This window comes from Helianthus annuus, chromosome 14, assembly GCF_002127325.2.
Source record: "Helianthus annuus cultivar XRQ/B chromosome 14, HanXRQr2.0-SUNRISE, whole genome shotgun sequence".
In the NCBI taxonomy this organism is placed as follows: Eukaryota; Viridiplantae; Streptophyta; class Magnoliopsida; order Asterales; family Asteraceae; genus Helianthus; species Helianthus annuus.
This window is the reverse complement of record NC_035446.2, coordinates 133,086,671-133,158,759: the sequence shown is the minus strand read 5'-3', so window position 1 is coordinate 133,158,759 and position 72,089 is coordinate 133,086,671. Positions and strand designations below refer to the sequence as shown.

Genomic DNA, 72,089 nt, shown 5'->3' with positions numbered 1-72,089 from the left:
CCCCAAAGGTTTCAAGGTTATATCAGCGATACCTTTTATGGAAGTCCCGGAGGGTTGAAGCCTTGAACGCTCCTCATTGCTCAATCGGTTAAAGAATTTTTCGAACATGATTTCAGTGGCTGCTCCTGTGTCTATGTATGCTTTGCATGTTTGTAAGGTCCCTACGAGGGCTTCGACCACAAGAGGGCCAGGTAGTGGGTCCTTCTCTGTTGGGGGGAAGCAGACACACTGAAGCTCCCAAGCTTCCAAGCGTTGTTTCTTGTAAGGGGCCCTGTCATCAGAGTACACCATGTTTACTTCCTTACCTTTGCTTTCAGCCATCTTGTCTCGAACTCCTTTTACCAAATGGGCAAGTTCTCCCGACTTGACGGCCTCTTCAATTCTCTTTTTCAGTTGGAAGCAATCATTGGTGTGATGTCCCTTTTCTTCATGGAATTCACAGAACTGAGTGGAGTTCTCGTTTTTCCGACTTTTGGGAAGAGGCCTGGGAGGTCTGAAGTTTTGCTTGACCTCTTCCGTTGCCAGGATCTCCTGAGGGGTTTTGGTGAGAGGAGTGAAACTCATGTTTTTATCTCTGCTTGAAGGGTTACGCCCTTCAATCCTTCGAGGGTCTGAACCTTTTGGGCGTCTGTCGTAAGAGTTGAAGTTGCCTCTTTTTCTAGCTGGACTGCTACTTCGCCAGCCAGAACCCCTTTTCCTTTGTTCCTTGATGTCAACAGCTTCTTCTCCTCGGATGTGAGCCTCGGCTCTTTCAAGGGCTTCTTCCAAGGTTTTGGGTAGAGATTTGTTGAAGTCTCGCGTGAGATACTTAGAGGTTATGGCGTTCATAAAACCGGCAACCCTCATTTTCTCATCAGCCCCCACGTAGGTTAACCCTTCTTTCTTGTACCGTTCAATGAATGCTCGTAGGCTCTCATCATCTCGTTGTTTTATTTGAAAGATTACAGTCGCGTCCTTAACGTATCTCCTTTGTTGGGAGAAGTTTGCCAGGAAGCCTCTGCTGAGATCATCAAAGCTTCGAATGCTTTGAGCAGGAAGGTCGTTGAACCAAATTCTAGCGGACCCAATGAGGGTTTGCATGAACATTAGGCAACATTCAGCATTCGACCATTTTTCTATTCGAGCAGCGCCAGTAAAGATTTGAAGATGATCTTCAGGATCTTCGGTCCCATCATATGTTTTGATGTGGGCAGGCATTTTGATTTTTGACTGGAAGTCATAATCAGATATCTGTCTTGAAAAGCATGAAAGGTTGCTTGGCTTGTAAGGTTTAGCCAAGTCCTCTTCAGGTCTCGTGCCTCCGTTGTTATTATTGCCTTGGTTTCCCTGGGTGGCCAGCACTTGATTGATGAAATGCTGCCAAGGGAAATGGGCCATCATCTGAGACATCACATTGGGCACGAAATTGAAACCTTGAAGGCTTCCAGGACCAACCGAGCAACTTACCCCAAGAGGGGTGCTGGCAACAGCACTTCGTGCCAAAGGGAGCACGGACAGGGCTTGCTCCCATGTGGTATTCAGAGAAGTGGGACAACTAGTCACTGGGGATTGTAGGAGTTGGTCGAGGGTTAACTCGTGTCCCAGAGGAGTACCACTAGCGGTTGGTTGGGAAGAAAGAACAGGATGAACAGTGGGGTTTGTCATAGTAGACAAATAAGGATGAAAGTTTGAAGGGTTGCTGGGACCAGCTTCACCTCTTGTAACAAAGGGTGGTAGAGGTGGCCCAGGAGACAACGTCGGCTCAGGCTCGTCATAGTCTAGACGAATCCTTATACCTTTTTCCCTTTCTCTGTTCACATGTTGGTTAAGAAGTGATCTTAACTCAAGGAAGTTATTAGCGACCCCCTCGGGGGTAAGTTCAACGCGTGTAGGAGTGTCAGACACACCAACGTTGGGAGACGGAGCTCCAGATCTGGATGGGGTTGGTGTGTTAAAGGTGAGGAACTCGGGTGTACTCCCCGGAGTTGAAAAAGGCGTTGTTATTGTTGTGTGAGCTTGACCACTTCCCGGAGTAGAGGTGTTAGGAATCTGGTTCACCTCCCCCGGAGATCCACTTTCTGACATGGTGATTTTGAACGAAAGGAGCTACACGTACCAGGTCTCTTTTGAGGAGAAGCAGCGGCGTAGCCCCACGGTGGGCGCCAACTTGTTGATGCAACAAACACGGGACCAAGGATGGTAGCTTAGCTGGTTAGGCAAAAGGGCTGAAGGGTTCAGTTTTGCCTAACGCAGGTCGCGGGGTCCCTCCACGTTTGCAAAACGTGGAAGGAGGTTCACTAGTATGATTGAGATATTTGCTTTGAAGTTCTTTCTTCGAGACTAGCTCGAATCCAGAAAAGAAAGCAAATGGGATGAATCTGATGAAGAGTTATTTGGAGGTGACAAAGAACTCTTGAATGACAAGAGATTAAGGAATCTCTGCTTTTCGGAATGTCTAGGAAGTGTCTTCGAGCTGTCTTCTTATAGTGGAAGACATCTCTCGAAATGGTATGGATTATACTAGTGGAACCTGTTTGCTTATGGAGGGTTTCCCCTTTTGGGGTTCAAGGCTTTGGACCCCTGGTTAATAGGGTGTGCCTGTACAGACCTGCTCTGACTTTGTGAGTTGGTGAGCGTGAGTTGGTGAGATGAGTTGGTGGACATGACTAGTTACTGTTCCTCGATTCACTCATTATTCAGCTTTTCATCCAATGAACCTTTCAACCTTTTAAGCTCTTTGCATATTGGTGTTTTTATTTGCCTTTGGGCTACCCCCGTCGTCACCAATGATCTAAGACTTCAATCACTCATGCATTTGTTTTGCCATCAATTTCAACAAAAACCACATTAAGATCAATATATAGTTTTATAATTACTCGCCGGTCTTATCCACGTGTTTCAACTTTCAGACGCTATCTTCACTCCATCATCGTTCTTTCCTTCACTTCCACTAGTGTTCTTTTTCAGAGTTTAGATGTTAGTTAAGGGATCTGATGTACAGATCCACGCCAAGGTGTATGATGTTATGGTTTCTAGGGTTTAATTAATCAATATTTTTTTTAATTTGTTGGTGGTTAAAAAAGTCATAGGTGTTTTTAGGTAAGTTATAAAAAAGTATTTGGGTTTCTGGGTAAGCCACTTGTGGAGAATCCGCTTGTTGAGATACCTGGAGAATCCGCTTGTTGAGATACCAAACTTAATATTGATTTTTATAGGTACTTCATTTAAAATATAAGTTGATTGTCTAGTAGTAGCATGTAACATTTATCTTTTTTATTTTTTAAACTAGAGTAAATTACTTTTATTAATATATAATATCGTGTGTTGTGTCCTTCTACCGAATTTCTGGTATGCTATCAGTATTTCATCGAATTCTAAAATTGATTATTTTAAAGGTAATTCATTTAAATATAATTGGATTTCTGGTACGGTATCAGTATTTAGTGTAATCATCTAAATTAAAGGACGCAACATATTATATTATATATTAATAAATGATATAATTTGTAAGTTACTCTATATTGAAATTGAATGTGCAAACCTACAACATTGAATATATTGAAAATGGTCAACATAATTTAGGTTTAAATTCAACATTGTAAATGGTATAAAAAATTACACCAGAATTTCCAAGATATTCATCATTTACCATTTCATAATCTTTGTTTCAAAACATATAAGTTCATATAGATAAAAAAAATCAAAGACAGAATAAACTATTACTTGTAAATAGTAATACTACTAATTGTGAGAATTTCAAGTTTCTAATTACCAAATACTCTTACACAATCGAGGATATCTATGTTATGATCTTTGTAGTCTTCTCACATATACTTCTCGTCATGTTGTCGAGAAATTCCTTTGCAACTGTGGTGGTGGGTGGTTGAAAACGGAACAACAAACATAAAGAGAGTAGTAGTAAATCGGAAATATGTAACAACGTCTTCTTGGTCAGAAACTTGCAACAACATATGTTTTCTTGTTTGCTTTGTTCATGGCCAAACGTCCTCGCCATTTTGTGATGTCATCGGAGAATGCCAATAAATCCGAATCATGAACCACCGTTACTTAAACTCATAATTCGTTTGTTTGTTATACGCACAATATAGTTTTTGCATAATTCACACCTATATCCACTTTTCAATATGTTATTAGTAATAGCTTACAAGTGTTGTTTGAAAAAGAAAAAGTTACTGAAATCATTGCAATTTCGGATGGTGAAAGCAAAAAACTGCAAAATCCTCCAAAGAACCCGGATTCAAGATCCTCTAGATTTCTTGGGCCCAGCCCAAAATTTGGTTAGTTCTCCTTTTTCTACTGGAAGGCTAAATTTACTCTTATTATTTTTTTAAAGTCGACCATTTGGTTATTGACTTATTGGTGAACCTGGATCCGGATCCAAATAGTTGGATAGGTGGACAAAAGAAAGGTTAGAGAACTCGCTAGCCGCTAGTCGGCCGGTGAGGTGGGGACTAGCGACTACTCGGGGTTACTCATGATTAATCGGATCAGGCTTTTTATATGTAATTTTTAGTTTTATGTATACATATACATATTTTTATAGGTAAATATTTTAAGTAACTAGATTTTAACACTTACTCAACTCATTTTTTAAGTATGCAAGATTAGTTGTTGGAATTCACATGGTTTGGTTGGAAACTGGCCCGAATATACATGTTTTTTGTCGGATTTGGCCGGAATCTCCGATTTTTGGCTGGCCGACTAGGCCCGACTAGGACCGTCTAGGCCCGACTAGCGATTAATGCACTGATTAACGAAAAATTACTCAGTTACTAGCCGACTAGCGATTAATAATCGACTAGTCGCCGCCTAGTCACGATTTTTACAACACTCGACAAAAGTATATCAAGAAATGAGGTTGGTGTTGGTCCCAAAGAAGTTAATATTGTAGGGAACAAGCCGGAAATAGTCGGGTGCATGCAAATGACAGTGGTCCGATGCCTTTTGACACTCAATGGTCCGCTTTTGTACTACAACAATATCACGTGGAGACCACCCCCAGGATTCTCGCTTGGCTGTGGTATGACTTTATTGTCTTCTACTCTTCTTAAAGGTGTGACCATCTTCTACATAATATAGATTTTTTACTTTGTAATACTACTAATGATTTTTATTTTTTCTATTGATTCAAGATTCGAAGCTTTCTGTTTTTCAATGTTTTCGTAATTGGATGGGTTATCGAAGCGGTAGTCTTGTCGGTTCACCGGTTGAACCTGTTAGAGATATTTAAGAAATAAGACATATATTTGTTTTTTTAAAGAAAAAATAAAATTATAAAACAATGAATATATTTTTAAATAAAAGGGATTAAGGGTGAAAATGAAAGGTCGGTGGTGACCACCTTTCTATTTTTATAAAATTCATCCTAACTTTTCTTAATTAATAAAAGAGTAAATTACAAGTTTTGTCCTTTATCTTTACATCAAATTTCAGGTGTTGTCCTTTAGCCAAAAAGTTGACAGGCGGTGTCCTTTATGTTGCCAAATCTTGCAAGTTTTGTCCTTTTAGCCAAACCCGGTTAGATTTTTTGGTTAAATCTGGTCATGTGCATTGCACATGAGGCCATTTTTGTCGTTTCACATTTCAAGGGGCTATTTTGTAAAAAAAAAATATTCAGGGATTAAATTGTACAAAACTTAAAAATAAAAAATATATAAACTTCCTTTTTTCTCATTAAGATCTCAAACTTCTCTCTCATCTCACTCTCTTCTCTCTCTCTAACAACAGTGGAGGTGCTTGATGGTTGTGGTGGTGCTATTGCAGGTAGTGCTTAGGTGCGGTAGGTGTGATGGCGGGTTAGGTGCGGTGGGTGAAAGGGTGGTTTTGTTGGTGGGTTAGGTGCGACGGTGGGTGAAAGGGTGGTTTGTGGTGGTGGGGTAGGTTCGGCGGTGGAGGTGATGTTAAGGTCGGTTGCAGATGGGTGGTCAGTGGGTGGCAGGTGGGTGGTAGGAGATTCGGTGGTAAAGGGGTGGTTTGTGGTGGTGGGGTAGGTTCGGCGGTGGAAGTGATGTTATAGGCGATTGCAGGTGGTGGTGGTCGGAGAATCGATGCCGGAATTGTTTTTTTAGGGTTTTTGATATTTTTGTTTTTGGGGATTTTTGAGGGTCTTTGATTTGGTATTTGGGTTTGTTGAGAATGGTCAGGGGGATGAATATGATGCAAGTAGCAGTGAATGTTTGGTGATGGTGGTGGCGCCGTGGTTAGTTAAGGCAGAAGTGGCGCCGGAAATGTATAGGGGTGGTTGTGGTGTTGGGTAAGGTGCGACGATGGGTGAAGGTGTGGTTGATGGTGGTGGCTCGGGTTAGCCTCAGGTTAGCCTGCTTATTTCTGTTTGCAATTCAGGTTCGTTATATGATTTGGTTCTTCATCTTTTGATGATACTTAATAATTCCGATTTGGTTCTTCATCTTTTGGGTGTCATGATTGTTATGTTGGGCGGTTTAAGGTGTGTTTGATGGTGGCGGTAGTGGTGGTGGTGGCGGTGGTGGTGGTGGCGGCGGTGGAGGGTGGTGGTGATGGTGATGAAGGGTGGTGGTGATGGTGGTCAGTAAATTTACTCTATATATAATAATAATAATAATAATAATAATAATAATAATAATAATAATAATAATAATAATAATAATAATAATAATATTTTAAATTTTTTTGTTTTATTTTTAGATAATATTAAATAAATGGGGTAGAAAGACTAAAATGCCCTTAAGTGACTAGATTTAACCAAAAAATCTAACTGGGTTTGGCTAAAAGGACAAAACTTGCAAGATTTGGCAACATAAAGGACACCGCCTGTCAACTTTGTGGCTAAAGGACAACGCCTGAAATTTGATGTAAAGATAAAGGACAAAACTTGTAATTTACTCTTAATAAAACCCCCCCCTCAAATTTCTAACCACATAAAAACCAGCCTTCTACTTTTTAACTTGACAAAAAAGCACCCATACTTTCTAACTTCTTTTTAACCTTCAAACTTTTTACATATAACCCATCCTACCTCTACACTTCACTATAATGTCATAGGTAACCCTCTAACTTCAACTTTTTAAAATTTCGAGGTTACCCTAAAACTATTTTCTTACGCTTTTATTTTTATAGACATATGGATATAAATTCGAGTTCTTCTACGCTTTAACGTAATTTTTGTATGAAAATGAAAGGTCGGTGGTGACCACCTTTCTATTTTTATAAAATTCACCCTAACTTTTCTTAATTGATAAAAATCCCCCATCAAATTTCTAACTACATAAAAACCAGCCTTCTACTTTTTAACTTGACAAAAAAGCACCCATACTTTCTAACTTCTTTTTAACCTTCAAACTTTTTACATATAACCCATCCTACCTCTACACTTTACTATAAGGTCATAGATAACCCTCTAACTTCAACTTTCTAAAGTTTTGAGGTTACCCTAAAACTATTTTCTTACGCTTTTATTTTTATAGACATATCGATATAAATTCGAGTTCTTCTACGCTTTAACGTAATTTTTGTTTGAAAACGAGTTGGGTCAATTCTTAAATATTTTTTATGTACGTTTTGACGTAAACTTTGTTTGAAAATAAATCGGGTCTACGTTTTGATTCGATGGTATAAATTTGAGCTATCATACGTTTTGATGTCAATTTAGTTCGGAAACGAGTCTAGTTGATTATAGTCTATACGTTGTCATTTCGCGTATGACGCCGCCGCAACGCGCGACGGGTAAAAAAACTAGTTAATAGTAAAATGCTTTGAACAGTAAAACTTATAATTTTTTTTTTACCGGCAAGATGTCACAATTTTTTGGGTGCGAGACACCCAACACCCCCCGCATTGGGGAGGTCCGTCGCCCCTCTCCGGCCAGACGTGAGTGTCTTAACCTATATATTAATAGTACAATGCTTTGAACAGTAAAACTTATAATTTTTTTAACGGCAAGGTGTCACAATTTTTTGGGTGCGAGACACCCCACACCCCCCGCATTGGGGAGGTCCGTCGCCCCTCTCCGGCCAGACGTGAGTGTCTTAACCTATATATTAATAGTACAAGGCTTTGAACAGTAAAACATATAATTTTTTTAACGGCAAGGTGTCACAATTTTTTGGGTGCGAGACACCCCACACCCCCCGCATTGGGGAGGTCCGTCGTGTCACACCCCAACCAATGGCGGAAACATCGGGATGAGACGAAGTGTGAAGATTGCTAGAGACATCATAACGCTATTTGTGACAATATTTAGAAATTCCAAATTTCATTTCATTTCATAACTTCAAATAGTCAACATTACAAGAAATTCAAATACAACAAGTTTAACATAACAACATGATAACATAACAAAATTTAATACAACATATTAAACCCTAACGTCTATATGTGTATCTAGGCATCAACGCTACTTCTTTTCTTAGCATCGTCCTCATCAACCTGTAACATGTTTAAAATAAAGTTCAATGCAAAAGCAAAGGCGAGTATACAAGTTTGATACGTACATAGCAAAAGATAAGTTTGAACAATTCCTCATAGCAAGCATGTGATTCAAGATAAACATTTAAACATGGCATGTGTCTAACATATCAAACCAAGAAAACGCAACTTGCTCATGACATAACCAAAGTTTCAGTAGAGGCGGGTCGTTAATCCTATAGCGCTACATATGTCAAGGTTTGGCTCGTACGAAGTTAATGATAAGTTCAACACATAAGAATCACCCAAATTTAAAGTATCAAGCCATCACATATACAAGCATGTTATAGGAATGTTCATGTGTTTAGACAAAAGTTCATGTGTAAGTTTCAATAGGTAAACATGTTACACCCCAAAAGTAGTAAAAGTAAAAAGGGGAAAAATACGAGTATACTCACAAAGTTTGCATATGTTTTCCGATTATCCAATTGTTGACGAGTAGAGATTTAGAGTCCGAATGTATAAGGGTTAAGGTTCAAGTATGTTTAGAGTCGAGATTCGGTGTTTAAAACAACATAAAAATAAGATATGAGAATAACATGGAAAATAATCATTTAGTACATATGATGCTTGTTCTTGACACTAGGAAACTCGAAGGAGTTTAGATGTTTTCATGGAACAAGGTTCCATTAGAATCGTGACAAGTTATCATAGTCTAGGATGATGTAATCTAGTACCCCGACATATGAACACTAGTTCATCATCAAAGATTCGATTATTCGAATAATATATTTAGGTTATATAATATATGTCCAATAGTTCAAGCATGAGGTAGAAGATTAAAATCTTCATTTTGGTACCTCTAAATGTCATAGAAGTCATGTAGGAGGTAGGAAGATCAAGTCTTCCATTTAGGCACCTCTATGTGTTCACCACTACACTTGATGTAAAAAAACAACCAAGGAGGGTCATGAACATACAATAAAGAATAAGAAATATACACACTAACTAAGAGAAATCATCAAATCATGTGAGGATTGTATGTTTGGACAACCCAAGTTGTTCCATAATCACTCATGTATCAAAGACAAAGTTTGACATGACTTGTGGGTTAAAAACCCTAAACAAAACACCAAGTTTATGAGGTTTAATCCTCTGATTTTAAATGTCTCAACCTTGTTTTTAAGCTTAACCAACCATGGGATAAGTTGTAAGCATTAGGACATAGGTATGAGATGTGTTAGACACAAGTTGCATAGGTTTAAACAAGTTTTTGATGAACATAAAAACAAACAGAAAGTTTATGGACTATTTCGGGGCATTTCCAGGTCTGATTTCTCCAAGGAGAAGTCTAGGAATCGAACCCCATGATTATACAAGCAAGTAGGAAAAAGAATCGAGTGAATCGAATAAGAATTGAGTGAGTTATGCTCATTTTCGTGAAGGGGTGTCAATCTACTCGAACCCTTGCTTTCAGCTACGGTTTGGTGGATGTTTTGTGAGTTTTTAGGGTTGCAAAAGTGGTAGGGAGGCTGGTTATAAGTGGTATTTATAGGGGGAAGGATTAGGGTTTCAATGGGTTGGGCTTTGGAAGTGTTTAGAAGGGGTTACACCTTGAAACTAGCCCACAAAACCCAACTATATGGGGCTGAATTTTGCTGAATTGGGCTGCCATATTTCTTTATTTTTTTTTATTTTTTAAAACATTATAATGAGTAATTTTGTTAATTAAGTTGTGTAATAATATGCAACAATGTTTCCCCTAACTTGTAACAAGGTGAAATATGAAATAAAACATGATTTAACTAGGTAAAAAGTGTAATGTACAAGTTTTATTTACGAAGCAAGTTCCGTATTTTACAACGATTACGATGAAAGAATGGTTATAAGAACACAAGATTTCCAAAGATAGAATTTCACATAAGGTTTCTAAATGTAGGATGTTTGAAAACGCAGGGCGTTACAGTCTCCCCTCCTTTAGGAAATTTCGTCCCGAAATTTATTCAAGAGGAAGGCTTGAAAGAGTTTTTGGCATAAAGGTGATCATTAAGAATTGAAACTTGGGAAGTTTGAAAGTTTTGAAAAGTACCAAATTTTGGAGAACGTCAAGGTAGATTTGCAAGGGGAAGTTTTTAAGGATAGTATAAAAAAAATCATACTTTCGTAAAACCTGTTTATTGAGAGGAACGAAAAGGTTTGTTACTTTAAATAAAGCAATAGAGGTATACTAAGTATAGTTTCACAAGAATCAAGAATAGGGAGACTATTTTATAGGTAACGAGGTAAGTTAGGACTCAAATGTTTAAACAAGCTGGATTGCGAACGAGTTTTGTATAAAATAATACGAGTATAGAATGAACGAATGACTCTTAAAGAGTACAAGTATGTGAATAGCATAAGTGTTGGATAGATGAACGTAGTGTGTTAAGGATGAAGTCTCGTCATGAATAATCGGATATAATGCGTTTGTGAGTTGCGTGAAGTTGTATTAGGTCCAAAAGGTCTGCAACACACTGAATTTCTCATGGCACGTTTTACGAAAGTTTGGTAACATGGTGAAAACACTTATATATAGGAAGTACCAGCGGCGTATCCACCATGTTTTAACCACATTACGTCCGTTTCGTTACTTGGGGTCATGTTACGTTCCGTGTCTTACCATACACAGTAGTACACTCTATGGTTCTCATACGCCTATCACTATAATCCCGTGTGCACCCGCGATTATACTGATTGTCGCATGATCCACATAGCTTGTACCAGTTATGTATGAATCAAGGTATACATGAATTTGAAAATAAGAATGTGTACGTAGAAGAATGTCGTATGTAAGCATGTTTATGTTTAAGCATGTATGGGACCCACGTAAGCGAATCCCTCGGATTACGCTCGCGTATAGGTACGAATGTACGAATCATGAGTAAGGATGAAAGTATGAGCATAAGTTTAAGTATGAATACGCATGTATGTATGAGCATAAACATAAAACGTGTAAGTAGTATGTGTATAAGCAGAAGCGTAAAACGTATAAGTAGTATGTGTATGAGTACAAGCATAAAACGTATGAACATAGGTGTAGGTATGAAAAATAAATATTGCGTATATGGTGTACGTTGAGACATTGTAGAGAAAAAAAAAAGGTTAAGTATGTAGATACGAACGATATAAATGATGTTATCGCGAGATATCGACTAAAATGTGTATGATGATGTGCATGTATAGTTGTTTAAACAAAACGTTGAGTTTGTCGAATCAAAATTAGATTGAGCTTGGTTTGAAAGGTAGAATATAGTTTGTATATGCAAAGGAACATAAAGTACTCATTGGTCATGCTTAACGTATTTTGTAATGATTGAAATGCTACTTTTGTTTAAAAAAAAAGGAGTTCACGTATGTTGAAAATTGTCGGTCCCCATGAAGTCTTCTAGCCCACGTGTTTTGAAATTTGGATGACGAGTTAAGCGTTGTAGAGAAGGTTTTTTTTTTTTTTTTTTTTTAAATAACGGGTTTGTTTCATTTGCATCAAAACATGAAAATTTTGGACTTTGAAAGTTCTTGTGAAAACGTCGACCCTTAGAAAAGAAAAGAAATTTAGTAAAAGAACTTAGTGATTGTTTAAAAATAATTTTAACAAAGGATTTATTGATGTTGGAAAGAGTATTTGGTAAACGGTCATATAACATCTATGAGGTCTTATAAGTAATTGAGAAAGGTTAGTTTGATTTCGATTAAGAGTGGAAGTCTCTAGTATGATGATATAATGTGAACGTGTTTCAGTTAATAAATCAGATGTGAAGTTCATGGGCAAGAGATTCGTTAGACCGATTAAATTGATAGGTAGCATTTCGTAAGGTTTGGAAATCCGTGTAGTAAAACGGTAAAGACATGATTAAGAATCTCGTGTATATGATTTGAGTGAAAATGGATGGTAGAATAAGAAATACGTTTGATAAACAATGTATTTTGAAATCGGTATAAGTAGGTATTTTTGAATAATGATAAATGATTTAGGTATAAAACATGATCGGGTTTGCATAATAAAACATTTTGAAAGATAAGTTTTGGGTAACGGTCACCTAAGTAAGGGAATCACCCCTAACTCGTTGGTGAAGTCGTTTTAAGGGAAGAGGGGTGGAGTCAATCGTCAAGGTAAGGAAGTCACTCCAAACTCGATGATACATCTCCACTAGTTGTTACAAGGAATATGAATTTAAATTATATGAAAATCATGCGTATATAAGTGTATCGAAAAGGTTCGATATGTTGTGCGTGTGAAAAGAGAAATCAAAGGTAAACTCGAGGTTGAAAGATTGCATCGTATAAAATGAACAATAGAAACACATGTTTGACCAAAGTTTGGAGTGTTCCAAAACGGAACTTTGACTAACCAAAGTGGTCGAAAAGTCTTTTGAATTTGAGGAGCATGTTTTGGCCTAATAGGTAAAATACTCTCGCCGACAAGTCGGTTAACGGTATTTACCCTTCCGGTTACTACATGTCCCAAATCAATCGAAATTTCGAGACTTGGCGGGATTTATGAAAAAAATGCCAAGGAGTGGAACTAGTCGACAAGGTGCGGGTTTCACCCCTAACTTGACGATTTCGTATCCTAAGTGTGGTTGGTACTCGTCGGGTCAAAATTTAATTTCGACGTGTTGACGAGGGTCCACTAGAACTTGAAATTTGAGATTTACCATTAAGATGTGGATTTCACTCCTAGCTTAATCGCGATATCTCGTGTAAAAAAAAAGAATAGGTAGATTGAGAGTCGTTCACCAAATTGTGGGTTTCACGCCTATTTTGGTGAATTCGTCTCATTTGTACAATATGAGTGTTGTCGGATTTAGAATAATCGAGTAAAATGCATGAGGGAAGTGTATGTCGTAGGAGATACACAAACAAGTATAAACACATAAGAAAGCATATCAAGGATGATACTTAAATAATGAAATAAAACAAGTATTAACACATAGAGAAATATGTCAAGAATAACACATAAAGAATCGAACAACGAAACAAGTGTTAACACATAATAAAACAAGCATTAATGCGTAAGAATAACATGTCGAATATTACACATGAGTAACATACATGTTTAAAAGAGCATAAATAAGTAACAAATAAAGTATCATGTAGTAGTCCAAGCAAAGCATACGAATAAGGTTCTAAAACTATAGACTAGGCTAAAGCATTCCTACTTTTCCTAATTCCCTATAGTTATGGCTCTGATACCAATCTGTCACACCCCAACCAATGGCGGAAACATCGGGATGAGACGAAGTGTGAAGATTGCTAGAGACATCATAACGCTATTTGTGACAATATTTAGAAATTCCAAATTTCATTTCATTTCATAACTTCAAATAGTCAACATTACAAGAAATTCAAATACAACAAGTTTAACATAACAACATGATAACATAACAAAATTTAATACAACATATTAAACCCTAACGTCTATATGTGTATCTAGGCATCAACGCTACTTCTTTTCTTAGCATCGTCCTCATCAACCTGTAACATGTTTAAAATAAAGTTCAATGCAAAAGCAAAGGCGAGTATACAAGTTTGATACGTACATAGCAAAAGATAAGTTTGAACAATTCCTCATAGCAAGCATGTGATTCAAGATAAACATTTAAACATGGCATGTGTCTAACATATCAAACCAAGAAAACGCAACTTGCTCATGACATAACCAAAGTTTCAGTAGAGGCGGGTCGTTAATCCTATAGCGCTACATATGTCAAGGTTTGGCTCGTACGAAGTTAATGATAAGTTCAACACATAAGAATCACCCAAATTTAAAGTATCAAGCCATCACATATACAAGCATGTTATAGGAATGTTCATGTGTTTAGACAAAAGTTCATGTGTAAGTTTCAATAGGTAAACATGTTACACCCCAAAAGTAGTAAAAGTAAAAAGGGGAAAAGTACGAGTATACTCACAAAGTTTGCATATGTTTTCCGATTATCCAATTGTTGACGAGTAGAGATTTAGAGTCCGAATGTATAAGGGTTAAGGTTCAAGTATGTTTAGAGTCGAGATTCGGTGTTTAAAACAACATAAAAATAAGATATGAGAATAACATGGAAAATAATCATTTAGTATATATGATGCTTGTTCTTGACACTAGGAAACTCGAAGGAGTTTAGATGTTTTCATGGAACAAGGTTCCATTAGAATCGTGACAAGTTATCATAGTCTAGGATGATGTAATCTAGTACCCCGACATATTAACACTAGTTCATCATCAAAGATTCGATTATTCGAATAATATATTTAGGTTATATAATATATGTCCAATAGTTCAAGCATGAGGTAGAAGATTAAAATCTTCATTTTGGTACCTCTAAATGTCATAGAAGTCATGTAGGAGGTAGGAAGATCAAGTCTTCCATTTAGGCACCTCTATGTGTTCACCACTACACTTGATGTAAAAAAAACAACCAAGGAGGGTCATGAACATACAATAAAGAATAAGAAATATACACACTAACTAAGAGAAATCATCAAATCATGTGAGGATTGTATGTTTGGACAACCCAAGTTGTTCCATAATCACTCATGTATCAAAGACAAAGTTTGACATGACTTGTGGGTTAAAAACCCTAAACAAAACACCAAGTTTATGAGGTTTAATCCTCTGATTTTAAATGTCTCAACCTTGTTTTTAAGCTTAACCAACCATGGGATAAGTTGTAAGCATTAGGACATAGGTATGAGATGTGTTAGACACAAGTTGCATAGGTTTAAACAAGTTTTTGATGAACATAAAAACAAACAGAAAGTTTATGGACTATTTCGGGGCATTTCCAGGTCTGATTTCTCCAAGGAGAAGTCTAGGAATCGAACCCCATGATTATACAAGCAAGTAGGAAAAAGAATCGAGTGAATCGAATAAGAATTGAGTGAGTTATGCTCATTTTCGTGAAGGGGTGTCAATCTACTCGAACCCTTGCTTTCAGCTACGGTTTGATGGATGTTTTGTGAGTTTTTAGGGTTGCAAAAGTGGTAGGGAGGCTGGTTATAAGTGGTATTTATAGGGGGAAGGATTAGGGTTTCAATGGGTTGGGCTTTGGAAGTGTTTAGAAGGGGTTACACCTTGAAACTAGCCCACAAAACCCAACTATATGGGGCTGAATTTTGCTGAATTGGGCTGCCATATTTCTTTATTTTTTTTATTTTTTTTTATAATGAGTAATTTTGTTAATTAAGTTGTGTAATAATATGCAACAATGTTTCCCCTAACTTGTAACAAGGTGAAATATGAAATAAAACATGATTTAACTAGGTAAAAAGTGTAATGTACAAGTTTTATTTACGAAGCAAGTTCCGTATTTTACAACGATTACGATGAAAGAATGGTTATAAGAACACAAGATTTCCAAAGATAGAATTTCACGTAAGGTTTCTAAATGTAGGATGTTTGAAAACGCAGGGCGTTACACGTCGCCCCTCTCCGACCAGACGTGAGTGTCTTAACCGTGCCCCAGCTGGCATCAGAGAGAGTGACCGGCGTCCAAAGAAAAAAACCCAACAGGTGCCTCGCCACATCAAATAGGGCTTGACGGATTGAGAGCCGCCACAGAGGGGAATAAACCACCTCAAGTGGGGATCGAACCCAGGCATCATGGGTAAAACCCTGGTGCATCAACCAGTTGGACTGGCATCATTTGCGTAAAACTTATAATAATATATATGTTTTTTTAATAGTTTTATTATCTTCTTTACTTTTTTTAAGTTAGATAAGCTTTTGTCAACCGATACTGGTATCGAAAATACCAGTACGATTATCGGTACATAAAGGTAAAAACCGACACCAGCCTTATACAGAAAACACCAAAAGTCGGTATCGAATTGATTTTGAAAATCTTTTAGTTCGGGAAATTCGGTACTGCTACCCGGTACCATTTGCTTATCCCTGATGATGGGTGTCGTATGAACAACAACGGTATCGTGAAACTTTTTTTTTTCTTCAACTTTTAATGATTTCTTTTTTTAGTTTCAGGAGTAGGGATGAGCTCGGTGCCAACCAATACCGAATCGGTACTGGTACCGAAAATATCAATTACGGTACCTGTATATGAAAGTAAAAAACGGTAGCGAATCGGTACCAGGAACGCCAAAAGTCGTACCGAATTGGTACTTAAGATTTTTCGGTTCGGGAAATTCGGTACCGGTACCCAATATCATTTGCTCATCTCTAACCACTGGTTCCATACGAACAACATTATTACCATACAACTTTTTTGTTGATTTTCTTTTGGTTATCTTTTCGTGTTTTTTCTATATTTTCTTTTTATTATTGTCAGCGGTTTCCGTGCGCAACGCACTCGTAGTGATTTCAAAACACATGTAAACACAGACTAAACAACAAAAAACGTTCGCCGCAACGCGGCGACAGTAAAAAACTAGTTTAGTTTAAAGATATAAATTTACAATAGTAGAGTTAGCGAAGGCTCTCTTCCTAGACACTACTATATTTACCTGGTTCGACTGCGAACCGCCCAAATTGGGCAGGACGACTAATGGCCAACCCTACCGAGCTAAACTGCCAGTGTGTCTAGTTTTCAGTCTGGCCATCTAGTCCGTTTGTGTAAGGGTGTCCGGAGTGGGTGGCAAACCCACTCGGCAAAGCAGTTTACAGCGCGGTAACACCGCCGCCGGTGGGTTTTGTCGATCGGTAAAGATGAAGAGGCGGTAAAGGTTTGCCGAACGGGGAGAGGGAGGGAAGAGGAGAGAGAGGGGGTGTGTGGTGGGGTTCATGTCTTCTCAACCAATCACACCTTATTCCTTTTTTTAAATAGTTTACATATTCCAAAGTGTCTAACCATTGCCAACACTTTTCAGCATAGTTTAAACTCTTAAGGTTGAATGACATGCCACACTCTCATTGGTTGATTTTGAAGTTTACCACTTTCAAGTGTCTAACCGCTCCCTACACCCTAAACACCATTATTTTCATTGATTTGAGTGCATGTGGCAAATTTGTACCAATATGTACGACAACGACAAGCTTATGGGCCCTTTAAAACGATGTTCAAACTATGAACCATTTAGACTGGAGGGTATGGAGAGCCTCATCTCCAAGGGGATGGGCCGCCACGTCACTGCCACATAAGCGGGGCTTCAAGGAGATGGACCTAGGGGGTGGGGGATGAACCCCTTTATATATATATGTATGCATGTATAGCTGTGTGTGTGAGGAGAGAGGCCCGTCGTTTGCGTCGTGTGGGAGACGGATAGGACGAGCCGGGCATGAGGGGGACGGTGTGGGGGACCGGCGCCGGACCAGGCCGGGCCTAAGCCGGCACCGGACCAGGCCGGACCATACCCTTTAGTCTTATGCAACAAGTTAAAAAACAGAGACAATCCTTGCAGCTTTTTATTTTAAATAATTAAATCTACAGTTTCATATAAATCATCATAGGAAATACATATGTAATTAACTCTGAATATAATACAACCATGTTTAAAAGTATTTTTTTAATCAATTGTTGATTTATATTACATGCATGTATGTTACAGTAACATAAGTTCCCTTTATTTCATTTGCTCTCTGTGTTTTCTAAAATATATGTTCCAGTGTAAGTAAGCGGAAATTAGAAATATAGAAGCCAAAATGCATATTTATTGGTTTTAAATTGAAAAATTATTAAAAAAATATAAAGTAAATACACAATTATCTTAAGAATAATCATAATGGTTTCGTTTTTTTTTTAATTGTAATATCATAAAGTGTATGTCACATTACTGACACATAACAATAACAAGACCAATTTCTTTAACTTTTTTTTATTGTATGCAATAAGGCTATCCGGTATGATGATGAGCCATAACTTCATCAGCACCTCTACAACATTGGTGTGTCACCATCCCCTCCACCACCAATATATAGGTGTGGTGATGGCCCTCCCCCTTATTTTCATCATATTTTTATTTAAATTTAGAGAGAGAACAAAAGAGAGAGGGGTAAAAAAATCAGAAAGAAATTAAAAAAAGTAGGTGGTCCGTGGAGATCGTGGGATAGCCAACGAACACAATGAGCTTAATGGTCTTAGGTGACACCTCCATGACTATCCTATGATCCTCATACCGAATGGCCTAATGATTTCACGATTTTTAATTGCAGTAAACAATCATTTTTTAATCATTACTTTTTTATTAAAATCTTGTATAAATCTTATTCTAACTTTTAATTAAATTAGACAAACAACATTTAAAAACTCTATTAAGTTTAAAAAAAGTACAATAAAAATTAAATCATAAAAAGGCACAATAAAATTTAAATTTCTAAAAAGAAGTAGAAATTAAATTAAACACATAAAAACCTTTAGAAAAACCTACTCGTCGTCTCTCTCGTTCTCCTCTTCTGCTACAAGGTGTGAGGTGAACAGGTTCGGCAGGTTTTGACGTTAGGGGTTGTTTGTGGTGTTCGATTTAGGTGGGTTTTGATTGTAGGGTTGTTTGGGTCAATGGGAACGAATAACTCGTGGTTTTTTTTATGTAAAGTTTTATAAAATATAGATGAAGATTGATTGAGAATTAGAGAGTTTAAGAGGTATGGGGTAAAAATTTAAAGTTACATATGTATATATACTGTAAAATTGTATATAAAAATAATATTTTTTTTATAAAACGGTAATATTTACCGTTGTGGGCCCCACATCAATATAAACATCACCTCCCTCACGCCCGTTAGCCGACTAACTTCCATCACCAGAACGCCCCTTATAACGTCTCACGGAGCAGTGTTTAACGCAGTGGCCACAACCACGTGTGATGGGCGTTAGTCCATTAAACACGGTTAATTTCATATTTAGTATAATGTACAGACGTACAGTTTAATATAAATTTTTAAGTATTAATAAATAAGGTTGATTGGTTGTGACTTGTGAATGATAAAAACAAGGGAAGTATAGAGTATAGACTATAGATGATTAGTGGGGTGCTAGTCTCCTAGACGTACCCACTCAGTGTTTTTCTTACACCAACCAGAACTATTATATAATCATAATAATAAAATCAGGCTGGTAAGAAACTGGAAGTACCAAAAACAAAAAGGCAAAAACACATTACAGAAACATGTCTTAAAAATTAGAATCACACCCGCGCTTCCAATTCAAAGAACAATACTTAGACCGATGTTTCAGTCACACGAAGAATCTTCATTGATGTTATCCTCTTAAACACCTTGTCGATTCTAGCCTATCAAAGTAGCGAAGTAAACTTCGATCAGTTTCTTCCACTCTTTGACCCCAGCATCCTATCTATCATCGGTTGAAGGTAATTGTTGCGGACATGGAATCTTTAGCCAAATCCAAATATTCCACTACACGGGAGTAGCCCAAAAGCTTAATTACAAGGCCGACTTTAGTGGGGAATTTTACCCATCAAGGCCCATTCATTGTTGGTTTGTTAATTAAATCAGCCCATGCAGAACCAGGCCATCTATTCAAAAGACCAATGATGATCAATACACTTTTGAAATTCAATTCAATATATATTGTCATTATGAACTATAACAAATACTAACGTTCCATTGTAACATATTCTAATATTTTAATTTTAATTACCACTAGCGTATCAAGTTATCTTTAATAATCATGTTAGATATACGATGTCGATGTCATACTTGTTACTCTTCCCTCTAAATTTTGTTTATGTTTCTTTTTATTTATGGCATTTTGTTTTATTTTAACAATATCTAATTAAATAAACTAAAAGACACAATGCTATAAAATAAGTTCAAATGTAATAAAGATATAAAATGCTATATGAGTTAAATGTAAGGTAACACCAACAAAATAAGTTGGATTATACAAAGATATTGGAGGTGAATGAATAATACTTCACCATTTCTAGCTTAGTTTTTTTTTTTTTTTTTTTTTTTTTTTTTTTTTTTTTTTTGAATGAATGAAAGAGGCTCAAATATTGGCATGACTGGGTACGAGATGTTTTGTGGGACATCCTGAGAAGAGCTGGGATTTCAGCTAAGAAAGAGGCTCATGTGAATTTCCTTACGGACCCCATAGAAGGGAGATCTACTCTGCCACCAGCAGATCTGCTCGTCTTTGGTTGGGCTAGGGGGAAACACGCTTGTGTTGACCTCACGGGGGTTTCCCCTCTGGTTGGCTTAAGGGAAAACGGGTTTGTAGCTAGTCAAGCAGCAAGAAAGGCAGAATCGAAGAAAGTTGACAAGCACGCTAAAGCTTGTGCAGAGAACCAGCATGTTTTTGTCCCTTTTGCCTTTGACACATTTGGCTCTCTAGCGCCAGAAGCTATCCAATTCCTGACCAGGGTCCAACGGGTCATCCACAACAATTGCTCGGCACCAAGGGGACGAGATTTTGTCTTTGGCAGATTAGGGTTTGTCATTCAGAAAGGGTGGCGGCGCAGCTTGTTGCCCGTCTACCTTTTGTTTTGATGTAACTTGGCAAATATGAATGAAAAATAATTTGACAAAAAAAAATGAATGAAAATAAAAGTTACTTGCTTTAAGCCAATATTAATATATACCAAAGTCAACAGATATTAAAGATTTGATGTGTTCAATGCAAACGATATAATCGAAAGTCGAACCAAAATAAAACCACTTAAAATCCGAACACAATTACATATTCGGTTTTTGGTTCAGTTTCGAACAGAAAACGAATTAGGTTATTTTTAAAAGAATAAAAGTAGCACAAGTTCCAGGTAAGTTTTACATCAATCGACTCGTATTCTCGTTCTGATCAAAAACCCTAAAACATCGGTTTGTAATTCGGAAAAAAAAAAACTTAACTCCGTTAAGCTATTTTAACGGCGGAATATTTTACAAAAAAAAAAGAAAATAACTAGTTCGGATTATTATTAGCCAATAACTGACTTAGGATTATTATTATCGGTCAAATTGAGTTAGATAAGATTATTTATTTCCAATTTACCTTCGAAAATGTAAGATGGACTTGAAGTGGGTTAATTGGTTGAAAACCCCACTGATGCTCTTGTAATTGGTTTGGTCCTTGGTTAGTTGTTTTGCCAACTGGTGGTGTTTTTATATAGTTCCCTTCGTTGGTAAAAAAAAAAAAAACAAAAACAAAATTTAACCATTTGTTAAGTTTTGATTGGGTTAAGTTAAATAGGCTTAAAAGTCATTTGTTTAGTTAATTAGTTTCGCTTGTATTATCCACACTGGCGAAACTTGAAAAAAAAGTTTGGGGGTCGGAAGGTAACGGACCTAAAAAAAAATTTTATCGTGTAGTTTCGAGGTGTATGTTCGGGTCGGACGTGGTGATTCGGGTCGGGTCAGATCAAACATTAATATCAAATAAAAACGTTCACTCATTATTCGCTTCATTAACCGGTTCATTTGTTGAGGCTTTTCAACGTTTAGTCTCATGGTTTCCATCAACAATTCCCTCTCCTTGTTCATTATTTCTTTTGAAAAAAGAAGTTATGAATTTATTCTTCCCCATAGCATAATCTAATAACACAAGTTAACAAAACAAATCACCCTAAATTGCAAACTCTAATAGTTTCAGAAAGATTCAACAAGTTTAGGGTAAAAAATCGGACCAATTTCACCTCTAGTTTCAACCAAAATCACATAAATTGAAGCCCTAAATTAAATCTAAAGATAAAAACACATACTTGAAGATTAAAGAAGTCGAACAAGACCACAAAAGCGGTTCCGGCAAACAATTTCGTCACCTCGTCTCCTCAGCAGTCAGCGATTCCAGCGAACAAGACCACAAAAGCGATGTTTTTTTGTTTGTTTGAGTGTTCTGTGGATCTGTTTGTAATCCCTCCCCCCCCCCCCCCCCAAATCCAGCGATTTGGATATATTTTTTCTATAGAATGTTAGGTAGGCTTTTAATTTGGGCTATAATAAACATAACAATCTAATTTTGGCTGAATAAATTTGATTAAATATTTTATTTGGGCTATATAATAAACTTATTTTTATAAAACCGAGGGTCGAAAACGTATATACCTAACTTTTTTTTTTAAACCGGGGGGTCGAAAACGTATATACCTAAAAAATTCTATACGAAAAGTATATACGTAACGCTACTGCGCGAAAAGTTCGGGGGTCGTCACCCCTCAATCCTTCGCCCCTTATTATCCAAATTATTTTTTTAATTGGACTTAGTTACATATATTAATGGTTTGATATTTGTTAAATAGTTTATCATAGGTTTATATTTGTGAAATTTTAAAATTCAAAATTTATTTTTCTTCTGCTCAGTGTCAAAATTTAATGAGATTGATCGGGATCAGACTGTCAACAAACTATTTTAAAAATGAAATTTCAGGTGTTGTGGACAACCCCCATACCCATCAAATAGGTTCGCCGAAGTGTGTATTTGTGTCGTACCTTTTGGTGTATTCCTCTATTACGTGACGGACTAAGCATCAAGACTAGTCACCTGACACCACTAAGTTTTATATGTATTTTATAGTATCTTATACTCGTTTTTCATGTGTTATTAATACCAAATAGTAATGAAATACCTAGAAATACGAAGAAAAAAAACTGGATCGTCTGGTTAACACAACCACTAATCTTCTCATGACTATCATGTACCTCACTTGTCTTTACTATCCTTGTACTACTCACTCCAAAATGTTCCATATGATCAATGCATGTCTTTTAGCTATCTCCCAAAAAACAAACATATAAATTAATTGGTTAGAAATGTTTTGATACATTCTCGACCACCCTGGTCGAGTGCCAGGGGGCAAAAAAACCTCTCTTATTTAAACCATCATCTTTCATTCAACAAGATTGTTAGTGGACTCAATTGTGATTTTTCTTAAACCACGACCTCAATAACTAAACAAATAATATACGTTGTTTTATTTGTTGTTGTTTTTTTTTTTCCCATTGTATCCAAGTTGAAATATTATATGGGAAGTAATATAATCAACTAGATTTTATTTCAAAGGTTATTAAGAAACCACCAAAAATTTAATCATTCACTCGGCAACATTGCATGTGGTTGATGATAACTTTTGTGGCTAAGGGATATGCTTACTTATCTATTTAGTTTTCTTCTTTTATAGAAAATTGTTTGTTAACGGTTGATCTTTCCTATAATATGCCATAACAAGTTATAGAAAACCTGTCAACAATGATAAATAATTAAGTTATAATGGATGATGTTGTAAAAAAAAAAAAAAAAACTATGATGAGAAAATATACCGTTTTCTTAAATCTGTGTTAATTCCACGGCCGGACTTATAGTACAAGTAACCCAGTCTTGGGCCTAGGGTCTCCAAAAAAATTAATATACTAAGTATTAATATAAACTTATTGTTTTAGATTTATTTGATTACTTATACAAGTAAATCACTGTTTGTTATAGTTGTGTTAGATTTTTGTTTGGTTTCAAACATGGATAAAGGAGTATCGTTTATAATAATCAAAGAAAGAAAAAGGGCCCCAATTTTTTATTTCGCCTTGGGCTTCCAAAAAAGCTGAAACGGCCCTGGTTAATTCATCTCTTAATATTATAATTTTGACATTACAAGTCATATTATTAGAAAGATAACAAATAATTATAAAAATATAACCTTTTGTTGTTTATAAATGTATTTTATAGAAAAAGCATGCTATAATTTTAAAAATTAACTTTAAAATTCGTTGATACAAGTTGGGAAAAAGGTTTTGTAGAAACTTGTGAAATGTCATTGTCCTTGACACCATGCTAAAAGCAATTATAGAAGCACGCACGCTTGACTGATGCATACATTGTCGACCATATCCCCACATATTAGGCTCTTGATATTGCACTAAAATTAAGATTTCCTTTTCATATTTTGTATCTCTAATCAAACCAATACTATAAAGTTATATTATATTACATAATTGATAATACCGAATGTCCTGTATATTATATTATGTTGTATATGTTGTATAATCTTACACTACAACTGAGACAAAAATATATATATACTTCAAAGTTGAACAACAAATCCACACTCACTTATATAGCAACTTTCAAAATATTAAACAAGATATGATATATGTGGACTAAAAACCTTTTAATTTTCTACTACTGACCGAGCAGAAAAAGAACTACTAGAAACATATATACGCTCATAAAAGTGGCCTGAAATTAGTTTAATATATTATCACCATTGACTTTTTATTGCTACCTTGAAGATTAATTAATATGTTAATCATTTGGTGAAATTAGTAATTTATTTATAGGTTTATTACTAGTAGTCTCATGGTGTGGCTTGATGGACCGGGACCAGAGCACCTATATTGAAAGTGGTCCAAATCATCCATGGTCCTTATTATAAGGAGCTTTATTGTAGGTTAGGATAGACATGTTCTATATCTAATTGACATAATATTTAATATGTTTGGTAGGCACTAGCCAGTCATGCATGTTACCCTCCAACCATCTGTTAGTTATCTTCATATGTTAATAAAACATGTTTTTATATTAGTTCCTAATTCTAATAGGATCTGGACTGAAAATGAAAGAGCCTTGTTAGCAAAGAACGAATATTACCAAAGACAACGCGTTCTAGTTTTACATGTTCTGCATGTTCACATCAAAATGCAGGTCTTTTTAAAGACAATTTTATGTGGCAGCACTCCCTCGGTGAAAGTGGGAACCCGTGGTAATCTGTACATGATAGCTCGCTGGAAAATGTGACGTGGGTAAAGAATTTACCGAGAGTTACTTACAGAACTTACCAAGGATCACCAATAGATTACCGACATAATTTTTCAGCAGTTCACATGTCCAAAATCACCGAGTGATCAATGATGGAAGAATCACCAACGGATGCATATCATATTACCGATGATTATCTATGTCAGTGATATCTCATTTTGTTATAAATTAAATAACAAAAATAATTATTGTTGCTTTTTTTGTAAATGCAAAATAGCATGTTTCAAATAATAATAACTAGTATGGGACGAAACGGTTCGGATTGAAACAGTATGGTTTGAAACAGTGCGGGTCGAAACGGTCGAAGATTCCAATGAATTTACTTTAATTCCTTCACATATAGTAAGGATTTTGAATTCCTTTAGTTGAAGGAATTTGAAGGAATTCATGCCTAATTCCAATTCCAATTCCATTGTCAACCAAACACATGAAGATTGGAATTGTGATTCCAATTCCATCAAATTCTGTGAACCAAACATCTTAAGAGATGGAATTCAAATTCCAATTCCCTTAAGAGTAAACTGTCATTTTGGTCCCTGTGGTTTGGGCACTTTTGCCATTTTAGTCCAAAACTCAAACTTTTTACATCTGGGTCCCTGTGGTTTGCATTTTGTTGCCTTTTAGTCCAATAATCAAAATCTCTGATTTTTGACTGTTTTAATGTCCTTTTTTTGTATTTATCTGAAGGGGTAGTTTGGTCATTTAATTTTCATTAAAGCAATTCATTTAATAAAAAAACCCCAAATATAAAAACCCCCATAATATCATCATCGTCAACCTCAACCCCCTGATCATCATCATCTTCAACCTCATCATCTTCAAACTCTACACCTCAAAAAACTCAAACACCAGCACCTCCTCCACCATCACAACCCACCACAACCTGCAACCACCGCCCAACTACCCAACCCCACCCCCACCCCTTTTCTTCTCCGACTTCACTTTTCAGTTCTATTTGGTCTGCTTCTTCATCCCTCCTTCCTTCCCTAAACTGCTTCTCTCTCCTAACTCTCTCTCTCCATCACTTCTCTCTTTGAGTTCAAAACCTAAAATCAACAACAAAAAAACCCTTTCTCTCCTCACTCTCTTTCCATCGCCTCTCTATCTCTTTATCTAAACCTAAAATCAAACAATTTAGACAACACATGACCTGCATCTTTCTATTAACCTCGTTAAAAGGCCGATTTACAAATAATTCAAATCCTATATCTGCCTCTTTCCATCTCAAATGAATCCAAATTCGTTAAAATCAAGAAACAGAAAACTAATTTGATAACTGAAACCTTAACCTTGATTCTTAAATCATCATCTTTCTGCACCTGAATCGATACTAATCGCATCAAATCCATCTCAAAACAATCCGATCTCGTGTAAAAGGCCGATCTGTAAACAGTATCCTTCATCGAGGTTCTATAAACAATCTGTAAAAGGCCGATGTCGGTTCTCATCACGGTGGTGGTAGTGGTAGTGTTCGACAGAGAGGAGAGAGAGAAGAGAGAGATGGGTGTTTGGAGAGAGAAAGAGAGAGTGTGTGTACAGAGGAGAGAGAGAGAAGAGAGAGATGGTGGTGTTGGCGGCAGTGGGATGGTGGTGGTGGGGATGATGCGGTGGTGGGGGTGGTGGTGGTGGTGTGGTGGTAGTTCAGATAAGAGAGAGAGAGAGAGCTGCAGATGTATGATGCGATGATGAAGATGAACTGCAGATGTATGTCTGTGTGTATATATATATATTAATTTTTGAATTAAGAAAATGTTAAATTGAAAGCAAAATGACCAAAATGCCCCTGAACTAAAAGACAAAATAGGAGGTTGCAACAGTCAAAAAATAGGGTTTTTAAATTTTGGACTAAAATGGCAACAAAATGCAAACCACAGGGACCCAGATGTAAAAAGTTTGAGATTTGGACTAAAATGGCAAAACTGGCAAAACCACAGGGACCAAAATGGCAGTTTACTCTTATTTGAGGTGCAGAGATTGAAGATGATGAGGTTGAAGATGATGATGATCAGGGGGTTGAGGTTGAAGATGATGGTGATCTGGGGGTTTTTATATTTGGGATTTTTTTATTAAATGAATTGCTTTAATGAAAATTAAATAACCAAACTACCCCTTCAGATAAAGACAAAAAAGGGACAATTAAACAGTAAAAAATCAGAGATTTTGATTATTGGACTAAAATGGCAACAAAATGCAAACCACAGGGACCCAGATGTAAAAAGTTTGAGATTTGGACTAAAATGGCAAAAGTGTCCAAACCACAGGGACCAAAATGGCAGTTTACTCTACAAATAATTCAAATCCTTTATTTGCCTCTTTCCATCTCAAAATAATCCAAATTCGTTAAAATCAAGAAACAGAAAACTGATTTGATAACTGAAACCTTAACCTTGATTCTTAAATCATCATCTTTCTGCACCTGAGTTGATACTAATCGCATCAAATCCATCTCAAAACAATCTGATCTCGTGTAAAAGGCTGATTTGTAAACAGTATCCTTCATCGAGGTTCTATAAACAATTTGTAAAAGGCCGATCTGTAAAAGGCATATGTCGGTTCTCATCACGGTGGTGGTGGTGGTGGTGTTCGACAAAGAAGAGGGAGAGAGAAGAGAGAGATGGGTGTTTGGAGAGAGAAAGAGAGAGTGTGTGTATAGAGAGGAGAGAGAGAGAAGAGAGGGATGGTGGTGTTGGCGGCAGTGGGATGGTGGTGGTGGGGATGATGCGGTGGTGGGGGTGGTGGTGGTGTGGTGGTAGTTCAGATAAGAGAGAGAGAGAGAACTGCAGATGTATGATGCGATGATGAAGATGAACTGCAGATGTATGTGTGTATATTAATATATATATATAATATATATATATATATATATATATATATATATATATATATATTTATGAATTAAGAAAATGTTAAATGAAAAGCAAAATGACCAAAATGCCCCTGAACTAAAAGACAAAATAGGAGGTTGCAATAGTAAAAAAATAGGGTTTTTAAATTTTGGACTAAAATGGCAACAAAATGCAAACCACAGGGACCCAGATGTAAAAAGTTTGAGATTTGGACTAAAATGGCAAAATTGGCCAAACCACAGGGACCAAAATGGCAGTTTACTCTTCCCTTAAATTCCATTGAATTCCTGCGAACCAAACACCCCTAAATGAATCTGATTGTTTACCTTCAGTAGATTGCTACCTCATTAAAATCAATGTTTTTTTGATGAATTTCAAAAAGTGAATTATATTTAGTTTACCACTTTAGCCTCCTAACCGTTAGAAGTAACCTTATCAACATTTAACAACCTGCATTCACCGATTTGATCACCGAAGTCTTCGCAGGAACGTCCATGGTCACTGGGTTAACTATACTACTAAATCATGGCTCATACTAATCCGATCTGACCGAAAGTGAGACATGCAAACGACAAACCCGAATCGGGTTACCGGAAACTCGTCGGAACCCTAACTGACTTCGCCGAATCTCTGGTGCTGATTGAAGAAAATCCTATGGCGACATACAGTAATCTCTGATGCTGTCTTTTTAAATCAATAATCTCTGGTGTAAACATCTAAGTCATTTAGATTAGAGCATGTCAAGTGGTGGCAGTTTTGGAGATAAGAGGGAATAGGATGGGGTTAATCTGCTCATGGGAACATTATCAGGAGTGAAAACCCCCCAAATCACGAAGCTATTTTCTAAAAGATTGAAACTTTACTATTGCGTCGACATTTATGAATTAATACATATATACAATAACAACAACAACAACAACAACAACAACAACAACAACAATAATAATAATAATAATAATAATAATAATAATAATAAAAACAATAACAATAACAATACTGTAAATCAATAAACTATAATTACAATTGAATTATGTATTAATATTCAAAGTATGTCTACACAATAACAAACTATCTAACTAAATAGGGAGGAGATGACAGTTGGATGCTGATAATGATAAGAACTGTTAATAGGGCAAATTTTGGGAAAACTTCAGCTTAGTACTTTGGGTCTCATTGAGCAATTCATGAAAATGCTTTTGCCTAGCCTTTGACTTTGCGTTCATCATAGCTTCTTGTGCCTCGTCTACATCCCCGTCGGTTTTTGTTTAAAGGCGGTAATCCATAAACATTAAACAAATTCTTATTAGTTTGCTGCAATAAGAAATAGTTAAATTATGAAAGAATATTGAATACCACCAGAGAAGGACCAGGAGCGTAATATCTTGCAATGTTGTAAGTGTCGCGACCACCAATAACGAAATAGTAGGGATCATGAATGGTGCCAAAGTCGAAGAGGCAAGCCTTTTCCAGCCTCCAATACACGGTTGTGGGTCGTCAGCAGGTCAAGCGTTGAGGTTGGTGCCAACATATTTTACTTTATATCGCGAATCATACGTCTCCTACAGTTAACCAAGAAAAGGAAAAGAAATGCATTGGTTTATGAAGTTTTTGACAACATAATTGTTATAAACTTATAATTCTAACATTTTAATCACATATGTTAACCCTCCCCAACAGTGGTAGCACACTAGCTTTAGCTTATATATGAGATAAAATAATTACCCTCACTTTAGGTGCCCCATCCTGAGGCCACCGCGCCCACAGATCAATGTGCTCATTAGTGCCTAAATCACCATGCTCGACAAAGCTACCCCACCTCCTCGCACTCATTTGATACTAGTGTCCCATCACCGGTACTGCCCTACTGCTACAACGTTCAAAACCAATTTCCACTATATCTTAACATGGTCACATTAGATCAAACTTGTTTAAATTACACAATCATGTCATAATAACTTTTCATCATATCATAACCATATCATTAAGTTCTTAATTTCATTTGGAATCAAACTTAAATCAAGTTTATAGCAATATCAAAGACACATACATGTACCATGATAAATGTAGCCTAATTTAGAAATGTAACAGAGCATATCATATTAACATAACATCATAGTAATTTAGTAATCTTATACCACGAAGCACAATAATCTAATACGAACAAACATAGAACTCAAGAGATTTTCCTAACAAGAACACCTAGTTCAACCACAAGAGCACTCGTAATTAACAATGCAAGCACAAACATTCAATTCAATCACAAGAACATCCAATTCCCTTGCCAACAAGTTTTGTTTATTTGAACAACAAAAATCCGAAATAAATTGTTAGGGCTCGGAATTGGAAACAACTTGTAACGATGATTCTACTATACGTGTTAGGGCTCGAACAACTAATCTCAAACAATTAATGTGCTCCAATGGTGGAGATGAAGTTGTGACAGACAGAGGGTGGAGTTCGCGCCAAGTGCTAAACAAATTATATAGAATCAAGCTACTGACGAACCACCATCGATGGGTAGTCATACTGCCCAAATAAATTTTTGGACGTAGGGTAATGGCTTATTAATAGATACAACATACGAGGCCTTAAAAACACAGGGAAATATAATATACGAGAAAGTTGAGACCAATGGGGTGGGGTGGTTATCTATTGGCAAAAGCAAAATATTTAAACACTTGAGTTTGAGAGAGAGAGAGATATTGGGTTCAAGTCTCACATACGATAAGGATTAAACGAAATTTGCCGCTTAAAAAATATGAGAAAGTTGAGGTTTGTTGCCTTTAATATCACGTATTGGGCACATGATAAGATCTTCTTAGTGGTTAAGAGATATCTTGGGATCCTTACCCTTTCAATTTTTTTTTTTTTGAACGGCAAATTTGGATCACTGACGGACCACTGGAGTATCAGCGTGCCACCAGCAGAATCATCCGATCATATCCATCTCCACTAGGTAATAATGCCTATACACTAATTCAGGAGGAAACCCAATAAATCTGAGAAAAACCCCTTTTATGGGAATCGAACCCATAGTCATAAGCCTTATCTCATCCCCAAGATATCCTTTCAATTTTGTTCGTACATAATACATATTGAAGGTTAATACTAGATATGTGCCAAGGTCATATTCTGTCATATTGATCTAAGAGTCAATGTTGCACTCGTGCCAGTTTGGTTGGCTGTGAAGGTTGGGTCCCACTCCCACCAGGATCACTTAGCATTACACAATGTGAAGATTATGAAGATCACATTATCACGATGAATTAATAACCCTGATAATACCATACACCTTGCTTTTATTTGAATAATAATTGACTGTTTCAATTATAAAGTCATTAGAATATTAACAGAAATTAGAAATACAACTTATTATACTATTGCATAACACGTTAGTTGATATTCCAAACAATCTGGAAGTGTATGTGTATAATTAGGGCTGTGCACGGTTGGGTTCGGTTATTAGTATTATCTGTAATCGTAACCGAAGTTATCGGTTAATCAGTTCGGTTAATTCGATTAATTTGTCAGTTTTCGGTTCGGTTCGGTTAATTTTCGGTTAATAACCAATTCAAACAAGGGCTAATTTTTTTTTGCTTAGAAATACATGTAATGGAGGTATAAATACATGAAATAGATGTATAAATACATGAAATTGATGTATAAATAAATGAAATGGATGTATAAATGCATGAATAGATGTTTAAATACATAAAATGAAGGTATAATTAAATGAAATGAAGGTATAAATAAATGAAATGAAGACTTAAATAAATGAAATAGAGGTGTTATTACATGAAATGAAAGTATAAAATATGAAATACATGAAATAAAGGTATAAATGCTATAAATATATAAAGAAATATTTAAAGAAATAAATGATTCGGTTCGGTTCGATTAGTTTCGGTTAACTGATGGCAAAAAAAAATATCCGTTAACCGTCTTTCGGTTAATTCGGTTTCGGTTAATTTCGGTTCGGTTTTGTCAGTTTTCGGTTTGATTTCGGTTATTGCACACCCCTTATGTATAATGATAATCCCTTTCACGTTTCAATTAATCAACAATCCAACTTGCTCTTTGATGTTATCTTACCCATTATTTATGGAAAACAATATCAAAACAAAAACAAATTTGGATAATATACGTAAAACATAAATCATTTATCGCTTTTATTTTCTAATTCTTAATTTTACAAAACACTTTTTTTAGTTTTCTTCCTTGTTGATTCTTTCTTCCTTTTTTATTTTTATTTATATATATATTAATAATTTTATATTCAGTTAGAACATATATGATATTATAAAAAACGATTGTGTTGCTTTTGGTGGTGATGAAAAGAAGCACCTTCCATATATTAATTTAAAGCAACCTGGTTAATGATATTGACCTATACCTATATTTATTTAACTAAGATATCATTGTTAAAAAGAACAATATTGGAATCGCTAGCGATAATCAACTGGTGAAGCACCGACTAACGATTAATCAGGATTAAAAGAGATTAATTGGATTGGGATTTTATATGTAATTTTAAGTTTTATATGTATATACACACATTTTTATATGTATTTTGAAGTACACATGTTTAACACATTCTTCGATCCATATTTTTAAGTAAACAAAATTAATTACCGAAATTTATAAATTCTGGTTAAGAATCTGACTAAATCGCTAGACTGTCACCGATTTTTAACCAATTAAAACTGGATTTTTACAACCGATTTTATTCTTCAAAAGTTATGTAAGATGTAGATAAAGATGAATAGATGATTGTTAGGCTGCTCGGGGCGCCTTCGGGGAGTTCAATCGGGGGACGCTTTTGCCGATCGGGGTGGCACCGCCAACCTTGCGGGAGCCCAAATCGGTTAGGGTGAAGGGCGTTCAGTCACCGAACAAGAGAGAGAGAGATGGTGGGCCCCATGGCTGTAACAACCAATCAACTTTTTGTTTTTTTAATAAAAAAACAACTCCTCTAAGAGGGGTGCACCCCGTACGTTTTTGGACAAGAGGAGAGTTATAGAGGGGAAATGACATGGCAACGTATGATTGGGTTAAAAAAAATTTCACTCACCTAATTAGGGGTGCACCCCTTCACCCTTACAAGTAAATTAGGATTAAAAGCCATTTACAAATGTAGAAAAACCATACACTATCTTTCCAAAATCAAATTACTAGTTCACCAAAACTCTAAGTCACCTCTTTCCCTTTCCACATGACCATTTTACCCTCTCCTTCCATTCAAATCAACCCACTTTCCAAACATTCACTCATCATCCCCTTCACATGCGCACTCCCTAATTAATCAAACTCCACACCAAATTCCACCTTTCTTCACCCCCAATTCTCTTCTCTCTCCACCCACCCCAATTTCCAATCACATTCTCCAAAAATTAACCCATGAAGTTTCCCAAACTAACCCTAACAATAATCCTAACCCTCATATCCACCATCCTCCCCCCTTCTTCCCCAGATCCCAACGACCAATCCTGCTTATCCAACTTATTCAAAACCCTTCAAGACCCAAACCACAACCTTATGAACTGGACCGAACCCAACTTCCAAAACCCTTGTTCCGGTTTCCTCTCTAACCTCGCCGGAGCTACCTGCAACAACGGCCGCATTTACAAACTCTCACTCCCCAACTTCAACCTTCACGGCTCCATCTCACCCTTCATCTCCAACTGCACCAATCTCCAATCACTAGACCTCTCCAACAACTCACTCACCGGCCCGATCCCGACCGAACTCCAGTACCTTGTCAACCTTGCCGTACTAAAACTCTCATCAAACCACATCTCCGGCACAATCCCGCCGTCGATTGCCATGTGTGTGTACCTTAATGTTATCGATTTACATGATAATGATCTGACTGGAACGATTCCGGCTCAGGTGGGTTCGTTGGTGCGGTTGTCGGTTTTTGATGTGTCGAATAATAAGTTGTCGGGTCCGATTCCGGTGAGCTTGGGGAACCGCACGGGGAACCTGCCGAGGTTCAATGTGACGTCGTTTTGGGGGAATAAGGATCTTTATGGGTACCCGTTGGGGCCGATGAAAAATAAAGGGTTATCGGTTGTGGCGATTGTGGGAATTGGGTTGGGGAGTGGGTTGGTGAGTTTGATGTTGAGTTTTACGGTGGTGTGTGTTTGGTTGAGAGTTACGGATCAGAAAATGGCTGCTGAACAAGAAGGGAAAATTACCCAGTTGATGCCGGAATATTGATTTTTTTTTTTTTAAGATTGGAAGGTTGGTGTGGTTAAAGTAGGTTTTGGATTTTACTAAAGTTTGCCCAATTGTAGTATATTTTTTTGGATTCTTGAATTGAGATTATTGTTATTATGTATGTAATTATGTTATAATTATTTTGTGAGATTTTCTTGATAGCATAAGCTAGCAAACTGTATTGCGTGGTGTTGTGACGTTTTGAAAAAAAAAATTACGTTAAAACATAGGTCAAATAAAAACGTACATAAAAATAAGACCGAAAATGTATTATATTTGACTCGGGTAGTTTACGGAAAAAATTAAATTTACGTGAAAATGTAGATCAATCGAAAACGTACATGATAATAAGCATAAGAGCATATCATATCTGACCCGACTAATTTTTGGGAAAAATTTACGTCGAACGTAAATCAACTTGAATTTATACCCAGATGTACATAAAAATAAGCACGTAAAACTTGATTAAAAAGTCTTTAGAAAGTTAAGGAGTTGTAAGTGTCAATGTTAAAAGTTGACAGATAAAAGTATAAAAATATAAAAAGAAAAGCACTATTCACCCAAGTTGATAATTGTTATATATATTTTATTTTTTTTAACTTAGAATTGTATTAAAGAATCATCAAAACTTATTTATTAGTAGGAAAGACCTACAAGCCGGGTTGATTACCTAAAAATGATAGTTTTGCTTATGCATTGTTAAAGTTGCCTTTTAAGGGGCTAATAAGGCCCAATATACTTTTTTGTTGACATGTTAACGAAAGTGTGAAATGAATTGTGTGTTAGTGTTGGGTAGGGTAGGGGAATGAACTTGAAATTGAGTTTTGAACCGGAGCTTTTCAATCGATGGGTGGGTTTTATCATGAGAGACGCATTTTGATTTGACTACCATCACTATCATATATTCTACATTTCTACCATCTAAACTTTCCAGATATTTTATTTAAGTTATTTTGGTTTATTTGGATGTAATCAAAGAAGAAACAACTTCCAAAGTTTGAGGTATGTTGTTGTGTAAATCAAAGTCACTGTTTCATTTTAATAATCGATATGATATAGTTGATTATAAAAAGGTTTTAGTAAAAACAAAACAACATTGGTAGGTCCTTCAGATTAATGTGAAATGTATTGCATGTTATATTGTTCGAAACTTTAACTTCTTCTTTTTGGATTGTTAAGCAAAGGGGTCTTTTGAGGAGGATATCATAGGATCTAGTCCAAAAGTCATTAAGTTATGCGTACGTTTAACTTTCAACTGTACATGTGAAATTCCTTGATTTCGATTGTAAAAGTGACAACTTTCAAGTGCACCTTCAATGTATCCATTCCGTCTTGAGTGATTCAACACACAAGGTTGTAGGTCTTTACTCTTTTTTCTCCAAATCCGAATTGAAAGGAAAGAATACATGTCAAGGATTTGAACTATGGTAAGAAGCGCAAAGATAGGCCCTTAAATCATGGATTTTGAACATAATGTTCTTATACAATATTCAACACATATGAGTCATAATCTTGTCCATGCATGATTGTCGACAATAACATTTTAGTAATTTAAACTTTCAAGGAGGTGTCGTAGTGTTATTCGCTTTAACTTCTATCGCATAGGACTCAAGTTTAAGTTTCGATCGATCAGTTGTTTTTTATCTTTAATTCCATAGTCCATTTAAAGCCACATGCCCAGCGTAAAGTCCGTTTCACCTAATCTTATTGTTTAGCAAGATAGCGGTGCATTCTGTGAGTGTCTCATAGCGAATTCTTATGGTTAAAAAAATCACCACTGGCAGTAGCGGAGCTTGAACGAAAACCCAGTGGGTGCTGGACTCTAAAAATCCAAATCGGTAGGGGCGCGACTCCTAAAAATCCAATATTTTACAATATAAAATAAAAATTTTCATTTTTTTTTTTGAAAATTTAACACTGCAAGCAAAAAATCGATAGGGGTCTGGGGTAACCCGGGCCATAAGTAAGCTCGCCCATAATCACTGGTTGAGAATAAGTCAATGTATAAGTTTCTTTATGAATAACTCATTTTCGTCTCAATAGTACTTTCACAAATAAATATATACATAAATTATTGTTACACTATAGAAGGATGATATTAAAAATCATAAACTTCATAATCATGTAAAAAACGCCTCTAACTAAGGCTGTAAACGAGCCGAGTCGAGCCGAGCTAGACCCAGCTCGAGCTCGGCTCGAACTCGATTCGAGCTGGCTCGGCTCGAGCTCGAATTTCAAATCGAGCTGAGATTTGAGGCTCGAGCTCGGCTCGATTAGAATTCGAGCTAGCTCGGCTTGGCTCGATCTAGCTCGAACTAACAAAGAACCACAAAATTTATTACTTAAAAAGCAATTAAAAATGAATTTCTTCATAGCTTAAGGGCCATAATTGCCATTTAATTTAACCATATGGCTAAATATGCAAGTATAAATAGTTAATTCACTTTCTCCATTGTCTTTACCTTCTTTTATAGGGAAGATACTCTCTTAGTTTTTGTTTTCTAAGCGATGTGGGACAAAAAAATGAAGGATGTAAACCTTATCGAGCCAGCTCACGAGCCCACGAGCCGAGCCAGGCCAAGCTCGAGCTCGGCTCGTTTACAAACCGAGCCGAGCCGAGCTGGCTCGTTTACAACCAAGCCAATTTCGAGCCGAGCTTTCTTCGAGCTTTTTTCGAGCGAGTTTCGAGCGAGCTGCGAGCCACGAGTTTTTTGAACACCCCTACCTCTAACCTTCATGCAAAATGTGTGGTCCTTAGACCTTGTTGAAACTTGAAAGGTATATGAACTCCGTGTGCTAAGAATAAAAGAAAAACAAACTAGTGACAAAAATGTATTTATCGAACAGAACAAGGACCTGACGTGTAACTATGTAGTATTCAAGTATATTTCGAATCAATAAACGGCCGTAACTCGGATCGGAACGGAGCAACAATTGACAAATGGCTCTCATAAAACCCGCCACATGCTCCATCGTATCTCTTCTGCCGTTTCACCGTCATCCTACACACAAATACTTCAAAACCATCTTCACCGTCACCGCCCACCGATCAACCAAACACTCGTTAACCGTTTTCACAAGTGAGAAGCAGCAGAACATGGAGAGTACGATTGATAACAGCTACATTATTGTTGGTACTTTCTCCGTTTCACTCTTAGGTTTTCTTGTTCTATCCGTTCTCCGACGTCGTACCAGCAACTCAGTCATTCACTCTAGGAAGATTGTTTCCGGCGTTGTTAGAAATCGAACCTATTCCACACCAGGAGAGTTCCGTCGCCGGTTTGGATCTGCAGATGCTGACGTCATAATCGTCGGAGCTGGTATCGCCGGTGCCGCCCTTGCTTATGCCCTAGGCAAGGTTAGATTCAGAATTTTACTTTGTTTAAAAGTAAAATTTTATCCTTACACGGCTGTTCGTATATTTGTTGACAGTGAAATATGTGTCCTGATGTGAATTGGGAGATACCAGATTCCCTTTTTTATTTATCATTTGATCATCAAGTTTATGAATGTGATATATGGATTAGTTGACGGATAGAATTTTGATTTAATTGGTAACAGGAAGGATGTAAAATTCGTGTGATTGAGCGAGATTTAACCGAGCCGGATAGGATTGTAGGTGAATTGCTACAACCGGGTGGATACCTTAAGCTGATTGAGTTGGGTCTTGAAGGTATGTGTTATAGCTAGCTTTCATCTAAAACTGGGATTACCAAGTAATTACCGTGTGATCATAAATATATAAATATGTATTTGCAGACTGTGTGGAGGATATAGATAGTCAGAGGGTCCTTGGATATGCTCTTTTTAAAGATGGAAAGAGCACTAAGTTATCATATTCTCTAGAGAAATTTCATTCTAAAGTTTCGGGTCGAAGCTTTCACAATGGGCGGTTCATTCGTAGGATGCGAGAAAAAGCCGCTGCTCTTCCTAAGTTAGTACCAAATGTTTATAATCTGTCACAAATGTTCTATAAAAAATAAATATATTTTTTTTAATCTTTATAAACAATTTAAATATATTTTCAGTGTAGAACTGACGCAAGGCACTGTGACATCCCTTGTCGAAGATGAAGGAATTATTAGAGGCGTTCAGTATAAAACTAAATCTGGTGAAGTTATGCAAGCGTTTGCGCCTCTTACAGTTGTCTGTGATGGCTGTTTCTCTAACTTGCGCCGTTCTCTCTGCAAGCCACAGGTATTTGTAGATTTTCACTCTTTTTGGCTCAGTTTCAGTGTTGACTTTTGGTCAACTACAGGTTGATGTTCCCTCATGCTTTGTGGGGCTGGTTTTGGAGAACTGCGAGCTTCCATATCCAAATCACGGGCATGTCATTTTAGCAGATCCTTCACCAATCCTGTTTTATCCGATTAGCAGCAGTGAGATTCGTTGTTTAGTTGATATACCCGGTCAAAAACTTCCTTCTCTTCGTAATGGTGACATGGCAAAATATTTGAAATCCATTGTGGCCCCGCAGGTTCCGCGTGAGCTGCATGACGCTTTTATAGATTCTGTTGATTCAGGGAATATAAAAATAATGCCAAACAGTAACATGCCCGCTCCTCCTGTTCGGACACCTGGCGCGCTTTTGTTAGGTGATGCTTTCAACATGCGTCATCCTTTGACCGGTGGAGGGATGACCGTCGCACTCTCTGACGTCGTTGTGTTACGAGACCATCTTAAAACGTTGCGTGATTTCACCGACACGAATTTACTCACCAAATATCTTGAATCATTCTACACGCTACGTAAGGTAAGAAGACACAAATAACCATTTGGTTGACTTTTTAGTTACTTAGTTACTAAAGTGTTAAATTTATTTTATGCAGCCAGTGGCTTCGACAATAAATACATTAGCTGGGGCTCTGTACAAAGTGTTTTGTGCATCTCCTGACCAAGCAATGAAGGAAATGCGGGACGCGTGTTTTGATTATTTAAGCCTAGGAGGTGGTTGTTCATCTGGGCCTGTTGGACTACTTTCCGGGCTAAACCCGAGCCCAGTGTGGCTAGTTCTTCATTTCTTTGCTGTAGCTGTTTATGGGTTTGGTCGTCTGTTGCTACCTCTACCCACCCCTAAGCGGTTATGGATCGCGGTTCGGTTAATTCTGGTGAGTAATCAAGATTCCCCTACATTTTCTTTTGCAAATTGTGATTTGTAAGATCATTTTAGCTTATTTTACTTAACATGTGAAGGGTTTGTTTAATTAAAAAACAGGGTGCAGCAGGGATAATTTTTCCTATTATTAAAGCGGAAGGAGTCAGGCAAATGTTCTTTCCTGCTAGTGTGCTTGCATATCATAGAGCTCCTCCAAAGAAAGGTTCACAATGATATTGGTTGAAAAATAAGTATATAGCTTATTATGTACCATGTTAGATTGTTTAGTGCTTGAGATGTAAATTTTTTTTTTTTTTTTGTGTGTGTGTGTGTGTGGGGGGGGGGGGGGGGGGATATGTGTATATGTAGCAAGTAGTAGTTGCAGATGCATATGTCAAGTAGCGTTTTTAGTACGAAAGAGAAAACATCATCTTTACGTCTGTAACGATACAAATGTGTTAGGACTGAGTTAGAAGGGTCTGGATGTAAATAATCAACCAACTTACTGCCGGTTAGTTAAGGTGGGTGAGTCGGTTAATCAGTAAGTGTACTTGAACGATTGTATCAAATGAGAATATGTAGTAAGTGTTTGTGATTGAATCCTCTTGATATTATTTCTGCTTCTACAATCACCCTTTGTATATATCTGTACTTTATCGACAAGTACAACGTGGCGTGTCGGGTTTTCGAATTATAACAAATTTTAGATTGGTTTTTCAAGAGTACATTGCTACTTCCGCATGTGCATATTTGAACACATGCAATGTAAACACTAAACAGGTAACAATGTAATATCATTGTAGCCTTTCTTGAGAATTTGAAGTTGCATCTTTTCGCAAACCAAGGCAATCCAACGCTCAAAGATATGAAGAAGGTTTCTCTTCAAAGATCAAAAAAACATCTTTGATCATTTAGGATTTTGGGATAGTTGAAAACATGAAGAACAAGATCAAATTCAAGGATTTGATAGTTTTGGGGGAATGTTTTGAACTAATGATACAAAAGAGTAAATTACTTTTTGAGTCTCTGTGTTCTAGTAGTTTTAACCACTTGAGTCAAAAATAAAAAAATTAACGCTCCAAGTCCCTAACCGCTCATTTTATAACGTTTTGAGTCTCTGTGTTTTAGTGGTGTAGATACATGACCGAGTCTGGACCTTTCTCAAGAGGCCGGACCATAACAAAAGGAGCGTACATGTTAAAGGTCTATCCTCCTTACGACAATAATGGACGCACATCCCAAAGCTCATCCGCCGAATGACGTCATCAAAGTCAACTAGTATAAATACCTCCACCAAATACAATACAAGTACGATTTTCTGAACCTTCGTCCTTACTCTCTCTTCACTCTCTCTCTAGCAAATACTTATCCTTACGCCGGAGGGTGGTCGCAGAGTGGCCCTCCCACCTCTGCGACGAGCCTAACGGTTTGTTCAGTGTGCAGGTTCAGATCTCCAAGCTGTTCAAAGGTCTAATTGTGGTTACTCAGAGTCCGGCCACTTTTTGGATCTCTAATTGGTGTCATCCGGTTTAACGTTCATAGTCTTTCACTAGTTGAACTTCTTGAACAAAATCACTAATTCTATATTTCTATTACAATAATTCAAGTCAACCGATTAGAATTTTCAAAATAAATATATAAAACCTGAAGATCCAAAAGAAGTTGATACACCCCACTTTCACGCAACAACTTACACATGCTATGTTCCTTCCTACTATGATCACCGTGTTTTACAAAACTTCCACTTATTATGAATCCATTCCATTAATTTTCTGATCTCAGGTCAGGTATTTTTTAATTTTTTACTCTCTAATTTCTCTTTTTAATAGTACATTGCTTTGTCTTTACATTCACATATTTAATTTAATCTGATTGTTCATCGTCTTCTTTCAAAATTTTAAATTTAATTCTGTTCATGGGTTTTCCAGATCGGTTCATATCCCTCCCTATGCAATCATTTCAATTTTCTTACGAACCCAAATGCTACTATATCTTGAATCATTTTGAACAATGTAATCCTCTACTTATTGTATGCGGACCAAAATTAGAAAAGAATAAGACTCAAATAATTTTACGCCCGCCATGTGTTCGACAAAAAGACCGTGTGGTTTATGTTTGTGGGAAGCTTTGATGATACTTTTCATTTGAATATCCTTATGTTTTATTCTTACTTTGCGCGACTAGTTATGTCGTCAAGAAGGCTAGGAAATCCAACGCGAAGGTTTGTGGGTGGCGGTAGTAATTCGCTGGCGGGGATTTTTCATTCAAAAACGCGTCTTACGCCTCTATTACCCATTATCCTTGTCTTGGTAGTAAGTTCATGATCCGTTTTGATCACATTTGATCTTATTATGCTAACACTTTCTTGCACTAATTGTGATTATGTCTTGGTTTCCTTTAACAGGGAGCGTTCGCTATCCTTTCACATCTTTATACGCACTCAGGTTAGCATTTGGCCATGGTGAATTCACATGAGTACCCCTGTCTACTTGACACACACTCATGGATTGCAGGTGGCTTTAGGGATGCTAAAGTAATTCACATGGTTGAAGGTAAACAACCTTCAAGTTAACAAGATACCATGAATATTGATACATACTAACGGTTAACATATACAGGTGATTTTGGTTGCTCATTAGATGTTCAAACGGCTATACCTTTTCTAAGGAAAACATACGGTGATGGAATGCAGAAAGTATTGCATGTGGGCCCTGATACTTGTGCGATAGTCTCCAAACTGATGAGGGTAAAAGATGTGGAAGCATGGGGTGTGGAACCATATGATATCGAGGATGCTGACGTGGCATGCAAACGTCTTGTGAAAAAGGGTATCGTGCGTGTTGCCGACATCAAGTTCCCTTTGCCGTACAGACCGAAATCGTTCTCGCTTATCATAATTTCGGATGCAGTTGATTACCTTTCTCCAAAGTACCTCAACCGAACCCTTCAAGATTTAGCAAGAGTGTCTGCTGATAATCTTGTTATATTCACAGGTTATTCGCTATAAAAGTATAAAACTTCTGTTTTTTTTTTTTTTGAATCACACACGTTGCAAATTTACAACATTTTTTTTTAATTTGATTTCAGGTTATTCTGGTAAGTCAAGAGCTAAAGTTCAACAACTATCTAATTTTGGACGCCCGGTAAACAAACATTTTTGCATTTGTGACTTTCATGTGTTTATCTAGTCAAGATTATGATTAATGTGTCTTTCTTAGGCTAAAATGAGGAGCGCGTTATGGTGGGCCCGGTTTTTTGTTCAAATGAGCCTCGATGAGAATGAAGCTGCAGCGATGAAGTTTGAGCAGGCCGCTTATGAGGGTTCATATAAGCCTAAATGCCAAGTTTTCCACCTCAATTCGTATCAGTGATACGATAATTGTGTTTATCTTGATTAATTGCAACTTGATGATGTTTTTAACCAAAAATCATTCAATTCATTTGAATTTGATACAGTTGGCTTGCGTTACAAATAAATATGAGATTATGTTCTTTTTGGCATATAATATATATATCATGTAGCTTATGGATGTATAAAGTATAAACTGAACATTGGCGGACATGTTAAATGGATACATTCTAAATTCATAATTGGCATGTTTGGGCCTATGAACCCAACTATAATAAAGGCCCAAAGCTTGGAACCGACAAATGGACTTGGATAGCTTTTGGTTATATACAAAGGCTATCAAAACATAGGGATAGCAATAAGACATGCATTTGTATTGTAAAATTGTGTCTCCGACCCGGCTTAATACATGTGAGGCATCGGGTATACTATAATTAGTTTATTATAAATTACCCATTGGGATTCCTAAGTATGTTTCTTACTATTTAAAGTTATATATGTAAATTTATTACCCAAGTAAAAATTCTATGTATAAATTAAAAAATTTGATGAATTAGTAGATTATTATATTGGACTATTGCCCAGCTCCATCTCACATGATCTAAACGTATTGGGCTGAATTTGGAACTTCTAAACAAAAAAAGTTTTTTTTTTCATGCTTTGGGCCTTAATTATAGTTGGGTTCATAAGCTATTAAGTGTTTTCAAATAACGACCTACGTGATCATTAATATCCAATTTTGAGATATATCCTAAGAAAATACAATGTAACACAGTCAAATTATAAAGTATATGTTAATTACTTGTTACTTGAGGGCAGTGGCGGATCCAGGATTTTTAGCTAAGGGGTGCAAAAAATGGATTAAGTTAACAGGTCATGTTAGATCAGTCGAAACAGGTCGGATCAAAGTAAAAATAGGCTCACTCACATCCCAAATTTTAATCACTAGCAATAAACAAATAACAGTTACTAAACAATACCAAGTACAATTTGAACAGTTACCAAACAGAAAGAGGGTAATCGATAAACTAGGCTGATTGAATATGGGCTTTGAAGAAATGTTAGGGTGTGGGCGGCTCGGCATTTCTTTCCTGACGCCTAAAGTTAACAATAAATTAAGGTAATAGACACATCACGGTAAAAAAATATCTCATCTGTTAGTTTATATTTAACAAGGTTTTTAACAATAGCTTATAACTGAACATATAATTTTAAATATACTATTTTGCTCAATTTATTCTTTATCTACCTTTTCATGTATGCTTTCAGTAGATACAATATAATGTGTAACAAAATTTCAATCAAATCGTAAATAAAAATTATATGAATCAAAATAATATATTCATATTTATATAAGTTAATATTTATTAACACTTATAGAAAATATCATATTTTAAATATAAATCATTAAAATAAAAATAAACAAAAGGACAAAAAGTACTTCACTGACTTTTGATAATACTGTAATAGTAAATTACAAGTATAATTGTTTCAAGAGGGTAAAAATGTAAATTTTAAATTAACCTTCTCTCATCTCTTCATCTTCCTCAAACATTCTCCTTCTTAAAGAACAAATACAAAAACAACTGATAAACTATCTTTATCTTTTCTCTTAAAAAGATTATTTCTCTTCTCTAATTATGTCCTTAGGGTGCCTGCCATAACTTAGTAGCTAGTGCCTCTATAAATTTTCGATGAAATGAAGCTTTCTTATAGTGTAATTAGCATATTTTGGTAATCAAGTAAATCCGCCCCTGCTTGAGGGGTGTTTATAAACCGAGGAAATTGACTGACTCATCTAAACCAAAACAAGTCAGCTGGTATAGCTAGTATATATGGTTCAGTTCATGGTTTGAAACTTGGAAACCCTCGTGAAACTAACCCAGTCAATTAACATTTATTAACTTTTTTTAATTTTAAATATGTATGGGGCTACTACCGGAGTGCAACAATGGGATCCTTTGGAGCCCCTTCTCTTTGCCCTTGTCTTACACCCTCTCATTCTCCGGGTGCAGGACCGCTGTAACCTCCCGTTTCATGCTTGGTACTTGGATGATAGGACGATTATCGGCAACGCGACTGAGGTTGCTAGGGCCTTAGACATCATCAACGAGGAGGGTCATCTGTAGGGCTTTACCTCAACATTAAGAAAACAAAGGTTTTTTGGCCGACATGTGATGGGCGGAAAGTTCAGGACGGACTTTTCCCGAGAGGGATTGGCAGACCACGGAGGGGGGTTAAGCTCCTTGGTGGAGCTGTTAGCCGCGACCCTAACTTTATTAGGGAGTTGGCAGGGCGGCGGGCCTCGGGGGCGGTTGACCTCATGAAACTCTTGCCCTGCCTTAGGGACCCCCAATGTGAACTCCTTCTACTAAGGTCATGCATGGGGGGTTGCTAAATTACTTTTTGGGTTGCAGACTTGTCAACCCCATTTGATTGTGGATGCGGCATCTCGGTTCGATGATTGCCTCTCGGAGGCTTTAGATTACATAGTTGTGGGTGGTGGCCCTTTCTTTAGTGACCTCCAATGGCGTCTGGCATCTCTGCCAATGCGTCTAGGTGGTTTGGGCCTCCTCTCAGCTCGAGATGTTGGGGTTTATGCCTTTGTGGCGTCCAGAGCTCAGTCTTGGGAACTACAGGATCATATCTTTTGAAACAGTGGGGCTGTTGGGCTCGACCGGGACTATCTGTAGGTGCTCGAAAGCTTAAATGCCTTTATCTCGGATTTTGATATCGACGGTTTCTCTAACAAGGACACCGCCCCCTCGAAGTCACAAAAAACTTTGGCAAATGCTCTGTTTAACAAAATCGCTCAAAGCCTGGGAGAAATTTTTGGTTTATCATCTCGCCAGAAGGCAGTGTTGGAGTGCCTGAAAGGTCCCCATGCTCAGGATTTTTTACCGTTATCCCGATTGAGGGGTTGGGACAATGTATGTCAGCAGTAGAATACAGAGTCATCCTTAAATACCGGCTGATGATCCCTATGTACCCAGAAGATGAAAGCTGCCTGATATGCCGTAAAGCTTGTATGGATAGATACGGAGAACACACAGTGCATTGTAAAGAGCTCCCTGGGTTCAAATATCGGCATGGCAGGGTGCGGGATGTGTTGTGGGACATCCTGAGAAGAGCTGGGATTTCGGCTAAGAAATAAGCTCATGTGAATTTCCTTACGGACCCTATGGAAGGGAGATCAACTCTGCGACCAACGGATCTGCTCGTCTTTGGTTGGGCTAAGGGGAAACATGCATGTGTGGACATCACGGGGGTTTCCCCTCTGGTTGGTTTAAGGGAAAACGGGTATGTAGCTGGACAAGCAGCAAGAAAGGCAAAATCGAAGAAAGTTGATAAGCACGCTAAAGCTTGTGTAGAGAACCATCATGTTTTTGTCCCTATTGCCTTTGACACATTTGGCTCTCTAGCGCCAGAAGCTATCCAATTCCTGACTGGTCCAACGGGTCATCCACAACAGTTGTTCAGCCTTAAGGGGGCAGGGTTTTGTTTTTGGTAGATTAGGGTTTGCAATTCAGAAAGGGGTACAACGCAACTTATTGTCCGTCTACCTTCTATTTTGATATAACTTGGAAAGTATGGATTAATAGTACAAGAATGCAATTGAGATATTGATTATGAATTAAGAAAAATATATATGTAGTTAGGTATATGTAATGTACATAAACCATCCTTATCACTTTTAAAATTTAAGACAAAATAAAGAAAAATTAGAAATAAATAAAAATTGATTTAGAACCGTTAAACTATCAGACTGTAAAAATCGATCGGTCCAACCACCATTTGGTTATTTTTGAAACCATACTAACAGTTCAAACTACGGGTGGCAAAAGTGATGGGTTGGGTATGTGGGTTATGGGTTAGGATAGGTATAGGTTAGGATGGATTTGGGTTATGGTTATGATGGATTTTTTAAGAAGAATGTTAGGATACGTATGAGTTAGGATGAGTTTGGGTAAAGATGAGTTTATTAAAGGTTAAGATGAGTTTGGATAAATATTGGTTTGACTTTCGATGATGATAGGCAAAAAATAAAACGTAAAAAAATAATGAAAGCAAAAAAAAATTAAAATTTAAAAAAGTAAAAAAAAGAATCATTACACATAGTATGCTCGTCACCCATCAGCGTATGTTTTTGTTTTATGCACCTGTAACTCTTCCTCAGCCACGATGGGCAGAATATCTGAACAAGTACATGATCGAGATAGCGGACCAAAAGCTATGGAACTTGAGTGTGGGTCTTTTGTCGAAATGGAATGGCCTTTTTCTTTATTATTTATCGTAAATGAGTGAAGTATTACACATAATAAACAAAAAAAAATTAGAAAATAAAAGAAAATTAAAAAAATCAAAAACCTTTTTAAAAAATGTAAAAAATAAAAAAAAGAAAAAAGTAAAAAAATTCCAAAAAATCAAAATAATTGAAAAAAAGTAAAATCCCAAAAAATTCAGAAAAATAAAAAAATAAGAAAAAAGTAAAAAATAAAAAAAAATCCAAAACATTTATAAATCTCAAAAATTCAAAAAATTGTGAAAAATTAAAAAACTTAAAAATTAAAAAAAATATATAAAAAACAAAAAAAAGACAAAACAATTGAAAAATAAAAAATAAAAAAAATAAAAAAATTCAAAAATAAAAATAATTATATATATAGTCCATGTGGTTTACACAAAATAACATACTTATATACTAATAGTTTAAAATCACCTTATAGGGTATTAACTTTTTATTTTGTAACGTTTGGAGGTATTAACTTATAGGGTATTAACATAGTTAGTCTATGTGGTTTGCACAAAATAACATATTTAGGTATTAATAGAATGTGATTTTAAGCCTACAAATAACGTTAATACATTCAAACGTTACAAAATGAAAAGTTAATACCCTAGAATGTGATTGTAAACTATTAGTACCTAAGTATGTTACTTTGTGCAAACCACAAGGACTAACTATGTAATTAACTCTTGATTTTCCAAACTTCTTTTATGTTTCTGATTTTTTAATATTTTTTTTTATTTTCTGAATTTTTTTTATTTCTTTGGGATTATATTTTATTTTAAATTTTTTTTTCTGATTTTTCTTGTTTTTTTATTTTTTAAAATTTTTTGATTTTTTATTTTTTGTTTTTTTATTTTTCTGAATTTCTTTTGGAATTTTTAGTTTTTTTTTTATTTTTTGTGTTTATTTTAAATTTTTTATTTTTTCTAATTTTTTTTAATTTTTTAGGGTTTTTAATTTTTATTTTTTTTTTATTTTTCTCTTTTGTGAAGTCAACGTCTACGAACACTCGAATATGATGAATAATTTGCGTGTGATGCTCTTTTTAGAGTTACCAATTTTTATCCAGCGTTATACCCATCTTCACCCACGAATTATTTTAAATAGATATCATACAACCTATATTGATACATCCTTAATTATTTCTTAACCTATCCTGACTTATCCTATTTTTAAAATGACCTAAAATAACCCAAAAAAACTCAAATAAATTTTTATGCTAGGCCTAGTTCAAACAAAACTTTTGTAAAAAAGATAACTGTTTGATACATATTTCTAAGGGTGATCGGGGTGTAATTCGGGGACCCCATCGGTGACCCAAAATACCGATTAGGGGGGGGGGGGGCTGCCAACATTTAGGTGAGTTAGAGAGAGGGAGTGAAATGGGTGAGGAGCTGCCGAAGAGAGGGGGAGGAGAGAGGGAGGAGAGAGGGAGAGGGGACCAATCAAAAGTTTTCTTTTTCTTTTTTTTAAAAAAAAAAAAAAAAACCAATTCACCTAAGAGGGGAGTGCCGCCATCAATTTAGGGTGTTAGGGGAGTTTAAGAGGGGAGTTGACGTGGCACACGAGGATTGGTTTGTCGTAAGAGAGGGGACTCACTTATTAGGTGAGCACCCCTTATACCCTAAAGCAAAAGAGAATAGACAATTTAAAAAGAAAGAAAGTGATCAAGATATCAAAAGGAAAAGAGAAAAGAGAAAAATCTAATCCTAGGAATTTGAAACCCACAATTATTGCCAACTTCTACGTACCGCAACCCCGCAATTTAATATAATCTCATCCAAGCAATCATTGTGCGAACCACCTCTCTTTTTTGGTTTGTTTTTAAATAACACAAGGTTATAACCCTGTGTATTATACGGGTTAAGTAAATAAATTGATATACTAAATAATAAAACATTATATCTTTAAAAACTTTCTTTATTGCACGGGTTGAATAAATATAATTTTATATATTAAATAATAAAAAGTTATATATATAAGAACCATATTGTACGGGTTGAATTAATGTAATTTTATATAACAAATAAAAAAATTATATCTTTAAAACCACATGTATTACACGGGTTGAATAAATGTAATTTGTTTACCAAATAATAAAATAATACATCTTTAAAAAACCTCATTTATTACACGAGTTAAATAAATGTAATTTTATATACGAAATAATAAAAAAGTTAGTAAATGTAATTTTGTGTAGTGAAAATAAAAATATTTAATATATTAATACAAAGTTTGGTTTTCGTGATAAATAATTTGTTTTATTTAAAATGTTTTAAATTAACAATTTACAATTTTGGATAATATTTTATTAGAAAAATAAAAGAATGGTATTCGAAATTAAAAGTAGGATAAAATTTAATATTAGCTCATTATTCATTTATTTATTTATTTATTTAATATAAGATAAGTTTGAAAGTGAGGCGAGAAAATCATAAAATAAATACCTACAATGAACGACATATGTCACACATTAATGTTTTATTATATAGTATGGTATAGATAAAAATTTAGATTGATATAAATAGATTATTTTGTTGTAGCCAAATTTGTTAACGAAATCTCAATAAATTTAACCCATTATTTAAAACTCTGTAAATGTATAAATGATAAATAATATTAGTTAGGGGCTGTTTGGCAACCCTCTTAATGAATCATTAAGAGGTTCCCCTCTTATTCGGACAGAGGTGTAGTTGTTTGGTTGGCAAAATGCTAGCCTCTTAATGGCATCATTCAGTCTGTATCATACAGATATAATAACTTGCTGAATGAAAAAAAGACATTTGTTACCCTTTCCCCTCTCTTCTCCTTCTCTTCTCTGTACAGATAGAAGAAACCCTAGTTCATCAGCCAAGAACTCCACCCCACTCCTGTCCTCCCCACCGAAGCCTCCCGCCGCCCTCCTCCTCCCTCTCCTCACCACCTCCCGCCTACCGCCACCTCCTCCCTCTCCTCACCACCTCCCGCCTCCCGCCGCCTTCCTCCTCCCTCTCCTCACCACCGAACGCCTCCCGCCGCCCTCATCCCTCTCCTCACCGCCGAACAGCACCCAGGTTCGTTTTCTTGGTTATTTTTTTTATTAAACCGATTTTTCATTTATTTTACTCATTATTATGATTATGATGTGGTTAAGTTTGATTTTTATGGATTTGTTTATTTTTCTGATTTTTTTATTAGTTTATTTTTTTTATTTTTTTTTTCTGAATTTGGTGATTTTTTTTCTATTAGTTTTTTCCTAATTTTTTTCCAATACTTTACTCATTAATACTTTACTCATTATTATGTTGATTGATGTTGTATGTAGAATGGTTATGTTGTATGTTGAAAATTCATAGATGTTGGTATGATTGGTATGATTGATGTGGTTTAAATCCCTAATATTTGGTTATTTTTATGAATGTTTTTTGTGGATGGTTATGTTGTATGTTGAAAAAAGATACATGTTTTCTTTATGTTGTATGTTGATTGTTATTAGTTGTTATATTAGAAATGGCAAACAGGATTAGGATTAATTGGAAGCAAGAAGGTGTTGAAAAAACCTTTCTTGAAGCATGTGTTCATGAAGTAACCGTTAATGGACGTGAAGGAAGCAGTCTTAAACAAGCGTCATGGAAAACCGTAGCTGAAAATTTGAAAACACAACATAATTTCATAGTGGAACAACGTCAAATGAAGAAGCACTATGATTTTCTAAAAGGAAAATTTGCAGCTTGGTTAAAGCTTAAAAACAAAACCGGGAATGTCAAAGCTTATAGAAGTTGGTGAAGATATTAGCAAGTTGGCAAAGATGATGATTGAGAAACACACACTTTCTGATGATATGGATGCATGTTTGGAGAAGTTGGAGACATTGGGTTGGGATGAGTCGGATGCGAAATACGAAACAACGCTTTTGCTTTTTGGTGGGAGTGCCGATCTTAGGAAACTGTGGGTACGTCTTAAGCCGCAGAATTGTGAGAAATGGGTTAAGAATGCGGGAGCGAAGTATGGATTGTTTAACTAAGATTGTGCTTTGATTGTTTTTTTTTTTTTTTTTGGGTTAGATGTTATGTTATGGATGTTATGTTTTGAATGTTATGTTTTGGATGTTATGTTAATGTGGATGTTATGTTTTGGATGTTATGTTATGGATGTTATTGTTATAGATTAATGTGGATGATATAGTTGTTTATTTATGTTATGATAGGTACCTTATGGATCCGAACGATGAGATTATAGTTATCATGATCTTTTGTTGGTATTGGGTTTCATTAGCCTCGAGAATAAATGTTGAAAGGATAAGAGACTTGAATTCGGCATTAACCGGTCATGAATACACGCAAGAATTATTGCATGGTACTTCTACACAATGTCATGAGATGATGCGTCTTTAACGTGATGCATCTATACTATTGTGCAATCAATTTAAACAAAAAAATTGGGTGCAAAGTAGTAGGTCAATAAGCTTGGAAGAAAAGTTGGCTATGTTTTTTATGGTCATTGGACATAATGAACGTTTTCGAATGGTTAAACGAAGGTTTCAACAATCAACGGAAACAATTCATAGATGTTTTCATGAGGTCCTAAAGGCAATGATGAATTTCGCAAGAGAAGTTATAGTTCCAACATCTTCTAATGTAAGCGCAAATAACTCCGAACGACATAGAAGGCTAAAAGAAATATTTCATGGAGCAATAGGTGCCTTAGATGGAACTCTTATACATGCGATCGTGCCTGTTGATCAACAGACTCGTTACATGGGAAGAGGAAAAGGTGAATGCTTTCAAAATGTATTAGCAATTTGTGACTTTGATATGATATTCACATTCGTATGGGCCGGATGGGAGGGCATTGCACATGATTTACGAGTTTTAAAAGAAGTTGCATTCAACCCAAATTCTGGCTTTCCTTTTCCGCCACTAGGTTTTTAACCATTCTTCAATGTTCATTTCATACATTATTTGTTTTTTATATGATAGTTTTGATACTGATACAAATAAGTATTACCTTTGTGACGTTGCGTACACCAACACTCGTGGATTTATGACTCCCTACCGTGGTACGAGGTATTGGTTAGCCGATTTTCAACGACAACGTGCGTTAACTAAGGAAGAAAGATTCAATCATGCTCACGCACAACTCAGAAATGTCATTGAACGTGCATATGGTGTTCTAAAGGCGAGATTCCCAATCCTAAAGCAAATGGCTCCCTTTTATTTTCCAATACAAAGAGACATAGTGATTGCTTGTTTCGCCATCCATAATTTTATAAGGAAATGCAATATTTATGATTAGTTATTTATGGACTATGATGAGAACACGATGTTTCATGAAATGCAAAGTGGGGAAAATGATGGCCTGTTAGTTCAAGACATAGAGTGGGGTTCACAAGGTATTGACTATATGACTTCTTTACGTAACCAGATTGCTAATCAGTTGCTTTCAAATGATTCAAATTAAAATTGTATGCAGAGTTGTGTTATTTGTATTTGGATTTCGTATGTTGTGTTATTTTGTATTTGGATTTTCGTATGTTTCCATGGAATTTAAAGGATTGATGTGTAATTTGGATTTTCTATGGCGTTTTGTATTTTTCTTTTACAATTTTTCATCAATCTGTACACTATTCAGAGCTCTTGCCAAACAGATACATTTCATTCAGCACATAATAGTTCAGAGGGGTAAAATAGTCATTCTGCACAGTCATTCAGAGATACAACCAAACAGCTCTTAATGGTTTAGCACTTACTAGTTCAGAGCCTCTTACCCATTCAAACCTCTTACTGGTTCAGCACTTACTGGTTCAGCACTTGCCAAACAGCCCCTTAGAGTAAATTTCGATTTTGGCCCCTGTGGTTATATCACTTTTACCCTTTTAGCCTAAAAAAGAATTTTTTAACATCTGAGCTCCCAACATCTTTTTTTCTAACCCCATAACACTAACCCCATCCGTTAAATGTTAGGGGCCAAAAGGGTTTAAAAAAAAGACGTTATGGGCCAAAAAAATTAGAAAAAAAAGATGGTGGCTCAGATGTTAAAAATTCTTTTTGGGCTAAAAGAGTAAAAGTAATATAACCATAGGGGCCAAAATCGTAGTTTACTCTATTATTTAAATAAATAATATTAAAGATGAGAAGGAGATTAAACTAAATAATAATTATCCATAAGAAATTATACTAAATAATATTTAGTAGGAGGATTATCTATAATTAATTAGAAAAGATTAAATTAAAATAATACTTATCAGTAAAACATTGCCTAACATGATGACAAGTGTCCCTAAAATGGTAAGATAAGTTTGAAAGTGAGGCAAGAAAATCATAAAATAAATATCTACAATGAACGACATGTGTCACACATTAATGTTTTATTATATAGTATAGTATAGATAAAAATTTAGATTGATATAAATAGATTATTTTGTTGTAGCAAAATTTGTTAACGAAATCTCAATAAATTTAACCCGTTATTTAAAACTCTGTAAATGTATAAATGATAAATAATATTAGTTAGAGTAAATTTCGATTTTGGCCCCTGTGGTTATATCACTTTTACCCTTTTAGCCTAAAAAAGAATTTTTTAACATCTGAGCTCCCAACATCTTTTTTTTCTAACCCTATAACACTAACCCCATCCATTAAATGTTAGGGGCCAAAAGGGTTAAAAAAAGACGTTATGGGCCAAAAAAAAATTAGAAAAAAAGACGGTGGCTCAGATGTTAAAAATTCTTTTTGGGCTAAAAGAGTAAAAATGATATAACCACAGGGGCCAAAATCGTAGTTTACTCTGTTAGTTAAATTAATAATATTATAAATGAGAAGGAGATTAAACTAAATAATAATTATCCATAAGAAATTATACTAAATAATATTTAGTAGGAGGATTATCTATAATTAATTAGAAAAGATTAAATTAAAATAATACTTATCTGTAAAATATGGCTTAATATGATGGCAAGGGTCCCCAAAATGGTTTCTTTTATTATATAGTATAGATATAACACCATCCGTAGTGGACGGAGTTTTTACGTTTCCCCCCTAAAAAACGCCTGATGACGTCATGGTGTCCACCCCTAGGGGAGTTTTTTCAAAAAAGAAGTCCCAACGTTTAATTTAAAACGCCAAAATCGCACGAGAATCAAGATTGGACCGTTGCTTTCAACGGTAAAAAAAAACCAATTTTTATTTAATTTAAATCAACTTGTTTATCGATAAAAACCTCACTTTCCACTTTTTTTTATAAACTTCACCCTCCTCTTTTCAATACTATTTTAAATTTTATAAAAGAATTACATCAAGAATCCCTTCCGACCCCCTTCGGTGTTCCGTCTAGACCAGGTAACCAAACTTCATATCACCCAAACACCACCCAACCGCAACCAAACTTCAATTTCCAAGAGATGGACCCGAGTATGTTGCGTACGCACAAATATTAGGCATGGACGGTTCGCAACCGTTCTTTCACGATCCACACGGCTTTGCATCAATGGGCTGTTCGAAACCGTCGCAAGAAGAAACCGAGCCCGACGTAGAAACGGTACCGGAGAAACAACCCGAGCCCGTTGCCGAGGCATCTCAACGTGGTTAACGGTCTCATAAAAAAAGGACCCAAATGCTCTACGCCGGAATCGAACCTACCTAGTTTGGACAAAAGACGAGGAGTACGCGTTAGCATAGGCATGACTCGACATATCGAAGGACCCCGAAGTTGGTAAACGTTATAAAAATATATTTGTTTAATTTTTTTTTAAATAGTTGGTAATCGTTTATTTTTTGTAAGAATATAACATTAATTTTTTGTAGCAAACTATCAAACTTCACCCATTTTTTGGAATAAAATTCGTGAAACTTTTTTGAAGCGAGGGGTAAAGGTGAGCATTGGGACAAAGATTCGATATAATGTCATCAGTTCCAAGAAGTTTTCCAACGCATTAGGGATAAATGGGGTTGCAGACAAAACGATGCGGTTATATTAACAAGAGCGTTGGAGGAGTACAACCAAACGAGAGGCGTTTTCACGTACTTGAATTGTTGGGAGCTTCTACGCGGAAGTCCTAAATTGTATAACGTGCCGAGCATGACGTCTAGTGGTAGACGTAAAGCAAAACGGTCCAAAACATCATCCTTGGTTGATCCGGAGACACCCACTTTTCGATGCTCGAAACGTCAACTTAAACATTAATTTTGACGACAACGAGGATGTGGAGTTGGTCCGACCGCCCGGTAGAAGAAGTGGGAAAAAGGGGGAAAGGTGGAGTCGTTTTCGGCTAATTTCGAAATGAAGCAAGATTTCGAAGAGATGAACCGAAGACTACAAGACATTCGAGACATCGGACATAGGCTTTTAGAGACAATGCAAGAAAGAAATGCCGAAAACAAAAAAATTGTCGCGCTACAAGAATCGAGGCAAATGGAGAAAGACATAGAATTTTTGTCTAAACCGATCGATCACCTCGTTGGAGACGCGTTGATCCTAGCAGAAATGCGTCGGCAACAAATCTGTGACAAATACGAACTTTAGATTTTATGTTTTATTTTTTGCATTTTTTGTTTTATTTTTAATTTTTAGCAATGTAATTTTTTTATTTAATGAAATATTATTAGTTTTAATTTGAAAAAAAATAATTGAGTAATCATTGGTTAGGGCATTATACCACTACACCCATTTTAAACAAATGTCCCATAATGTCGCAACCCCTGTCCCCTAACAACCTGGGAACGGACGGCCGCGGCCAGTTTCGGTATTATCCGTGTTTTTATCATTTTGGCAGCGGAAATTACATCAGGACCGTAGTTAGGAAATATTTTATCAAAGTAAAATACCACACTTTCATAATATTAAACAAGTGGGAAAAATACCAAGTTTTTAAGTACACACATTTTCATAGGGATAAACCCTATTTTATTTAATAAAACATCTCTTTATTTTTAGGTAACTTTATTGCCACTTTTCCAAGCCTTCAGTGTTGTCAAGCTGCCTTCTATTTGGCTTTCAAATTTGTTACCTGAAACGCGTTTAAAAACATTTTGTCAGTGGAAAATACTGGTGAGTGAATCCCAGTTTAATCAAGTTCAGTAAAAACCATTGTACAGTATTGAGGGCGGTCGCGCAATTACATATGTTTCCATCTATTCAATTACCACCCACGGTACTGTCAACCCGACTTGTGGTCATGTTACTCCTCGTAAGGTAATAACAAATTTTGTATACAAAACCCCAACATACCGATGATAATTGTAGAATACAAATACTCAATAACTGTTTAATATATTATTAATTGTGTGAGGTTTTGTAAAAACAATTTGCAAAAAGGGAGATTACTCACTTTGCTGTCTTAGGGTTTCCTTTAAGGATTTCCTGGTGATTATCTATAATTTACACAAATGCACACACGTTAGTATAATAACCCATTATTTACACTAGTAGGGTACCCGCGCGATGCGGCGAGGGCGACACTTTGCAATGCGGCACTCGTTTCCGGTAGTTTTCTTATTAGTATAATAATTATGATAACATTATTGTGGTGGATATATGTCATAAGTGTTACACATATGTAAAGTTTTGTTTTTTTATAAAAATTAATAATCAAAAGACAAAAAATATTGTTTTTTTATAAAAATTAATAATCTAAAGACAAAAAATAAAAGATAAGTTGTTTTAATTGTAAAGTATTTTATTTTATTGGTTAAATTATAAAGTATAATTTTATTCTTTAAAGTTCATAACTTTTATTAAATATCCACATAGTACTCATGCAATACGCTTTAAGTTTAAAATTTTCGCTTTTTATAGAAATAAAAAAATAATATTTGACTCGTAAGTACGTTTTAGAGCTTTAACTTAAATTGTTAAATTTAGGTTTTTTACAGATATAAAATATTTATATTTTTATAAAATTTCAAGAACTGTTTTTATAAAAAAAGTAGGATGTTAAGAGTTTATATCTTTATATCATACTAAGTTCAGATTTTTAGTTTCTAACTAATCTTATCTATATGAGTCTACTTTTAATTTATAATCCCTAAAAATATGCAACACAATCTACCATGTATCTAGTCAGGTTGGTAAATAATTATTTTGAAAGTTGAAACTGACTAATATTATCAATAACAAATAGTTGAACTTATAATTCCTAAAAACTAGCAACATTTTAGTATTTATCTAGTAAAGATTGTAAATTTCCGGAGTATTTTATTTATATTACTTGTTACAAAAAATGTTTATAAAAGAATTATTTTGTTATAAAAACAAAATGTTGTGTTTATAAATAAAGTAAAAAAAAACTATTTTACACAAGTAAAGTTTCGTTTTTAATAAAAAATAATAATCAAATGACAAAAAATAAAAGATAAGTTGTTATAGTTGTAAAATAAGTTTATTTTGTTCGTTAAATGATAATGTTTATAATTTTATTCTTTAAAGTTCATAACTTTTTTTAAATATCCACACGGTATTCATTGAATAAACTTTAAACTTTAAATTTTTGTTTTTATAAAAATAAAAAATAGTAGTTGACTCGAAAATACATTTTACACCTTTAACTTTAATTGTTAAATTTCGTTTATATATATATATATAAAATTATATTTTTATAAAATTTTAAAAACAATTTTTATAAAAGATATGATGTTAAGAGTTTATATCTTTATTAACTTTATATTATAGTAAGTTCATGTTTTTAGTTTAGCTTTAAAGTTTATTACTTTATTATTTTTTAATTAAGAAATACAAATTATTAGATTAATATCCAAGAATAACTGCAATATTTTATAATTTCAGCTTAACTATATCTAACTGCAATATCTATTTATTGCAACTTTAGGATATTAACTTATATAAGTTCAGTTGACTTGTAAATTTAGGATACTAACTTTATTTTGAACTTTATTAATATGGTCAATAACTGCATTATATTAACACCCAAATTAAAGTTCAAATACAAAATAAAATTTATATTAAACTGGATGAAATCTGTTCCGCTTCTGAATTGACACTCGAGGTATTTTTAATCGGGTTTTTCTGGTTTGTGCTTGAATCAGCAGTATTTCTAATTCATCTTCTTTGTCATTGTCATCAGAATCGTCTAAATTAATAACCTCACTTCATTTCCATTAAGAGAGTCTCTTGGATCTCTTCCTTTGAGTCTTAAACTTCTGATCCTTAAAAAGGACAAAAATTGACTACAAAAGTTAAAAAAATTAAATAAACCTTAAAATTACCTCTTCACCAAATTCACGTTGAAGATTAGAATAATATCAACACTTTTATCACCATCATCCTACAATAAAACACACATATAATAACATAACGAACATGTTAATATGAAAGATATACGCAAAATAATACTTAAAAACCAGCAAAAATACCTTAGAAGCTTGTTCGACAAATGGGTTGTTTGAATTGGCATGTTCATCATGCAACTGAATCTGAAAAATCACATAAGTTAACATGCACATAAAAGTAAATAAAAGAAAACTATTATTCACTTCTGCGATATAACAGAACTGACCTTAGAATTTTCAATCTCGCATGCTTGATTTTTCGCAACAATTGAATTCAGAACTGGATCTATTTTTTAACTTTGTGTAGCAATAGATATAGGGTGTCCTGCTATGTATTTATAGTAGTAACTATACAAGTGCATTATGATTTAATTTTAGATTTGTCACCCCTTTATTTAGGAAGTTTGTTGTGGTTAGTTTTAGGTTTTATAAGATATATCTAAGTATAGATATTAGGCAGTTTTAATAAAATAAAATGTAACATATAATATCTTCATTTTATGTTACGTTACTTTTAATTCTTTTTGTTTTTGTTTGCGTAGATGGAGCACATCTTTGTAGATTAGACACATTAGATCACATGTATTAACTACTTGTACATTAAAGCATTATCAACTTGTATCTTTTAATCCGTGCGTCGATATTGAACAAGACAACTCTCGAAACGTCGACAAAAATGTGTAGGTCGTCATGCTATCTTTGGATTTTTTTAAACAGTATAGTTTAAAACCTTAGGGATTTAAGTGTAATAAGTTTATGGGCTAAAAAATAAATAGTATTTAAAAGACCAAACTACCCTCATTTTAGAGGTCTTTCTATAAATAAATGGGGGGAAAGTTCTTATTTTTTGGGTATCTTAAAATACCTCTTCCTCATGCATTATAATATAGTATAGATTAGTAATACCCTCCCCGAGACGGCATTCCAACGACTACGTCAGGCAGAACCACGACAGCCATTACGGAATCCTGGATCAATCGAGCAGCGTATCTAATATGTGACCGGGGTTATGATACTTACAACGAGGCAGAACTTCGTTATTTTAGGGGGTATTATGCCCGGAAATTATCTTTGCTATATAGAAATTGAGAGAGAAAGAAAGATTTTGAACGATTTCGACTGAAACCGCTCGAACCTATTTATAATGCTGATACAACACTTCCTCGCGGCCCGCGACATAGGGGGTAGGGCCTAGCTGCGCTGATTCGCCAGTTGTAGACTTGCCACAATGCTGACACGTGGCACACTAGGGTGTCGCCCTGACCTTAGGCTGTCGCGACCCGTGTAAGCTCGGGCTTACTTCTACGCGGCCCGCGAGTGACACCAGGATTTCGTTTTTATTTAATTTTAATAAAAATAAAGGCGAGGCCCGTTTTTCATATATGGGGTGTATTTTAGGACATATTGGGTCATTTAAAAATATATTAGGGTGTCGAAAATATTTTTGAGGGTTGTTATATCCTCCCCACCTTGTTTTAGAGCTCGTCCTCGAGATCTAATGGAATAGGTGTGGATATTTTCTTTACATTTCTGATTCAAGCTCCCATGTATACTCTGGTCCTCTTTTGGAGTCCCATTTCACTTTGACCAGAACTAATCTCTTGTGCTTGAGGTTCTTGACTTTCCTGTCTTCAATTTGTAGAGGCTTTTCTACAAATTTTAAATGCTCATTTACCTCTATATCCTTAAGAGGCACTACTAGCGATTCATCAGCTAAGCATTTCTTGAGATTAGATACATGAAATACATCATGTATTCATGTTATTTCCTCTGGCAGTTGTAGCTGATAGGCTACAGGTCCTATTCTTCTAATAATTTCAAAAGGTCCAACATATCTGGGGCTTAGCTTTCCCCTTTTGATGAATCTTACTACTCCTTTCCAAGGAGAAACTTTCAATAATACTTTGTCTCCTACCTGAAATTCCAACGGTTTTCGCCTGTTATCAGCATAACTCTTTTGTCGATCACGTGCTGCTTTTAGTCGTTCCTTGACTTGAATGATCTTGTCGGTTGTTTCTTGCACTATTTCTGGTCCAGATAGTTGCTTTTCCCCAATTTCTGTCCACAGACTGGGGTTCGACACTTTCGTCCATAAAGTGCTTCGAAGGGTTCAGCATTGATACTTGTGTGATAACTGTTATTATAAGAAAATTATATCAATGGTAAATGATCGTGCCAATTACCTCCGAAATGGATTACACAAGCTCTAAGCATATCCTCCATTGTCTGAATTGTCCTTTCACTTTGTCCGTCCATTTGAGGATGATAAGCTGTGCTTAGATTCAACTTGGTTCCCATGGCTTTTTGGAAACTTGTCCAAAAATGAGAGGTAAAACGGCTATCTCTGTCAGAGACAATTGATAAAAGAATTCCATGTAATGAAACTATTTCATTTACATACAGTTTAGCTAATTGTTCCATACTGAAAGTTTCCTTCTTTGGTAGGAAATGAGCTGACTTAGTTAGCCTGTCTACAATCACCCAGATTGTATCATTACCTTTCCTTATTTTGGGTAATTTGGTAACAAAATCCATTGTTGTCAATTCCTGTTTCCATACTGGCATCTCTAACTGCTGCAACAATCCCAAGGGTTTCTGATGTTCAGCTTTAACTTGCGAACAGGTTAAACACTTAGAAACATAAGCTGCTACATCCTTTTTCATTCCTATCCACCAAAAATTCTTTCTTAAATCCTGATACATCTTATCACTTCCAGGATGCATCGTATACATAGATTTATGGGCCTCTTCTAGTATACGGTGACGTAGGTTTCCTGATTTGGGTATCCACATTCTTTTCTTATGGAATCTCCAAATTCCATTTGTTCCTTGTTCTAATTCCTTAATCATTCCTTTTAATTTTTCAGTATCATCCTTGATTACTGATTCTTGTGCTTTTCTAATCTGTTCATTTAAATCTACCTGTAGGTTTAATTTAAGAGAACACACTCTTTTTTGGCTTTTCATGATACTTTCGGCTTAAAGCATCAGCCACTACATTTGCCTTTCCTGCATGATACAGGATATTACAATCATAATCACTAAGAATCTCCATCCAGCATCTTTGTCTCATATTCAACTCCTTTTGCCCAAAAACATACCTTAAACTTTTGTGGTCGGTGAAAATAGTAAACTTACTACCGTAAAGGTAATGTCTCCAAATTTTCAAAGCAAAAATTATTGCTCCTAATTCTAGATCATGGGTTGAATAATTCTCTTCATGATTCTTAAGTTGCCTGGATGCATAAGCTATAACCTTTTGACGTTGCATTAACACACATCCATAACCTAACTTAGAAGCGTCACAATAAACTACAAAGTCTTCAGTTCCTTCTGGTAATGCTAGTATGGGTGCATTGGTTAGTCTTTGCTTAAGAATTCTAAAGGCTTCTTCTTGTTTTGGTCCCCATTCAAACTTAACAGATTTACCGGTTAGCTTAGTTATGGGAATGGCTATTCTAGAAAAATCTCGAATAAATCTCCTATAATAACCGGCCAATCCTAAGAAACTTCTAACCTCGGTTGGCAACTCAGGGGTTTTCCATCTAGTAATTGCCTCGATCTTGGTGGGATCCACATGAATTCCTTCATGATTGACTAGATGTCCAAGAAACTGTACCTGTTCTACAAAATTCGCACTTTGAAAACTTAGCATAAAACTTTTCCTTTCTTAATAATCTTAGAAGTGCGTGCAAATATTTTGCATGTTCCTCTTTACTCTTAGAGTAAATGAGAATATCATCTATAAAGACAATTATGAATTTATCCAAATATGGCTTACATATTTGGTTCATCATGTCCATAAATGCAGCTGGGGCATTGGTTTGACCAAATGGCATGACAGTAAATTCATAATGGCCATACCTTGTTCCAAATGCGGTCTTAGGAATGTCCTCTTCCTGTACCTTTAATTGATGATATCCTGACCGTAGATCGATTTTAGAGAAAAATCGAGCTCCTTGCAATTGATTGAACAGATCATCGATTCTTGGTAATGGATACTGGTTCTTAATCGTGACCTTGTTCAATTCACGGTAATCAATGCACATTCGCATCGATCCGTCTTTCATCTTAACGAATAAAATCGGTGCTCCCCATGGCGAGGAACTTGGTTGTATGAATCCTTTTTCCAACAATTCATCTAACTGTTTCTTTAGCTCCTGCATTTCTGCAGGTGCCAAACGGTAAGGTGCTTTGGCAATTGGTGTTGTTCCTGGTAGCAGGTGAATTCTGAACTCAACTTCTCTGTCTGGAGGTAGTCCTGGTAATTCTTCTGGGAATATATCTGAAAACTGAGATACTACTGGAATATCTTTTAGTTCTTTTCCTTTAGTGTTAGTGATTGAGGAAATCAAATACACTAATGATCTTTTTCTTATATAACTTGCTGTTTTCATCACAGAGATGAATTTTGTGGATCTAGACGGCTTATCTCCTTTAATTGTGATCTTTTCACCCTTTGATGAATTTACTTGAATTGACTTTTCATCACATAAAATACTGGCTTTATTGGTTATTAACCAATCCATTCCTAATACAACATCATATCCTGCCAAATTCATCGGGTAAAGGTTTGCAATAAATTTCTGATTTAAAAATTCTATTCTTGCTCCCTGCAAGATTTCGGAAATCTTAATGGTTTCTCCATTTGCTGTTTCTACTAGACATTCTTGTGGGAGTTTAGTTAATGGTTGATTGAGAAATTTGCAAAATGAAGTATTAATAAAATTTTGGTTTGCACCAGAGTCAAATAATACTTTAGCAAAAACATCATTAACTAAAAACGTACCGGCTATCACGTCCGAAATCATCTTGGCTTCATCTGCAGTCAGAACAAATGCTCTAGCATTTTTAGTGTTCTTGTTGCCCATGGCTGGAACTAGTTTCGGGCAGTTTGGCTTGATGTAGCCTTTTTCTCCACAGTTGAAGCACATTCCATTATTAGGTTTCCTCCTGCAATCTTCTTCCTTGTGCCCTCGTATCTTGCAGAAATTGCAATAAGTGGAGCATTTTCCCGAATGCTTATTCTTGCAAGCCTTACAGTAGGGTGCAGAGGTAGAACCTACATTTCTCCCACGGTTGGAATTACCGTAACGGAATTCCTGGGTAAGTTTCTGAGCTAGGTTTCTCCTCTGGTCTTCTTCTCGTGTACGTACTAACTCATCTGTCAAGATCTTTGCTAGTTCTACAACTTCTTCTATAGTTTGATCTAACACCCCATGTTTTCGAATGTCAAAGTCAAAGTCAAAGTCCAAGTCAACTTTGACTTCTTTGACTATAGTTAGTCTATTTTATGTTTTATTTGTATTATGTGGAGTAAGTGTTGTTAATCAGAATAAATCGAAGTAATCGAATGTTTTATCAACTCGAAACGATTTACGACTGTGAATAGTAGGAAGTAACAATGCGATAAAGTTAATCAATCAATAATCAAGCTAATCGAATCATCAACCGAACTCGAGACTCGAACTATGCGAATTTGGTATTATATTACTTGTGTGTGTGCCTTATGTGTTACCTGTGCGTGTTTACTTTATGTTTTGTGTGGTAATCAATCGGATTAATCGAAACTCGAAACTCAAATCGAATGCAATCGAAATCAAATTATGACGAATGGTAACGTAAGGATAGTGTGAAATGTAGATGATTGTATGTTAGATATAGTGATTGGGACTAAAAGTAATTTGAATAGGAAACTCTATCGTACTCGTATCGTCTTCAATCGAAATCGAAATATCAGAAATCGTCGCACCAAACACTCGAACCAGGCTGTTGATCGATCAGGCTGTCAGCCGATCGAACAGCCCAGCCGATCGGACGGACTGTCCGATCGAGCAGGCTGTCCGATCGGGATGCCTGGCCGATCGGCCAGCCCTTTCCTCTTTTGGAGCCTATAAATAGGGCTGTCATTGTCATTCTTTCCACTTTTGGAAACTCTCTGACCGACCAGCTCATGCTCCTCATCTTTTCTCAGATTTCTTCCGATTCCGGTAAGTTTTCATCCTAAATCTTATACTTTCTTGATCAATACACACTCCTACACCTTTCTATCTTTCCAATCTTGATTTCTAACCGTGAAATCATCAAGATCTAAGCATTCTAGGATGATGTCATCATGGTGTTCTTCAAGAACATCATGTTTTGGCCTCAATCCACCATGAATAGCTCGGATCTAACCGATTTCCACATAAACAAGCTAAGATCTCTCACAGATCTGAACATTCGCATGATGTGAGGGATTGAAAGAAGGAATTCCAACTTTCTTTCAACTCTTTTACACTCAATGCCTTCAACCCGGTAGAAACGGAGCTTGAGTCAACTCACCAATCATTCTAGTGGATGAGTGGTTCAAGATTCGGATTCTATCTACGAGGTTCACCGACCTTCGGGATTAAACATCAAACTATCGTTCCGAACAGTTCACCGGCCGGACTTGGGTGATTCCTGTCCGAGCAGGGAAAACCAGTAAGAACGAAAGTTCCATGGTTCAGCTCGTTGTCAAACTACCTCGAAATAACGTCAAATAATCAAAACAGCCAAGTGTTAGACGAACAGGCCGACTAGGTCAGGATGCTGACCGAACGGACAACCCAACCGATCGGACATGTCAGCCGATCGAGAAGGCCAGCCGATCGGCTAGCAAGTGGCCCCACACTTGACAATTTCATGAAGTACAGTATTGAACGAGGTGATGTCCGATCGAACGAGCTGTTTGATAACATTACTCGTCGGATCATGAGATACTATGCTTCAACCCTTAATCGATTTACAACTCGTAGTAATACGAAGTGCCACCCGATCGAACATGCTGTTCGATCAATCAGGTGACATTCAGCTGAGGACTCACTAATGAAGTATCTAATCGATCGGTTAAGCCGGCCGATCGAACAGATCGTTCGATCGATCGACCTGAAAGGTAAGAACACTTCAGTGTTCTCAAATACTACAACGAAGACTTCAAAAGGTCAAACCATCATACACAAACACATCCTATTTAAAGGAAGAAACAATCCACTCGAACAGTCCAGCCGATCGAGCCTACCGGCCGATCGAACAGACTGTCCGAACGGACTGTCCAGTCGACCGAACAACCCGTTCGATCGAACCAACTATCCGATCGACCAGGCTGTTCGACCCACCATCACTTGTTTCCATTTTGCGTGTATTCATCGTTATGCTATCGAACTGTTCAGGCTAACCCTACTCTCAAGCGCTCCTTTCAATCCATCAATCAATCGCTGTGAGTATACTCGATCCCTTTTTGCTTTAGCACTTTTGGGTGTTAGATACGTTACTTATGTCAAAACACAATCGATCACACTACTCAATTATTTGAACGCTAACCGATTCGCATGTATTACGTGACTAAATGAATGCTTGTTGTTATGTTTACACGTGGAATGCTGTTTACCTGCCTTAACGACGTAGTACTATAGTTTGGACTGAGCACCCGTTCACACGGGGGTTGTTAAGGACAATTACTTGCATGGATTACGGTGGTAATCATGTATTGCGAACTGTCTCGGACAGTCAACCCGCAGTCATTGGTATCGATAGATCCATGTCGATAATTAACATGCTTCATTTTCCTCTGTGTACGTGCAGGTTATGCGTAAACTATTTCGAACTCTATATGCTATTATCAAACTTGTATGCTCATCTTTACATTACATGTATTGACTTTATTTTAACGTATGTGGCAGGTGTTTAAGATGTTTGCTTGCTAGGAAAGCGAGGCTAGAATAAAGCTCTAGAGGCCCCCAACAAATAGTTGTCTGTCAGGAACAAGCGTCTAGAGCATAGTTGTCTGTAGATCTTGTCCGACCGGGTGATACGTGGTCGAAAACCGGTGATCGTTTGTGTTTAAGTTGATGTTTTTACATAGATTTTAATCTTGAATAGCCTACTTTTAATGGGATTTGTGTTTTACAGGTCTAAAAGAGTTTAAGGAGCTAATCAGGAGCTAAACGGAGCACCGGGACGCGAAACGGATCAACCGGGGATGTGAAATGAACAAAACCGGGTTAATCACGAAGATTGGATGTGTTTTGTGGAATGTTAATGGATTTAAAATGAATATATTGGAAGATGGCATGATAGAGGGCTGAATTATGAGAACGTGGGCGAAAACGGTGAGTAAAACGGAGCTATAATGAAGAAGTTATGAAGAAAACAGTTTCGGACAAAACCGGCAAAACCAGAGGCCGTCGGGGACGCCCCTATGGCCGTCGGCGACGGGCCTCCGTTTGCTGAGTCGCGAAATCTTGTTTCTTGTTGATCTTTGACGAGTTATAACGTTTTGTTTGACCATTTTTCGGGGGTTACGAACCTTGGGAGGTAAAAACACCTCCTTGGAACCATTCTTGATCATCGAATTCATCCCTAATCATTCTAATATCTCCATCAACCCACCTAACATCCATCTTTCATCTCTAACATTCAAACCCTAACCAATTCTCCATCATCCCTAACCCTCAATTATTCCACCATCTTCAACCTTCCATCATCACCTTCAACCCTAACCTTCACTCCTCAAGGCTCAAGGTCATGGCTCCATGTTCGTGTTTATCGGCCGGTGATCGCGTCCACCCAACCATGAGCGGCTAGCCTCTTCGGTTTCACCCCGGTGTAGGTAGTTGTATATTTTTAGGGTTTATGCATTTGTTCTTTGATTCGACTTTGTGACAACTTGTATTGATTTTTGAAACCATTGACAATAGTTTACATTTGTTTCGTATTCGTAAATTGTCAAACGATGTTAAAAGTTATGACTTTGCGAAATGGTTATGTGTAGTTATGCATTGTCGTGGTTAGAATTTACTTGTGTTGATTAAAAAGTGTCTTTTTGTCCGTTCTTCAGGACGTTGATACCTAGTAGCACCTAAGTCACGGTACACTAAATCCGCTAATCAAATGCAATTGAGTTGAATTAAAACATGTAGGAACCCTAGGACTTACAATTACCGAAACCGGGTGTGATCCGTATTCCTAATTCTTGTTTTCAATTAAGTAGTTTAGTTTTGAAAGTTTGGTTAACAAATCATCGTTTTAGATAATATCAATTTGTCGGTTCACTCCGATATCCTTTCAAACTAATTTAATAAATAAAAATAGCAATCTTCATAATCACTTTGTACATTATTTGTAAATAGTCTATAACTAATCGAACGGGTCGTGCAATACTGACCACAAGCTCTTCTGGATACGATACCCGACTTACCCTAGCTACCTAGGTTTAACTGGGTTTTTGACTGACCGGGACGACACGGTCACGTCAAAATGGCGCCGTTGCCGGGGAGCTAGTGCGCTTAGTATTTAATTGCTTGTTCGATTTTAGTTTAGTTTTTTTTTCTTTTTTCTCTTTCTTTCTTGTATATTCGTGATTTTACTTTGGGTGGTCGAGCTTGTTTGTGCAGGTAGATGTTTTGCAGGTACCATCTTTCAATATGAATTGGGTAGATGATGATCCCTGTGAGTGTTGCGGAAGCGGAGAACACTATTTAGAGGATTGCTCTGTTTTCTATGAAAAAGTTCAAGCCAACAAGAAACGGGAAGACTACCTCAGCGGATTGTTTGAATATAGGAGGGCGGATTATGAAGATTTCAATGGTCCATCCTCATATTATCCATACACTAGACCACCTCTACCACCGGAGCAAGAAAATGAATGCCCTTGTTGTGGAAAAGTTCACATACATGAAGATTGCCCAGTGTTTTGGAAAGATCAAGTGTTTTGGAAAGGAAAAATAAAGTCCGGTTACAAGCCACCACCACATTATCAAGAATACTACTATGAACCCGAATTGCCACATTTCTCAAATTATCGGGAGGAGTATGATGATTATTATAATGAATACCCTCAACCGGTATACGAGAAACCACAAGATTTGATGCATTCCAAGCTTGATGCTCTCATGAACATGATGAAAGAATATCACCAGGATATCAAAGATATGAAGAAAGCGAATGAAGTGAGAGATAATGCCCATGAAGCATTGGTGGTGCAAGTGGGTCAATTAGCGGAGGAATTAGCCCAACTTAAACGAGAACAAGAGGTTTGGGCCAATGGTACAATAGTAGATGGTGATGTGGTGGAAGAGGTTATAGATCTTCCGGAGCAAGAAACTGAATGTTTGAACCGAGCGGGAGACATAACACCGCAAGACGGGTCAGAACCGAAAGAAGCCCACGTTCATGCATATCCTTCTCCCATACTTACCACTCCAACCAACAAAGTTGGGGATGAAGGTTTGGGCATAAGGATTCGAAAGGTGGCGTTGCAAGATATTGGCCAGTTTAGTAAGAATCGACCCCAAAGTTGTACAATATGTATGCCAAGCAAAATAAAAAGAGAGTGGATTCGGCATGCTAATTACCGAGCGTATGTTGGAAACTCGGTAGGCAAATGTGCACTTCGACCACCATGAGAGGTAAATCAGGTATAATTGTTGTAGAGTTTGTATTATTTTCGTTTTATTTTTTTTCCTAGTTAAATGAACGTTGTGGGTGTGTTCCCTATATAACCCTCACGAGACCTACTCGTCCTCCCGAGCTATCAGGTGGTTTAAAAGGGCTTGCTGCATACGCTAAATGCAACCGTGATTCCTACGAAAGTGAGTTAGGCGTGTTATTGTTATAAATTATTTTTCCACATAAATCAAAGTAAATTAATGTATGACTTGATAATATTTTCATAAAAGTGGTAGAACTAGGTAGCTAATAAATTTTGATGGTTGTGAGAAGCATGCTTCTACACAAGGGTTGAGATTTGTAGGTACACCTTTTTCGTGAGACGACCACTTTATTGAAGGATGAAGAGCACACGAGGAATGAGCTCAAAAATCAGGTGCATACGTTTCTTTTTTACTTTTGATTTTTAGTTAGCAAATAAGTGGATTGTAAATTGTATTTTATTTTCCGGGGTGAAATTTCGGGGAGGTTAGCCGTGTCACATCCCTTGTGCGTTTTAAAAACTCTAGTTCTCACACATTGAGGACAATGTTTGCCTCAAGTGTGGGGATGGGGGAGTTAGTAAAAGTTTTCGATTTTTGACCCGTTCATTTAAACACTACACATTGAGGAAAATGTTTACCTCAAGTGTGGGGATGGGGGAAAATTTTCAAAATTTTTTTTTTCAAAAATGTCTTTGTTTGAAGCAATCTAAAAAGCACAAGTAACTAAGTCAACGAGGGATGGCACAACCCATTTGGTCTTTTGTCATGGTCAAGTTCAAATTAATAGCATGACGGGTATTTAGTGGGTGGTTATTTGGGAATAATTCGCCTAAGAAACTAGCACATCATGCATGTCACATACCATACCCTTTATATATGAGGTTTTGAGCCACTTTTACATCATAGAATTACATATTTGTGTTTTCTTTGTTTGAGTGGACCATTAGTCACGTATTGTAGAACTTGCGGCTTTTGATACGTTTGAGACCATAGACCGAATACAAGCATAAGAATGATTAAGGCATTAGGTAAACCTTTTCTTTTTACACCATTTTTCTATCCTTACTCAAACATTTATCCCTTAGTAGCCAATTTTGAGCCTAATCCTTTCGTTTGACCACCCTTTAGCCCGTAACCTTAAACCTTTTTCTTTTAAACCCGTGTGATGAAAATCCGATTATAGGAGTTAAGTTGTATAGTTGTGAATTGTTTGTTTGCTGAAAAAAAAGAGAAAAAGAAAAATCAGAAAATGTTGCGAAAAAAGAGTAGAAAATCATCAAAAAAAGAACAAAAATATGAGTTAGTAGTTGTTGAATAAAAGGCTAAAGTTGTTGCCTTGTAGTTTGATGTTTATAGTGAATTATGTTTAGAATAGTTGTTTTGTAATAAAAATCAAATTTTCATCACCTTAGCCACTTTAAATATCCTATTTCCTACCCTTCGCCTAACCCCATTACAACCCTCCGAAGACCTTATGACTTGTACTTAGTATTCGTGTTCGGTGGTGGAGAACGATTGAGTTGCAAGCCTATGCGGGTACATGTTCTAATCGGTTTTGAGTGATTACTTGAAAAGTGCTAATTCATATTAGCCAAAATTTAAACCGAGTGGAGAGAACATTGTGAGGGGTGTGCATGATTTATTAGTTTCAAAGGCGGGTTAATCTTCGATAACCATTTTATATGTGATTATTCACTTTACCGTTAGATATTTCGTAAATTGTAAAAAGTTTGAACCGGGTATGACTTTAGACCTTAACTCTAGTCTCGGGGATAGGATGTGTGTTTCTCGTTCGACCCACGTGAAAGTGAAAAACAGATTTGCTTGAGGGCAAGCAAAAGACAAGTGTGGGGATGTGATACGTGGTCGAAAACCGGTGATCGTTTGTGCTTAAGTTGATGTTTTTACATAGATTTTAATCTTGAATAGCCTACTTTTAATGGGATTTGTGTTTTACAGGTCTAAAAGAGTTTAAGGAGCTAATCGTGAGCTAAACGGAGCACCGGGACGCGAAACGGATCAACCGGGGATGTGAAATGAACAAAACCGGGTTAATCACGAAGATTGGATGTGTTTTGTGGAATGTTAATGGATTTAAAATGAATATATTGGAAGATGGCATGATAGAGGGCTGAATTACGAGAACGTGGGCGAAAACGGTGAGTAAAACGGAGCTATAACGAAGAAGTTATGAAGAAAACAGTTTCGGACAAAACCGGCAAAACCAGAGGCCGTCGGGGACGCCCCTATGGCCGTCGGCGACGGGCCTCCGTTTGCTGAGTCGCGAAATCTTGTTTCTTGTTGATTATTGACGAGTTATAACGTTTTGTTTGACCATTTTTCGGGGGTTACGAACCTTGGGAGGTAAAAACACCTCCTTGGAACCATTCTTGATCATCGAATTCATCCCTAATCATTCTAACATCTCCATCAACCCACCTAACATCCATCTTTCATCTCTAACATTCAAACCCTAACCAATTCTCCATCATCCCTAACCCTCAATTATTCCACCATCACCACCATCTTCAACCTTCCATCATCACCTTCAACCTTCCATCATCACCTTCAACCTAACCTTCACTCCTCAAGGCTCAAGGTCATGGCTCCATGTTCGTGTTTATCGGCCGGTGATCACGTCCACCCAACCATGAGCGGCTAGCCTCTTCGGTTTCACCCCGGTGTAGGTAGTTGTATATTTTTAGGGTTTATGCATTTGTTCTTTGATTCGACTTTGTGACAACTTGTATTGATTTTTTAAACCATTGACAATAGTTTACATTTGTTTCGTATTCGTAAATTGTCGAACGATGTTAAAAGTTATGACTTTGCGAAATGGTTATGTGTAGTTATGCATTGTCGTGGTTAGGATTTACTTGTGTTGATTAAAAAGTGTCTTTTTGTCCGTTCTTCAGGACGTTGATAGCTAGTAGCACCTAAGTCACGGTACACTAAATCCGCTAATCAAATGCAACTGAGTTGAATTAAAACATGTAGGAACCCTAGGACTTACAATTACCGAAACCGGGTGTGATCCGTATTCCTAATTCTTGTTTTCAATTAAGTAGTTTAGTTTTGAAAGTTTGGTTAACAAATCATCGTTTTAGATAATATCAATTTGTCGGTTCACTCCGATATCCTTTCAAACTAATTTAATAAATAAAAATAGCAATCTTCATAATCACTTTGTACATTATTTGTAAATAGTCTATAACTAATCGAACGGGTCGTGCGATACTGACCACAAGCTCTTCGTGGATACGATACCCGACTTACCCTAGCTACCTAGGTTTAATTGGGTTTTTGACTAACCGGGACGACACGGTCACGTCAAAATAAGCTTGCTAAAGTGTTTTTGTATTTTTGTTTAATAAAAAGATGTGAATTTGAACTACTGGAATTGGATTAATTAATTAACAACTACTAATTAACGATTGCAAGAAAATTGGATACTAGAACAATAATGATAAAAAGGAATCACACTCGGTTTCGGTAATTGCTAACCTAGGT

The 72,089-nt window shown here is 36.2% G+C and overlaps 3 protein-coding genes across 7 annotated transcripts; all 3 read left to right on the top strand.

Moving 5' to 3' along the window:
* Positions 1–33,059: 33,059 nt before the first annotated feature.
* On the top strand, positions 33,060–34,290 carry LOC110903827 (receptor-like protein 44). Its single transcript, XM_022149621.2, has one exon. It carries the CDS (start codon positions 33,308–33,310, stop codon positions 34,127–34,129), a length of 822 nt encoding a protein of 273 aa, XP_022005313.1. The 5' UTR covers positions 33,060–33,307; the 3' UTR covers positions 34,130–34,290.
* A 2,589-nt stretch (positions 34,291–36,879) lies between these two features.
* On the top strand, positions 36,880–40,497 carry LOC110903826 (squalene epoxidase 3). Of its 2 annotated transcripts, XM_035983283.1 has the most exons (8): positions 36,880–37,487; positions 37,691–37,802; positions 37,889–38,063; positions 38,158–38,326; positions 38,388–38,882; positions 38,959–39,237; positions 39,345–39,447; positions 40,353–40,497. In XM_035983283.1, exons 1-8 carry the CDS (start codon positions 37,071–37,073, stop codon positions 40,358–40,360), a joined length of 1,758 nt encoding a protein of 585 aa, XP_035839176.1. In that variant the 5' UTR covers positions 36,880–37,070; the 3' UTR covers positions 40,361–40,497. The 2 variants fall into 2 exon arrangements, with proteins under 2 accessions (XP_035839176.1, XP_022005312.1); XM_022149620.2 differs by lacking the exon at positions 40,353–40,497 and having other exon boundaries at positions 36,882–37,487; positions 39,345–39,824.
* A 325-nt stretch (positions 40,498–40,822) lies between these two features.
* On the top strand, positions 40,823–42,716 carry LOC110903824 (probable pectin methylesterase CGR2). 4 transcript variants are annotated; one of them, XM_022149617.2, is made up of 7 exons: positions 40,823–41,006; positions 41,409–41,536; positions 41,629–41,668; positions 41,738–41,776; positions 41,843–42,217; positions 42,312–42,367; positions 42,443–42,716. In XM_022149617.2, the coding sequence occupies exons 2-7, from the start codon at positions 41,411–41,413 to the stop codon at positions 42,593–42,595; spliced, it is 789 nt and encodes a 262-aa protein (XP_022005309.1). In that variant the 5' UTR covers positions 40,823–41,006; positions 41,409–41,410; the 3' UTR covers positions 42,596–42,716. The 4 variants fall into 4 exon arrangements, with proteins under 4 accessions (XP_022005309.1, XP_022005311.1, XP_022005308.1 ...); XM_022149619.2 differs by having other exon boundaries at positions 40,823–41,011; XM_022149616.2 differs by lacking the exon at positions 40,823–41,006 and having other exon boundaries at positions 41,023–41,533.
* Positions 42,717–72,089: the final 29,373 nt, after the last annotated feature.

Coding starts and splice junctions, on each gene's coding strand:
- LOC110903826 (XM_022149620.2), top strand. CDS start 37,071: ATGGCTCTCATAAAACCCGCCACATGCTCCATCGTATCTCTTCTGCCG. Junction 38,064..38,157: donor AAAGCCGCTGCTCTTCCTAA/GTTAGTACCAAA, acceptor ATATATTTTCAG/TGTAGAACTGACGCAAGGCA. Junction 38,327..38,387: donor GTTCTCTCTGCAAGCCACAG/GTATTTGTAGAT, acceptor GGTCAACTACAG/GTTGATGTTCCCTCATGCTT.
- LOC110903827 (XM_022149621.2), top strand. CDS start 33,308: ATGAAGTTTCCCAAACTAACCCTAACAATAATCCTAACCCTCATATCC.
- LOC110903824 (XM_022149615.2), top strand. CDS start 41,336: ATGTTTGTGGGAAGCTTTGATGATACTTTTCATTTGAATATCCTTATG. Junction 41,669..41,737: donor ACATCTTTATACGCACTCAG/GTTAGCATTTGG, acceptor CATGGATTGCAG/GTGGCTTTAGGGATGCTAAA. Junction 41,777..41,842: donor AGTAATTCACATGGTTGAAG/GTAAACAACCTT, acceptor TAACATATACAG/GTGATTTTGGTTGCTCATTA.